Here is a 71649-nt window from a genome sequence, read left to right on the forward strand (position 1 = left end):
AAGAGCGTAGAAATACGAAGATGTCAGTTTCTAGATAACAGCCCATTCTCAAGTGAGCAAACCAGTCAGAACTACAGATGTCTGTGAGGGCTTTTGGTTTTTTTCTTTTTTAATGTTTATTTATTTTGAGAGAGAAAGAGAGGGAAAGAGAGAGACAGAGAGAGAGTCCCAAACAGGCTCCACACTGTCAGTGCAGAGCCCTACTTGGGGCTTGAACTCATGAACTGTGAGATCGTGACTTGAGCAGAAATCAAGAGTTGGACGCTTAACCAGTTGAGCCATCCAGGTGCCCTGGGGCTTATTTTTTCTTATCTTTCCTTTCCTTTCCTTTCCTTTCCTTTCCTTTCCTTTCCTTTCCTTTCCTTCCCCTTCCCCTTCCCCTTCCCTTTTCTCTTTCTTTCTTTCTTTCTTTCTTTCTTTCTTTCTTTCTTTCTTTCTTGGACATGGCAACCACTTCTAAAGCCTTAGGAATCTTACCAGACTGCTTTGTTGAGTGTATTCATCCAGGGACAAATTTATTCTAACTAAGAGAACAGTGATGGATACCCGAGTCTACACCCTGCCCTGGAGAACAAGATTTTTATTTTTGTAAAACTTTTCATCCTAACACCTTGTCAGATCTGATTCTTTGAGTTGGTTTTGTGATGTAGAGTGGCACCTCTCCCTCCTTAGCTGTGTGGGGAGAGAGGCCATTGTTTGCAATCCCTTCTTAGGGACTTATGTTCATGATGATGGCTTGCATTTTGAAGGCAGTTTCATCAGTTAGCATTATAAGAAAAAAAGCAGGCCTGCTGAGCTCAATTTTCCTGGCAAAAATGGGAAAAGAATGAAGGACTGACTTACTAACTGTGAAACGCGGAGCATAGCTTGTTTTGTTTACCGACACCATCCTTTGTATTCCCTTTCATGGTGGAAATTCTGACTTTCTTTAAAGGGTTTAGGTTTATACCCTTCCCTAGTGCTGTGGGTATGATAAGGATTGTGTAACTGATGGCTACTTTTAGGAGCTGTTAGCCCCTTGACTTCAGGGAGCCCATAGGAAAAGTAAATCTGGAAGGATGCAATTCACTCCAAATTTTTAACAAATCCACATCCTGAAAACTCAATTAAGATGATTTGCTCTAGAGGGGCACCTGGGTGGCTCAATTGGTTGAGCATCTGTCTTTTGATTTCAGCTCAGGTCATGATCCCAGGGTCATGGGATAGAGCACCGTGTGGGGCTCCATGCTGAAGCATGGAGACTCCTTGATATCCCCTCTCCCTCTGCCCTTTGCCCCCTGCTCTCGAGCTCTCTCTCTCTAAAAAAAAAAAAAAAAAAAAAAAAAAAAAAAAAAAAAAAAAAGACTTGCTATAAAAAAGGATTTAACCACTTTGCAACAATTCACCACATGATTACTTTAAATAGACAGTTCTTCTTCTGCATTTTGTATCTTTTTTTCTTTTCCCAAAAATGATTTTTTTTTTTTTTTTGAGGCTGCACTGTGTGCCTAGCTCTATAAGAAAACCACATAGGCCAGATCTCTAAGGCAAACAGACACCCCCTCATGCTGTGCAAGCATGTTTTTTGGTGTCTTTGAGCACCCACCTCCAGTGCCTAGTGAGATAGTCATGCCACCCAGGAAAGTGGGAAATGCTGTCTAAGAACAGCATCCACATCCCAGCAGACAGTCATGCTGGGGGGTGGCAACCCCTCTCCAAATGCCTGTAACACAACAAACATGTGGGAGGGCTAACAGACCCCCAGGCAGAAACCGGGTAGCCAGAGGAAGAAAGCTGGGGCAATGCCGGCAAGGTGCCCAGGGCCAGGGTGGCCATAGGGACATTTCTGCGTCACTCAATTATGAAAGGTGATTCAATTTAATTCACTTTAAGTAAAACAGGAGGGTCAGTTCTACCCCTGGGTGGAAGACACTGTCTGGGGATGAAGAATGAGATTTGAGAGCCAGGAAGCAAAAGTGTCACCTCCCTTGCCCCTGTCACAGATGACAGAGATGGCCCCATTCTACTCCTGTGTTGCCCTTTGTGAGTCACTTGTCTGTTATCCTTTCTGAGGAACGCAGATTTTCCTGGAAGGAAGCAGGGCATCACCAGTGCCTCGAAGGGCTAAAGTCTAGGGCCTCGGACAAACAAGGAGAAGGAATGAAAGGAAAGGGGTTTTTAAATATTGACTGAGGGGCACCTGGGTGGCTCAGTCAGTTGAGCATTTGACTTTGGCTCAGGTCATGATCCTGCAGTTCAAGGTCTCATGATCTCCTGAGTTTGAGCCCCGCATCGGGCTACTGTCTGTCAGTGCAGAGCCTGCTTCAGATCCTCTGTCCCCCTTTTCTCCGTCCCTCCCCTGCTCATGTTCTCACTCTCAAAAACAAATAAGCATCAAAAAACAATGTTGTGTTTTTTTTTTTTTTCAACGTTTTTTATTTATTTTTGGGACAGACAGAGACAGAGCATGAACGGGGGAGGGGCAGAGAGAGAGGGAGACACAGAATCGGAAACAGGCTCCAGGCTCCGAGCCATCAGCCCAGAGCCTGACGCGGGGCTCGAACTCACGGACCGCGAGATCGTGACCTGGCTGAAGTCGGACTCTTAACCGACTGCGCCACCCAGGCGCCCCCAAAAAACAATGTTGAGCGAGGTAGTCCTTCCAATGAAGTGGCTGCTTCACTGTGAAGCCCTATGTGTCCCTATGGGGACAAAAGTGGTGTAAGGTAGGGTGTCTGTCTTAAAGTCTGGCCATATGCTAGCCCTGTAATCACTTGGCATTCATTCATTCATTCATTCAAAGAACATTTACCCAGCCCCTCTTCTGTAATATACTACCCATCACCAGCCAGGCTCTGAGGTTACCGTGGTGACTCACGTTGGGACCACACCCTTCGGTAGGTAGGCATTCACTGGGCTGGGGTGGGGCTGAGGGGAGCATTTAGGCAGCATATGTCAAGGCCTACAGTCTCTCAAAGGCACACTGGGACCACCTTCCAGCCACACCTCCTCACTCTTCACTTCCCCACTATTGAACCCACTGAACATGACCTTCCCTCTTGCTAGTCTTTCATTGTTCTTCCCAGCTTTGCTCACCCCCAGGCCCAGCACAATAGTAAACGTATAGCACAGATATGTGTTACTATTAATCCCAGTAAATGTAAGAACAGCTCTCAGAGCTTTGTGACATTATCCGTGCTGGTATGGCTACGGGACTGTGACTCCCATTTAGTGGCTGCTCCTTGGTCTGGCTTCCTTGGGAACTTCTTGTGGGAGGGGGAGCAGGCTTGGCAGGATTGAGTATTTCTGGGTTCTCTGTGCCATTGAAATACCACCTGGCCCCCACCGGAGACCAGTGGGTGGTAGGTCCATGGACTCTAGCATAATCCAGAGACAGTGTCTTCACAGAGTTGCCTGAAGACGGTAACAGTGTGGGGATCATTTAGAGGCATCCACATCCAGGCTGGAGGGGCTTTGACAATATGGTGGTGCATTGGACCAGAAGGCATTACCACTCACACAATTTGTTTTGGTCTCGTGATTCTTTTGGGCTTTGCATCTGGAACGTCAGAACCCAGTCACGTGGCTGCCACCAGAAGATACTGTTAAAATGCAACTCGAAATTTATTTTGGTATTTTTATACATCAGCTGCAAATCTTTGCAGGATTTTCCCCTTCCCAGGGTAAAGAGAGAGAAGAGGAAGTGAAAACAGGAGGGGAGAATTTTCTTACAGCGCCTCTTGCCCTGAAGACAACAACCGAAAACCCCCTTGGGTTTGAGCAGAGCCCTGTACTTTTTAGTAGCTTGTGCCCATCCATGGATTGCCTCATCTGGTTCTCAGAGCTTCCCCCAGGTGGGAGGCGGAATTCTGAGCTGCCCCAATTTCCCTCTCATTTGTAGATAGGAGGCACTCCTGGGGTTGGAGGCGAGGGCTGGACACTGGCTATTTCTGGAAAAGGAGGTAATTCTTCAGAGCTATTCAGCTGGGGTTTCTGAGTTTCTTCAGGAAAGCTCATCCATACTGGATGGAGAAAGGTCTGTGTGAACAGGGATCCCAGCCGACTATCCTCTGGGTGGAGCCATTCGGCCATGGAAGACAGAGGAGCTGTGCTCCCCAGCCCCGAGGCACTATCTGCTCATTACTCTCAGCTCTGGGACTCTCCTGGATGCTGGGGATCCCCCCACCCCAAAGCCCAGGGACTTTGAGAGCTCCTAATTGCAGTATCTGCTCCCAAGAGAGGGCTGACTTTCCCAGAGTCTAGTAGGCATGCCTCCAAACTTTCTTGTTGCTTTGGCAGACTTCACTGACAACTTGATATATGCAACAGGCTGGTGGGAAGGTGGGGAGAATAAACAGCCAAGGGATGAAGCCCCTGCTTTCCAAGAGATTTCAGTCTCCTGGTGCGGACAGACTTGCACACAAACACGAGGGTTAAATAGAGGAGTTGGGGTGGGGAAGGGAGGGAGTGCTAGAGATGACTGAGGCAGCCTGATGTTGGAACCCCGAGGCCAAATCCCAGGACAGAGTCTCTGGACCCAGTGGCCCCTGCTCCTGGGACCACATACTCTGCGCTGAAAATCAGCAATGCATGATAGGGCAAGTGTGAAATTCCAAAGCAGCCAGAGTGTTTGCAGTTCAGATGGTCCCATTCCTATTTCCCCTTGGGAGCACTCCCTCGTATAGCTTAGTTGAACTGAGAATAAGGGTCTGGGACATGGAGGATGGACAGGGAGCTTGCTGGGGAGGGCACATCATGGCGGCCCTCTCCTGTCTCCCGTGGGTTTTGGCTTGTTTGGGGTTTGGGATCTTGGGGCTGGAGAAGCTGGGGATCAGGGTTTCTGGGAGGGAAGGGGTTATTCTTCGCCTTGTTTGACAGATATCAAAATACAGAGCTACTGGGCATGCCCACTGGACTACAAACCAAAGTTCCCCAATGGAGAAGCATGGAGATCATCGTGCAGGGGGCCCTCTGCCCCTCCACACTCCAAGGTTTGCTATGTCCCTCCTCCGAGCTCCTCTGGCTCAGGGGCCAAGAATGTGACCCCAGCTTGAGGCATTCAGTGCATCTCTCTCCTCTGGTTTCAAGAATCCACCCCCTTGGGCCTGCGCCCAGGTCCCTCTTATCTCGGAGTGTACCCTATCACCCAGCTATCTATTAAGCTGTCAGTAAGTATTGGATGAACATGTGAAAAACGATCCATCACTGGCTCCTCAGCTACCATCTTGTTTTCTGGAGAAGAGGCAGTCTGTTTTTGTCTGTGTCAGAGGAAGAGGCTGGGGACAAGGCTGGGAAGGAAATTTCATAGCAAATCCTCCCCCTGGATCTGAAGAGAGCTGAAATCTCATCAGGGTCAGGATCCAGACTCAGGAGACACCCAGCCAGGGCCACTGGGAGTAACAGAGCTCTTTGCTCGTCTGACACAGGAGAAAGAGGGCAGAAATGTTTGCAATCTGGCCCTGGCATTGCAGGAATTTGCCTGGCCTAGGGGCTTGGGATGGAGGTCGGTTGGTTTTCAGGTGAGGCCAGGAAGGTTCTACCCAGGTAGATTCCAGTTTCTTCTGTCTTTCTAGGGTACAGCAAGTGGGGTGAATGGCAAGGGGCAGAGGTGCTAGGCGACCTCTCAGGGTGGCCACCTTGGCCCCCAGAACCATGTTTGCAAATGGATAAACTCTGGTACAGAGTTGACTCAACAACGGTTCAAATTTCCTACCAGCTAATACTTACTTCCTTGTCCACAATCCAGGCCAGACCTTGGGGGTGGGGGAGGCCTTGGGTCCTGGGATAGGCCCTGGGTGGAGAACATAATGTGATAGGGCTTTGCTGGTTTCCCTGCAGCATTGAAACCGGATGAACAGAACGCATCCTGTTTAAAGTTTACATAAATGATCCTAAGCCTTTTCGGAAGTTCCACGGAGAGGGGGTGGGGGGATCCGGGGGGATGTGTGAGGGGGTAGCACTGGACCCACCTCTGAGCCCCAGAGCCGGGCCCTCAGCAGCTGGGAACCTGTCCTGGTGGCCTCCTTGGTCGTCCACACACACCCCAGCCCTGCGGGACCCCGAGGCTCAGTCTGGCCTCACTGTTGAATCAGAAGCTTCCATCTCTTCGTTTTGCTGGCAACTTGGATTTGTTATCCTCCAAAGACCATGTGTTGGAAGGACACCAGCCTCTTGTTACATCTCCCAGCCTGCCTGGGGGCAGCTGGGCAGAGCTGGTGTCTTCACTCCGGGCCTGGGTGTTCCGACGCCAGCTCTGGCACCAGTTAGGGTGGGAAGATGAACAAAATAATTAACCCCATGAGTTGAAAGGAGAATTAATTCCGCTGTGCAAACTTTTGTTTCTTCTCTTCCTGGGGAACTTCAGATGCGTTCATCTAGGGACTGTCCTTTCTTTTGTAACTGGTCTAATTCATAGCAGTCATGGGTTTGTTTGTTTTTTTTTTTTTTTTGACTTCATTTTTCATTAACGTGTAGGACATGTGAACTTTATAACATTAAAGATATTTGTCCTTGTTTGTTATAAAATAATGTAACTTTATTAAACCCAGTTTTCAAAAAAGAAGAATAAAACGTCACCCCTGATCTCACCACAAACACACTGGATCCAATTTCCCTTCTAGTCCTTGTCCAGACAGGTATTTAATTGTGCATGATATAATCCCAATATACATTTACCTTCTGAAAGAATCTAATCTGAGAGCACATGCATGGTCCCATGTTGCTCCATGATCTTTCCCATCATGGATAACACACAAAATACCTCCTGTGGTTAGAGATTTGATTGCTTCTTTCACACTTCCACCAAGGTGTTCACCTGTCTTTTCTGGGCTCTGTCAATTCCTGGAGGCCAGGTAGAGAAGGTGGGCTAGCTTTGGGGATCTTGCAGGACTCAGGAGACTCCAGCTGTCCCTCATATGCTCCCCCAAGACAGGCCCTGGGCCTGATTCCTGCCAAGCGGTTCTTGCTGTACTCGGGCGCCCATAAGGAGCTCCTCACTGGTCGGTAGGGTAAGGGCATTTCCAGGGCACATTTGGGCAAAGTTTTTTATCCATGCTGGTATTCACCCACTGGACTCTGACCTTGTGTATAGACAACTCCTCTACCAGGTGAAAGGCAGGGGCCAGGTCATACTGAATCTTTATTACTGGTGCTTTGGAACGTTCTTGGCTTATACTAGGTGTTAAATAGTTGTTGAGGGAACAACACTTGAAAGAATGATTCACAGCTCACCAAGAAAAACAGAAATGACCAACCCCAGCTCTTTCCCAGGCTGCTGCAGAATCTGACACATTTCTTTGCTTCAGGGCCGAGGGGTTTTGACTCAGGGAAAAGGGCTCTTTTATTCAATAGCTCACTTCCAACCCCCAGATATCTCCTGCCCCTCTCTCCTTAGAATTCTGGTCTATCCGTGCTCTCTCCCCCTCATTCCCTGATCTCAACCAAAAAGTGAAGGTGGTTTAATAACTCAGGATCTCTACCCCTTACACTGGGCTTTAGATCCCCTTTTAGTTAATAGGGTTCCCCTTTTAGTTAATAGGGTGGCCAGCTTGTCTCAGCTTGCCTGGGACTTTCCCAGTTTTAGCACTGAAAGTCCCCCCTCCGTCCCAGATAAATGTGTGAACTTGAGGGTTTTGTCCCAGCTTCCTGCATCCAGTTCTTGGCAATGTCCTGTAGAGGGTGCCGGAGGCACAGCCTGGGAGACAGGCACCCAGGTGGATGGAGCATTTGCCTCCCAGGTGCGTGGCAATACCTCCAGGACACCGTCAGACTAGGGATTCTGTCTCTGGCCGGTGTCTCAGGAAACAGCCCATCTCCTCCCCCTCCGGCAGGGAGCTCACACCTGTTGTCAGAAGAGGGCGTTACCTCATGAGACAAGCCTGGTGTTAAGAGCCCTCTCTGTTTCTTGACCCCAGAAGGGAAATCATGTATAAATATATTGCACTTCGTCTCAGGCTATCAAACTACCCAGTATGTTCTAGCTGACAGCAGCTCTAACGCCCCTGACAGCAGGATACTCCAACTTGTGTTGACTAGAACAACTTGGACCACAGCAGAACAAATCGGCTTGCTTCTTTTTAAGTGTGTCAATTAACTATCCACCTGTCCTTGGTCTACAGACCAATCTTGGGAAGTGGGAAATCATAAAATTTACTTTCAAAGTCGGTAGGGTGGGGGGGCAGGGGGCGGTGTGGATAAAGATGAGATAATCTTGCTGCAAGAGAGGAGACCCAGGCAGATCCTGCTTTGGGCCTTCGCTTGGCTGTAACCAACGGTGAGTCAGCTATTCTGATAAGCACAAATTTCCCCCTGCTTCAACACATGAGTCCTCTGCTTCGGTGCATGACACCAAGTGCTGAAGTGTTGGTGTGCTCAACTGGGTTGCGAAGTGTTTGGAAACAGATATTATGGTGGCGGGATCCTGTACCAATTCTTGCATTTGCTCACTTTTTGTCATGAAGCTACACGCTTCGGTGATCATTACAGTTCAGTGAGAAGCCTAGGAGAACTGTTTTGCAAGGAGGGCCTGGCTGAAAACACCAACAAAATGATTAATGATTTTCTTCTCCATATCACCCTGGGAAATTGGTACTGCAGTCATTTTGTCCCCATTGTGCAGACGACAAAACGGAAATGGCGTCACTGGACTTGAACTTGGGATTGCACGAAAGCAACGTTCTTGACACCACTCTTCACAGCCTCTCTTCGCGTGGTGGATCTCACCCTGTACAGGTTGGATTTCACTGGTTTTGCTTCTGGAGAGCACATCAAACTCTAGGTTCCTGGATACCGGTCACAACTGGTTTTGGGTTTCTGATGACAACTCATGGTGCTAGCCTCTGCTGTTTAGCGGGGAGAAGTAGGAAGGTTTCTTTGCAAGGAAAGTGATCCTGGTCTAAATAAATTGGCAGGTGAAGGATGTCAAGCTTTCGGCAAAGTTCAGTCCAGCTGGGCTTGCACAGGTTTTTGAATGTCCTGAAGATCTGAAGGAGGGAGAAGCTGTAGAGAACAATTCTAGGCCTGGCTCCCAGATGGTTGGCTCCTGGATGAGTCAGTCGCTCAGTTCTCTTCTTTGGGCCTCAGTTTCCCCTTTTGGAAAATGAGGGGATTAAACTAAATTGGTGGTTCTCAAAGCTTTGATGTGCTGGATTCCTAGGCTTCCACTTGGCAGGCTTTAATTGGGTAGGATTAGGTGGGGCCCGGGCAGCCTCCCTGGGGAAATTTTGATGCCCATTAATTTGAGAATCATCCATTTGGACCATGACTGACATTTGATTTGAAAGCTAATGTCCCAGGATATGTGGAGTGTTTTTGGAGGAGGAGGAAGACCCATCCAAAGCTCACACACAGGAAGAGGTGGGTAAAGTTTACAGAGTAAGTAACTGCATGGCAGCCATCTGACATTGGTACTTCCTGAAATGTCTGAGACTCAGCCAGGAAGGTCTTTTCAAAGGGTTCCCAAAGCTCACAGACTGACAGGAAACCACAACAGGGGTAAAATGCAAACACAACACACCCTATCAGACATGGGAGTCATTCTCCATGCCGCATGATAACTTGTATCATCAAAGTTTACAAGTCATTAGTTTTAAATCGGTGCATTTTTGTTGTTGTTTATTTTGGTGGTACGGAGAACTCTGAAGGAAAGAAGACGACGATTCAAAAGGGAGTATGTTTCACGCATACAACTCCCAGTGTAAGAACACTGACCTCCAAGTAGATTCTTTTGTCTTCAAGTCTTTTGGGTTATTGGTCTGCAGTGATGAAATCCTAGGACACAACTTTAATCTCCATATCATTTTAGTACCTTGTGCTACAGCCTGAGGCTGTTTTTTTCTCCAAGGAAAATGGTTTGTAGGGGTTGATTAACTTTGGCTTAAGATTATAAATACAGATTTCATTGGTAAAGTGATCTATTCTAATATTAACTTTAGGAAATTAGAAAATAAAACTCAAAAGTATGAAAAGCACAGAGACATATGGTAAGTGCTCAACAGATGTTGGTTTTTAATATTAGGTGATCACAGGGTCAGCTTTCACTACTTTGTCCTTGAATTACAAACTGCTGTTGACCCAGGGATAGTTTCCTGGGATTCCAGGTAGCAGGAAGTATGCCTTCCTTTTATTGCAGCCTTCCCCAAAGATCTCTATCCAGTCTACTACATGGGAGCCTTCAGATGATTTTGGATGATGTGCAGATCTTTTGAACTTGCCAATTACGAGATCATGACCTGAGCTGAAGTCAGATGCTCAACCAACTGAGCCACCCGGGTGGCCCTGTGCAGATCTTTTAAATAATGTTCTTTAAAATAATATGATTTAAGTATAAACACAACCAGCAAAATATCTGTATTTAAGACTATTTTCGTTTTATGACAAAAGATAATGGTTTCACATTTATGCTGATATAAAGTTTCCTTCTAAAATAAATGATTCAAGGGGAATGAGTAAGTTGATTCAGAGAAAGCTATTAAGTAATAATGGTACAGGTGGTACCTAGAAATGGTAGTTGTGGTGATGTATGCAAATGATTGAACTTTGAGAAGTACCGTGTTAGTGAATCGAGCCCCCTTGCTCCCCGTTTTGGTCCATATGAAACTATTAACACTCATTGTACGGAGTTTGCATCTATACCATAGTTATAAAAATTTTATGCCAGACAGGACCTTAAGGGCATCATCGAACAGCCCTCCTATTTCAGACAGGTGGTTTCTGAGGTCTCGACATGTGCCTTGATCAAGTGCAGTACACGGCAGAGGAACTATGATTTTACCCTATTAGAGAGAACATTAGTGCTTTCTAGCAGTTCGGACCTGAAGAGTAGAAAAGACATAGTCCTTTACCCACAGTTCATCAAGAGACACTGGACGGGAGAAACTGTGTCCTATGGCAGGATCTCAAGCGGCACTGGTCTTGACATATTTGAAGGTGTTTTACTCAGGAGAAGATTACATTTATTCTCTTCGATTTCCAGGTGTGGGAGCAGGACAAGAGGGTTGACATTATAAGAAGGCAGATTTTAAAGCTCAATGAGGAGAAATACTTTTGAGTTAGCTAAACAAGGAAAGCTCTGTCTTCGGAGTGGATGGGTCTCCCAAGACCAGAGATTATTTATTTTAGCAGCGCATGACAACTCTAGGGAATACGGGGAAGGGGATGCTCTCTGTCCTAAGGCTGGATGAGACCTAAGGTCTTTGCCACTTTTTTTTTTTTTTTTTTCACATTTATTTATTTTTGAGACAGAGAGAGACAGAGCATGAACGGGGGAGGGTCAGAGAGAGAGGGAGACACAGAATCCGAAACAGGCTCCAGGCTCCGAGCCGTCAGCACAGAGCCCGACGCGGGGCTCGAACTCACGAACTGTGAGATCGTGACCTGAGCCGAAATCGGCCGCTCAACCAACTGAGCCACCCAGGCGCCCCTCTTTGCCACTTTTGAATGTCAAGGAGTCTGGGGCAGTCTTTCCTTCCTTTCAAATGGCTCAACATAGGAAGCCATTATCTGCAATTGTGTCAGTTTTATGTAAAAAGCAATTAAATCGTTGGGGAATTTCCCCTCCCTACACAATACTTTTTACTCCTGATACATGCAAAAAAAAAAAAAAAAAAAAAAAGAAATAATAAGAAACTTTTTGGTGCTAAATGAGAAAACATGTGAACGTAAACCTGTTGGTTTAACTCTTTCCTGCAGTGTATTTTCTTTTTTTAAATTAAAAACATTTTCTTTAATATTAATTTATTTTTGAGAGAGAGAGAGAGAGTGTGAGCGGGCAAGGGGCAGAGAGAGAGAGAGGGAGACACAGAATCCAAAGCAGGCTCCAGGTATAAGAGACTCTTAAAAAATGAGAACAAACTGAGGGCTGATGGGGGGGTGGGAGGGAGGGGAGGGTGGGTGATGGGTATTGAAGAGGGCATCTTTTGGGATGAGCACTGGGTGTTGTATGGAAACCAATTTGACAATAAATTTCGTATATTAAAAAAAAAAACCTATACAATAGATCTGGAAAAAAAAAACAACAAAAAAACAAAAAAACCCAAAGCAGGCTCCAGGCTCTGAGCTGTCAACACAGAGCCTGATGCAGGGCTCAAACTCACAAACCGTGAGATAATGACCTGAGCTGAACTACCCAGGCGCCCCGCCTGCAATGTATTTTCAAAATCAGTGGTTAAATACTTGATAGTTTGGGATTTGCATTTGAATCAGGGTTTTCTTTAACAATATGCAGTAATTATTAAAGAAGTATATAGATCAGCCTGATAAATCGAAGGTTCTATCATTTCACACTCAGAAAGCTGCTATTTCGAGCTTATACTTGGACTATAAAATGCAAAATTACTAGGTTGAACCAGTTGAACTTGTCATTTTGTAGACAAAAACCTACATTGACAATTTCATATGGTTCAACCTAATACTAAAGACATTTATAAATATAGTTTTATAGTTTCTAATACATTTAGACATTGTTTTCTACTAAATTCAGAATTTTTCTTCCCATACTGATCAAAGAAGCATTATCACAGTAAGCCAAATTATAATTCAGCATGATTTCTTCTAAAAAGCCTCCTTTTAACAAGTTCCTTTTAACTTGTTTTGCACAGTGGATTTTTCATTCACAAAGACGTTAAGCCCTCTACTGTGCAAATCATTAAGAAGCCAATTATTGTTCCAGCAAGGTGTGCCCAGTGGTCAGAAACAAGATAAAACCCCTGCGTATGCTGAAACCAGGTGGGGAGACCATGTGTGGTAGTGCTTGGGGGAAGAGGGGGATTATTCATGAAACGAGGATTTAACAAAGCATAATCCCAGCTTCCCTGCCTGTTCACATGAGAAACCAAAGCTTCAATTTAACTGCAGGCAGTGGGAGTTTCACACTGTCAGCACCAACTGTCTGAAACCCCAAACTGGTATCTAAATGTGAAGGACCAAAACTAAAAATTTAGAGCAACTTAGTCAAATGTCAGATTTCCCTTTTCAAATATACAAAGTATTTTATCTTTTCCATAGGACATTCTACTATGTTAAAATGGGATAGCTCCTAGTAACTTTCTCCCAAAGTTCTCTTTTACAGAATAATGTTCATGTACTGTAGGAGAGCCATTTAAAAATACATGCTTGTTGACAGACAGGGTAAAAAATGAAATTTGAAACTCCTGTAAGAAAACTGGGGGACTGTGGGGGATTCCCCCTCCCATTTTTTTTTGGTTGTTAAAAATTAATGAAAATATAAGCCCTTAAATTCTACGCATTCATACTCAAAATAAATGCACTAAAGGTCATGGCTCTTTGGAGCAGGAAGACACCGAGACAAAGTAGTTCAATTTATTTTACAGTTGAAATAGGCTGAGAGTTTACGTGACTTGACCAGTGCCTATGGGAATATGGGAAACAAAAAGAAAATCAAAGACCTCAGCTCTATCCCACATTGTCAAAGAAACATTGAAACATCTCCAGCATTGGTGACTTCTACACAGATCGCTCTGACAAGTGGGAGTTTTAATTCAATCTTCCCTGCCCTGTGGTTAAAAGCAGTCACATCGGATCTGACTGAATTCATTCTCCAGCCAATTGGCCTAGCATGGTGTGGGCAGGCATATGTAGATAGGCTTGTTTTTCAGGGCTGAATCCAGCCTGGCAAAAGGCACTGATTCTGTCGTCTTAAGACTTCAATACCATGGTGAATGACCCGAATCTTGCTCTGGCATGCTTCTCCACGCATATATTTAACTTCTCTGCCCAGTTTTGATGGAGGGAATACACCAAGGCAGTTACCAGTTTGTTGGGTAGGAGATGCCTACAGGTCTTGGCCTTATGATGCCCGACACCCAGAAACTGATCTATTTGACCAGTTGGTTCTTCAATTCACAAACAGAAGAAAGATCCCATATGCTATTTAGAAAAAGAGATCGAGGGTTGTTCCCACCCAGTATCAAGCTTCCTTTCCCCTCTCAGTCTCTGGCGCCTGAGTGAGTGGAGTCAGCCGTGGTTACTATGTGCTGTGAGCTCAACAGCAGGAAATTATAAAAAACATCACTATGAATTAAGTCCTGTCCGTATGGAGTTTTCTCCATGTAAGTTGAGGGCTTATTTACCCACCTTTTCAAAGGTAATTTAAATGTAGAGGGGCGCCTGGGTGGCTCAGTCCCTTGAGTGTCCAAATTCAGCTCAGGTCATGACCTCACGTCCGTGAGTTCGAGCCCCGTGTCGGCCTCTGTGCTGACAGCTCAGAGCCTGGAGCCTGCTCTGGATTCTGTGTCTCCGTCTCTCTCTGCCCCTCCCCTGCTTGCACACTCTCTCTCTCAAAAATAAGTAAATGTTAAAAAATTTTTTTAAATGTAGGAACATACTTCCTTTTAGAGTCAAAGACCAACCTTTATATATGGCATGACCATAAGGAGATGGATTTTTCTAAGTGTCTTGTACAAATGAACTTGCTACTGCAGCAGTTTACAGACATCGTTGGGTGATAGAAGGGCCCTGAAGATGCAAATCTATAATGGCTGTGTGAGGCCACTCCCTGATGTCACAGTAACAAAGTATTTGCTTTGCATAAAAATAGTGCATTAAAAACACAGAGACATTTTTTTCCACTTATTTATTACATTTGGACCTTTAAGAAACATATACCATCAGATATACCACTATTCAGTAAAAATCTACTCTAGTTTTTGGGACGCATACGTGTCACAAACTATCTTTCTTCTAGTCTCCAAGACTTTACTAAGAATTTATCAAAAAGGTAGACTCTGATCTATGGGATCCTGAGCCTTGAGGTTTTGAACGTTTTGAACGTTTTGATTATTGTAGAACAATTCCAAGTGGATGAACTTAATTCCCAGCTGTTTTCCTTCTGGAAATGGGCTAATCATTTTGAAGTTGTCTAGTTCACCGCAAGACTATTCAATTCCTTAAGCTTTGTGATTTATTCTGTCTTTGGAAAACTTGGTAAAAAAGTAATTTTTTTTTTTTCCTGTACAATAAGGATGAATTTATCAGAACACACCCAATATTAATCATAACAAAAAGCAGTACACGTAATGTGTATGTGCCATGTTGACTTTAATGACTACTTCAGAAGCTGGTAACTACTCTACCTATGGAAACTATTTCTGGATCAATACGACCCAAGCTCAGTTGCAGTCAACTCCTTAACACAACTCTTGGTATGTGACATTGATTAAAAATAAAAAAGGGTAAGTGAACAAATACATACTCATACATGATAACGTTTTCAAGAAGCTACTCTTTGTGGAAGGCTACAGGAAAAGGGACTTTCAGGAGACTGTTGACAGGGACCGGGAGGTTTAAAGCTATGGCTTTGGTAAGCACCCCAGTGAGCTATAGGAAGGCATTCGTAAGAGTCGGATTGTGCAGCATCAAAGGAGAACTCTCTAAAAGAGGTGGGTGTTTTCTCAATTAATTTAAATTCTGAGGCTTTCAGTAGTCGAGGGCTAGAAATAAGACCCAAAGAAAAGAACCATCTTCACAACGGCTTAAGAAAGGTGACTGTGCCATTCGGCTCATGATGCTAAATGGTCCAAAAGCATTTGGTGGTGTGATATGGACAAGAAAAATATTAATACACAAACCACATAACACCATTAAAACTCAAAAAACATCTTTTTTTCATTTAAAAAAGTATTTAGAACACATAAAACAAGGCAACATTTATTCTTTCTTCTCGTCTTCCGGTGTGGGGTCTGCTGGTGGTTCCTCCACGGTTGCACTGTTGCTCTCTGAGCCAGTGTTACTATCACTGGTCCCTTCCTCAGCCATACTGTCCACCCCCTCTTGCCCGCTCTCCTTGTCCTCAGGAGTAGATGTGCCTTCTTCACCATTCTGTTGGCTCTCCGTCGCTTCTTCAAGGTGTGTCTCCTCTGTAACCACACATCTGTCACTGTTAGTTCCAAGACACAAATTCATTCTTCTAATTATGCTGACAGTCTAGAGCTGTACCGTCCAACATGGTAGCCGCTCACCATGAGTAATATTAAGAGCCAGCATGACTGAGGAACTGTTAGCACCCCTGAAACAATTTGGGTTTGCAAATCTACTTTTTAGCTGTAAATTTACAAAAGCTAAATACAGATCAAGTATTTCTGATGAAAATTTAGCTTCTAAATTTAGATGTGCTACAGGTATAAAATACACATCAGATTTTGAAAACTGAGTATGAAAAAGGAATGTAAAAAAGTCATACTTAAAAAAATATTGATTACATGTTAAAATCTTGTTCAAGACATACTGGGTTAAACAAATAAATATATTATTAATATTAATTCATTTGTTCTGCTTTACTTGTAAAAAGTGCTGTTAGAAAATTTACAATTACACAGCGACTTACATTTTATTTCCATTGGACAATGTTGTTCTGGAGTGCTTTGGATTTAATTAGTAAGAAAGCAGGTGTGGAAATGATAAAAGGGAGATATTTTAGGTACTTTGTTAAATGTCATGCTGGGTTGTTTTCTGTACGAAATTAAGAGCACGAAGTTTTTATTCTAATATTCTCAATTTCGTCTTTTTCTTTAGCTAGAAGGATAAAATCTAAGTAAAGACTATACAGGCATGTTCTACTCATAGACAGAACAGAGGCAAAGGACAGAGTGTTCTGTCTACTTGCAAAATAAGCAAAGAATCATACTCCATACCCTAATTCTCAAGCTCCTGCTTTAACCACAAAAATGTGCTCATGCTCCAAATTTGTTAAGATAAAAAATATGTTCAAAGCAGAAAAAGAGTCAGATAATGAAACTTAAAAATCTGACTATCTGAAATGCTAATCTGCTGAATTAGATCTTGTAGAAACATCTGGTAAAGAGATCTATATTCCATGAAATGTTTTCCTGATGTCAAATCAGAAACTGTCAGCTGAATACCAAGTATGAAGACTGTCCCTCCCCCTTCTGCAATGATGGTCCAGGGAGCCTTTAACTGTATTTCCCATGATACTTTGAGCTCAGTCCTGTTTGCACAGGGCACGGGACAGGGTCAAAGTAGTACCTAAGGTGAGGCGATCTCAAAATTTCAAGTAATTGATTTAATCAATATTTTATGTGAGTTTGACATGTTATTTTGTGCTTTGAGAAATGCTTTTAAACAGGAAAAGCAGTAGGCTTGGTAGTAAGAACTTTTCTCAGATGGGGTCAACAAGTCTTTTCCGTAAAGGCTAGACAGTCAAGTATTTCAGGTTTTATGGGCCAGGCAGTCTCTGCAACCACTCAACTACACTGTGGTGGCCCCAAAGCATCCAGACAACATGTAAACACACAGGTAAAGCTATATTCCAAAAAAGTTTATTTATGACAATAGGCAGTGGGAAAGGATTTGGCCTGCAGGTGTCCCTTGCAGGTGTCCCTGATCCTTAAAAGCAACAACCACAAATCACATTTTAGCAATAAAGGCTAAAATACTGACTGCCAACACTACATCAAATCCAATACTAAATGATTTTATATACATTTTCTTATTTATCCTTGGGCACTCCTTCTCAGAGGCTGGCACCAGAGTACTTACACAAAGAACCTGTGATTAAATAATTTGTCCAGTCATATGCTAGCAGGTGGTGAAAGAGTTCAGACCCAGATCTGTCTGACTCCAGGGCCAGGATCCTAACCTTTGTATCATTATACTTTATATTCCCAAGCTAGAAAATGATGCCTCGATCTGGGCAAATACCTGAGACCTGAAATAGCCAGACTAAACACCAATGCCCCACTGCTGTTTTGTGTTGACACCAACATTTTAGCCGAATCTAGGACAGAGATTAAGATTTGCAGAGAAATGTGTAGATCACAAAGAGAATAATCCTGACATTCACTTTGCTGTCAACTGGCAGCTCACCTGTCTCCATTGGGACACTCTCATCATCCTTCTTGTCCTCGGTCTTACTGGCAGCTTGCTCTTCCTCAGGAACCATGCTGCTCTGACTGCGTTCAGCTTGCTCCGCTGCCTCTTTTTCTCTTTCCTCCTGCCTTTTGCGAGCCTGTTCCTCTGCCTGTGCAATTTCAGCGGCAATTTTTTCCATATCCACTTCCACTTTCAAACCGCACAACTAACAGAAAGAGAGAAAACTCTCTTAGTTAATGTTCTTTTCTTACAATCTCTGAACCAGAGAAATTTTATTTCAAAAGGGGGCTTTCTTGGCTAGGAGCTATGTACATGTATACAGGAAGGGAAAAAACATGGTTCTAGGTCTGCTCTGAAACTCTGTGTCTACAGGAAAAGAAAGCAGCCACGTAACCCTAAGGACTGCAGAACGGTTGGGGAGGCGATGCTGAAAGTACTGGGTTATATACAAGGCTTCCATTTTTTATCTCAAGCTACCTAACATTAGATGTACTTGTTTTAATACAAAGTACACACTGTAAACTACATTTCATGAAAACATTTAATGAATAAATCTCAATAAAATGAAAACAAACTCATGATTGCAGGAGTTTAAATTAAAACACCAGAGGGTCCAGAGTCTACGGACTTAGCACGTGTGTGTTTTTATATTTTAAACCCACTGCAATTTTGCCAGAAAATGGAAATAATTTCATAAAACAAAGATCTTACTGGTTATAGCACAGTTAATTCTATTTGAAAGTGAGTAACATTCAATAAAAACACTATTTTAGAAAAAAGAATGAGAAAAACAATAACAGACACAGTGATAAAAAGTACAGTGAACACATTAAATTGATACCCTTTTAAGTTCATTGTTAAATGAATCTGTGCTTTCCAGGAATTTCCTCTTCTTTTCCTGGTGTCTCTCCTCTATTTGAAGAAGTTCAGCTTCTAGTTTTCGCTGAAAGACACAGGATCCAGCTTTCTTATTACTGAATTACTTTCTCAAAAGCAAATGTCAAACACAGGAAATACATCTCATTTTGTAGCGGTCTATACTTTTTTAAAAAAATGTTTATTTATCTTTGAGTGAGAGAAAAAAATGGAACCAGCAGGGAAGGGGCAGAGAGAGGTGGAGACACAGAAGCTGAAGCAGGCTCCAGGCTCTGAGCCGTCAGCACAGAGCCCAACGTGGGGCTCGAACTCAAGAACCATGAGATCACATGACCCGAGCTAAAGTCGGACATTTAACTGACTGAGCCACCCAGGCACCCCTGTAGTAGTCTATACTTTTTAACAGTGTGACAAAGATTTTGAATTTTTTATTTAAATCATTTATTACACAATGTGTCTAGCTAAGATCTTAAAAGCAAAAAATGCAGTATAGAGGAATGATTACAATTAACAAGTAGCTGTTAAAGAATATTGTTTCAGGCTTAATTTCTTCAGAAAAAAATATTTAGTTAAGCAGTAAAGGATGATAGGATGTCTTAAAATCCTGAATGGACATACTTTCCATCACAAGCGTCTTTGTTACAGTTTTAACAACTTATTAAATCCCTGGGAAACCTCCGTTTCCTCTAGCTCTTCTCCGAATCAGGAACAGGTTACGACGAACACAGAAATACTTAACATGCATACCGCTGCATGGTATAGAATCACGCCACTGGGGGTCTGTGACACAGGCCCAACTTATTATAACAAACAGTTTGTGACTTTACCTGATGAACCATTAAGGACTGGACCTGTCGTTTGAGGACCTGCATTCTAGCTGTTGTGACAACTGACCGAACGTCTGGCACCACACTCTCACTAAGGATTTCACTGATGAGGCGGTGGTTTCTCTGGAAACGGGCGGTGGCTGTATGCTTCATTGAAAAGCCATCATCATAATCTGGAATAAACAAGATGTTCTGGAAATGAGGTCACCAGTAACCATAAACAGGAGAGTAACAATGTTAATGCTTTATTACCAAGGAGCCATGGCCCTCACTGGTCTAACAATGGGGCCTAACAAGGGCATTGTGGGAGCACCGGGGCAGTCACGTGATAAAAGTCATACAGAGGACTTAACATGTTCACTGGCCAAGGTATTGGTTTTTCTCACAAAATCTTTAAGTGATGATATGTGTCTAGAAGGATTTGGTTGAAACACAAATGAGATAGCCATGTGTCTTCTGGCCTGGAAATCCATCAACGGGAAGGCTGCATGTTACAGCAAAAGTGAAATGCTGCTGAATGGTTCACTTTCTTGGTAGTAATTTAAGGCATTTACACCTAATGACAACATCTGAACCGGGCAGTGTCTTTGTCTCTGTTTAATTTTAATAGCAAAATAATGAAAATGCCCACCGCGGAGAAAACATTATCTCTAGCAATACTGTTTCCCAGACCAGCATATACATTTCATTCGATTAAAAAACCATTAAAGCCCTAAAGTAATTTTATAGGAAATGAATGTTTAATACCAAATTTTACTTTTATTAATCCACATACAAATATAGTTGTTGCCAGTCTGTAAAGCTATTACTTTGTTTTCATTCACTCAAGTTCATACATATATAATATGGATCAGGCTCATATGCTTATCTTTAATAGCTATGAAACAGTATTTCCTTCTTCTCAACCCTTGCTCTATCACCTCCATGATTTTGGACATACCTGATAATAATCTGTACTATTTTTATTTAACATATTTATTTAAATTAACTCACTTAAAAAAAAAAGCTCCCTCTAAAGCAATACACATTAAAATAGAAGTTCCTCTCCGACCCACCTAAACTATCTTAGTGGCTCACCAAAGGTGGAGGGACCATGGTTTAGGAAACTTTGCTAGAGGCCCGAATTGTGTGGCTCTATCACAGTTTAGCACCTCCGTTATCATTTGGTAATCAAGTAGTTCCTAAAATGCCCATCATCATAATACCAGTGCTACAAACTGCTGTGCAAATTACTTTTTGTCTCCTTTCGAGTAATTTCTTTAGGACATATACTTCTAAAATTAAAACTACTGAAAGAAAGAATACTATTTAAAAAGATTGTGACCTTTTCTATTTGTTAAGTTTTCCATATTCACACTTGAGATTATACATGGTATATTCGTGCTACCTCTAAATTATATATATGTATTTGCTTTTTGATGTTTTCTTTCATTACTTGGAGCCAGTGTTGACCACTTGGAGGGGAAATCAAGTCTTAGCAATCTAGACTTGTCTTTCCTGCCACTTCTAGTTGTCTAATTTGGGTTTTTTGGGGGGAAGGAGTAGGCTTATATTTTCTGGTTATTTTCTAATTTCCAGCTATTTACTTGATCTCATGAATATTCTCTAAATGCCATTTAAAAAACCTTTCACTGCTTTGTGTGGAAACTGTGTATGCCTTCTCTGTAACAGAAGCTGGCAGCTGCTGTGCTCACAGGGACCACCCTTCTCTTGGCCTGATGCTCATCCTCACCTCCCAAACCTTCCTCTTTCTACTCAGTTCAGGGGCATAAGTCCAAGGTCTAAAGTTATTCTTATCCTGGCATCTTTATTTTCACCTTACTTTCTTACCAGCAGCTTTAAGTTCCTATCTTAAACTTACAAAACATAATGGGCCAAAGTCTGAGGAACAGAGAAGAGATCTTTTGAAGACTGTTTCTGAATGAATCTCTGCAATCCTGCTCGATGTTCATGCAGCCACCTTTCACCTAACAAAGACTGTTAACTGTTTCTACTTGTGGCTTCCGTGTACTCTTATACTGAACCCTCACCATCTTTTCAATTATTTGTAGACTGGATCTTCTTCTATTTTTTAGTTCAGTATGTTTTTCTTGCATTAATCATCCAATCTGAGTAATTTTTGGTCTGTGTTTGCTAGTGTGTCCTAAGCACTGCTGACTCTGTTAAACAGAGTTTAACACTAGGCATTGTTCCTAGTCTGTATTCTACTCTATTATTATTATTTACAGTATTCTATTCTACTCTGTATTTATGTGAATATCTATCAATATCCCAGTCCATTCTTTTAAAAAACCATTGTTTTTCCTCTCCTTCTGGGTATATGTTTATTCATTGTGTTTAGGTGACATTATTGCTTCCTCCCTCAATGTTATTTTTAAAGTTCTTACAAGCTTCCTCTTTGTTACCACTATGGGATCTTAAATTATTTTCTTGATGTTTTTGTTACTTGTAGCTAGAGCTTCTGGCCTTTTCCACATCACAGCCACACAGGGAGAAAATGTTATTTGTACAGCAGGCTTGATTCGTGGAGGAGAATGCTCATAGCTGCAGGAGGCCAACTCTGAGGCTCCTTGCAGTGTCAGACCCTGCCTGGCTGTGGAGAACCCGGGATTAATCTGTACGCCTGCAACCTAGTCACAGATTGCCCATCAGGAAGCTCTGCTATTTGTATGTGTATACATTTGTACATGTGCATAAAATTTGTATGTGTTCCCTCACGTGTCACCATGAGTTATGTTGGATTTCTGAATTAAATGGCAAACAAATTTATAATACTTCTACCCACTCAGTAACCTTCTCCCTTAAGAGCCTTTAATTCAGCAAGCTTAAGGAACCAATAAGAAAACAGGACATAAGAAGGCATTCAGCTCTTTAAAAGCAGGTAAGGCAAAATTCTGACTCAAAAACCTTTCCTGCATTCTGAGTATAAACATTCTGATAAACAATAAATAGTTTTTGCTATTTTCTGCACTAACAAAGATATCTTTTTCTTGTGGGAAATTCATACACAAATCTTAAAATAATTAATGAAAATACTGAAATGGCACTTAAATATGCTTTGTTTTCCATTTAGGATAGGAAATAAAAACAAACTTAAAAGATTCCTTGTAATTTTACTTCTCAGAGAATGCATAAACAAAACCCCACTTTTTTTTTTTTTTTACCATCTGGATCTTCAGCAGGCTGAATGCTCATGTAAGGTTCTCCTTTCTCCATGCGAGACTGTCTCTGTCGACTTTCTTCCTCTAAAGCAGCTTCTGCACGACTTTTTGCATTTATATAAGCAAGGTATGCGGGGGAATTATGATAGGCCTTCATAGATTCATTGTACTCTATCTGAAATTCAAATGTTTTTCAGTTTTATAATTCACATATTACAGGTTATATGAATACCTTTATCTCATTCGAATATCAAAAGATAAAATGATTTCCTTTTTACAGACAAGGAGTCTGAAGCGTAGAAAAATTAAGGGACTTGACCCAGGCAGACAGACAGTGCAGACTTAGCTGATTAGATCTTTTGTTTCTTTTCTATACAACAAGCAAATGTTTATGCATTTTATATTGTCTCCATCCCGCTGTGGTCCCCATTCTACCTTTTCTGCTTCGTATTCGTTTAAATATTCTTGTTTTTCTTCATCAGTGAGATCTCGCCACATGCCACCAATAATCTTGCCAATCTCCCACAACTTTAGGTCGGGGTTGGAAGCTTTTACTTGGTCCCAGACCTTAAAAAGGAAACATGAAATTTCAGTATTGATGCCTAAAAATATAGACCTTTAACAATACTTTTTGATACAGAAACTTTTAAAAAAAATTTTTTTTTTTTTTAATGTTTATTTATTTTTGAGACGGAGAGAGACAGAGCATGAACGGGGGAGGGTCAGAGAGAGGGAGACACAGAATCTGAAACAGGCTCCAGGCTCTGAGCTGTCAGCACAGAGCCCGACGCGGGGCTCGAACTCACGGACTGCGAAATCATGACCTGAGCCGAAGTCGGCTGCTTAACCGACTGAGCCACCCAGGCACCCCAATACAGAAACTTTTAAACATGAACAAAAGCAGAGGGAATTGTATTAAACTCCTGTGTTCTGATCAGCCCGCTGCAACAATTATCAATAGCTGGCCAATCTCATTTCATCTATACTCTGCTGGATTAATACACAGCAGATCTCAGACATCTCCGATCACTGTTAACAGTTCAGATGAACTAACCCAGTAACAGTCTCTGTCTCTTTAAAGGTTCACAGAATTTAGAAGGAAAGTGGTTAATCTGCTAACACAACAGACCTTATCTTCAAATACATGTACAGTAATTATGACCCAAAATTTCTAAATAGTGGCAAATATGCTAAATGCTCTTGTCATTAATAAAGACACTGGCTGTGTTTGTCATTTTAAGAGAATATAGGTTTGTCACCAAATGGAACTAAACAGAACAAAATAAAAACATGTGGGAAAATTTAAGAAATGTAAAGAAAATAAGAATTACCATAAGCTTACACTGTTTGGAGACAACTACTGCCTTCTGGGCTTTTTTTCCTTCAAACTAACATATAGCTGCCACTGTTTTAATAAAAAATATGACACAAACAGATGTAGTCCTGTATTCCTTTTTTCACTTCACACTTTTCTCACGTCACTGAATTTCTCCAAAAGACTATATATTGGCTACATAACATTACCTTCTGGATTTAAACCATTTTTATTTAATCATGTTATTCTTGTTGGATTTTAGTTCTGGAATTCTGAAATCAGAACTAAGTTCTTTAAAAACTGCAATTCCTTATCCTTCCCTCTGTGCACAGAAAAACTGGCTAAGCCATTATGAAATGTGATGGAAAGCAAACAAGCAAAGACAGCAGTCCTCACTCCCCTCTGGCTCCTGGGCACCTACCTTTCTGCTGTACCTCATGTAGGGCATCAGCGGCTTATCTGGTGGCTTTGGGGGTTTTGGAATCGTAATACCAGAGGAGGCCTACAAAAGAGTTAAATATATTCATTATTCAATCGCAAGTAGTTCACCAGCAAAATGAAAAGAGAGTCCCTTAACAAATTCTAATGCGCCTTTCTTCTACTCGTCCATGGATACAAGATTCTTATATTTTCTCCACTGAAAATAGCTATCACTGCAAATTCAGAAATGTTCACATCAAAAGAAAATAAAGAAAATGACTTTAGGCACAAAATTTTAAAATATTTTACTTAGCAGTTTATTGCTACTGCTTTGACAACCTGGCTGTAAGAACAAACAAAGTATTACATAATAATCCATACATCAAAAATATAGAGTTACATATCACATGTCCCATGTTAGGACATTACCTAGCACCCTTTTGTTGTGCTTAATTTACCATTACACATACAGTCAACACTTGATTATCTGCCCGAGTCTGGGCTCTTTCAGCACTTACCACACTCACAGTCTGAGGGGGGCTTTGTATCTACTCGGACAGCTTCAGGAATACACTGCACCCCCACATGAATGACACCCCTACAAAAACTACATCCTAGGTTCAAAAACAGAAAAAAACAACAACCCTTATTTCCTTTATCAGGACTAGACATTTTATTTTTCTTAAGGTTCTGTCTGTATCTAGTGGTTTGTATTGAGGGGATCCAAAAGCATAAACTAAAGTCATGCCTTTTCTTGTCCTGAGTCGTAATAACAGTGCCGGAGTAAATAAGTTATCAGGAACAGAGAAATGGCAGACACAGGGCCCAATTAAGTTACTTCTGAGGCCTTACCTTATATCGATTTAAAAATTTTGGGGTTGGTGGGAACAAAGAAAAATGAAAACAAGAGGAAAGACAAAATATTTTTTAAAAAGGTAAAGAAAAAGGTGAGCTAGAGAAGAAAAAGGTGAGTTAGAGAAAAAAAAAACCAAAGCAGAAAAAATGAGAGATTGGTTCATTCTATGGGCTAATATCTAGGCAAGAGATACCAAGAGCTTCTAGTGAGCACCCCAGATAACTCCAATCCAAGAGTGTTTCTTTCTGAACTTATTTTCATTTTAACATATATGACTACATTTGATGTAGGACCCAGAATAAATTAATCATGGCCAAATCATATATTTCCCCCCAGTTTCTAGGAGACAACTGATATTGATTCTCCTTGCCAGGCTTGGGGGAGGGGGAAGAGGTGCTGGCTTCACTCTAATTATCAAAAGACAGAGACTGGCAACTCCTTATAAAGAGACTTAGTGACATTTTGTTCCCTTGCCCTTCAGTTGTTATGATAAAACCCTGGACAAACGCCTCTTTTGAGTTGGGACATCAATTACAACCTTATTTTTTGTCCAAGGCTCAGAGATTAGTGTATCTGTGCCCCAATTACACTGTTTTCAAACAACGCTTCCTCCTCCAAGGAGGGTCTTCCTCCATCCTTATATATTTTTCAGTAACTCTGCTTCTTCATACATGAAATTGTTAGAAAGCATATCACCTTTGAAGCAGGATTTCCACTCTTCTTTCCACTCCTCCTATACATTTATACAATAATTCATGCTGGTGCCCATGCAGACAGACCCTGTTTTGTTTTGTTTTAGCCAGCAGCGGGCAATGGAGGTGAGCCACAAGGGATAGAAACTGTAAACAGCAGTGATCTGAACAGCCAGTAAGAGAAGATCTGTCTCCAGGTCTGCAGCAGTTTCAACGAGGGGTGAGGGAACTCCTACAAGGCTAAACTTAAATCATGGGTTCAGAGCAAGACACACAAAGGTCTGATTTTTCATTCATAAAGTTATTAGAAAGCATCTCCAACATAAATCTTCAGAATTCCATGAAGTGGGTTACAAATAAAGTTGGAATTATGCCAATAACTGAAGTTGGTAGACCGCCACTCACAGATTTTTTTTTTAAGAGAAAGAATTCTAAAAGGTCTGTTTAAATATATCAAATTAAAACACTTTAAAAACAAGTTCTAGTAATATTTGCTCTGATTACTTTTCAGAGAACCACATTTGATAATATTAATGGATTTGCTTATTTCTCCTCCTTTCTTCCAAAGGAAGGTACCTAAATCGTCTACATACTGAGGCTGTATTTTCATTACAATGATAGTCAATTTATAAATACAAACCAAAGAAAACCCAAAACAAGAATCACAAAGTTAAATTCTAGCAGGTTTTCAGGACACTGAAGATTTATATCACTAAACATCCCTAATTTATTTGCCATCTCAGCAGACTTCTACAATGCCTTAAACATTACTCTTAAAGAAAAAACACACACACACAAAACCAGTTTGCACTTAAGACACTTTAACCTTGTTTTGAGAAGAGTCCATTAGAAACAACCCCTGCTTTCCTGTAGTCCTCTAGCTTGAGGAGTGAAAAGCTGCTGGCCCCTTTACCAAATGGCCCAGTGGTTATGCTTTTGGAGGGTTTTTTCAAGTGTTTCTATCAAGAAAGCTACCTCTAACCGCAACTGTCCACCTTTACATTTTCTAACTGGCAATGAGTTGGGGAAAGTAACTGTGTGACTATGCTTGTCACAACTGTGCTCACATGAGAGTAATTCCTGGGAATCACCATAATTTTATGAAATTTATTTTGGCCACTCAAGAGATTTTATTGTTGTTTCTTCCAATTCCCTGCTTTCTCTGGCAGGGTCTCATTTAAGGGTTTCCTTCTAGGATGGAATTTCCATTGCAGTACAGAAATAAGCTGTGTTTAACATCTTGTCTCTACCTGGTTTCACACCTGTACTTAAGAGCATGCTAATCACCTTCGGGAAGAAGGACTGACTAGGAATGGATTCCATCTCACAGCTGTCACTGGTACTCCAAGAGGTTTCAACACACTGCATATAGTCTCAAAACCATTCAAGTGCATGAGAGTCACCAGGGAAACCAGATGTTCTGTAGAGCCTAAAGGAAGTTTCACAGAATCATTCCTTCAAATCACTGACTTAAGACTATTTGCAAACAATAATACCAACTAAGAGCCAAAAAGGGGAGAAAAAAAAAAGGTAACACATAATTGGGATCATTTGAAAATAAAACACTTTTATCATGGTCAAAATCAGATCTATTAAGTCATAACAAAGCTTAAGTTAGATATACAAAAAAGGTGTATGAAACTTCAGGCATAACTAATTTTCTTAGACAGCAATTCAGTGACCTAAAGGAGAGAAGACTAAAAGTTGAAGGGGCTGGGGTTAACACAGGCTGAAACCCTTCAGTTTCTAGGCCCTTCAGGTTAAGTCTAGCAAGCAGTTTGATTACACTTCAATCTGGTGTTGAGGACAATGATACCAAGAAAACCACCACAAAGAAGCAAAATACTAAATTTTCTATGCCCAACAACCCTCCTGCACTAATCGACCCGGAAACTAGTGCCCAATGCAAATGCTGGGTTCTAACATCTCCAAGAGGGAATGAGAAACAGATCATTGACTCACAGGCCCTGAGACAGCGAGTGACCTTTCCTTTTCCTACCGAATGATCTCTCTTTATTAACAGAGAATTCCCGCAGATACATCCAAGTTAGGAACAAAATGCTTATACAAACTGAAATACAAATGATTCTAATATTACACTTATCACCATTTCTATGCCATTAACATAGATAATCAAGAGCTGACTGTATAGAGCTATTAAAATGTAATCATTCTCTTGTTCACTCCCCATGAATAATTTTCTGCATTAACATGAATGATCCAAAATTGATTCTGCTCCTTGTTTAAATTACATGTTCTTTATCATTGGATAACCTTGCCACCCATTATACCTGTGAAACACATTTAGGCCAGGGAAAAACACGTACCGATGCACATAAAAACTGTATGCATTGTGAAATGCATACATACACACACTTGTCAAAATTCTTTCCAGATACCATGAAATATGCATGGCACATAAAACTTGATATGCTTATGAAGTACAAATTATGCAGAAACAATGAAAAATTTAGACAAACAAAACTATCAAGTTAAGCAATATGCTTACCAAGATAGACATACAGTTTGATAGTTACAAGCTTTCTGCTCTAGCTTGACTACAGGGTGAGAGGGCTCTTTTGAAGTCACATTAATTCAATTATTTATGAATACAGCAAACAAAAACCAAGTATTAAAAATTTTACAGCCATTATGGGTTGTAAAAATTCTCACCAATGCCACATTCCAATGTATGTAGGTATTTGGCTTTTGGATTTATTTTTATTTACTTTTGGTAAATCATTTTCACATTTATCTTTCTTTGGTACTTAAGCTTCTTTGACTGTAGTTTAAGATGATTCTAAAATGAAAATGTGAAGTACATTACCCAATTTGGGTGTCTTAAGTTGATCATTTAAATGAAACATCGTCAGTTACAGAAATCATACCCTTGTCCTATGGATTATAAATGCACTTCAAAATGGTCTGGCACATTCAACTTGCATTCTGCAATTCTTTGAAGTGATATGAAAATGTTTTTCTCTTTTTAACTGGAGAGAAATGAATCTCAGAAAGTCAGCTCTTAAATCCAAAAGACAAACAATTATGTGTAGCAGTTCAAACTGGTGGGCCACCAAAAAAAGCTCAGGTCCGTAAGCCCGGCTTTTATTAAGAAACTGAGTCCTTGAGCTTGACGCCAATGACCTTAAATGAAAGATACTCTTTATCTCAAAAAGGGTATTTTAGATGTAATAAATTCTAGGTTTGTCTACATATAGTATAAGCAGTGCCCAGGGCTTTATCTCTACCAACCACCAAACAGAATGGATTCTTCTTTTCTTCTATATACATATCCAGATCTCACTACTTTTTTTTCCAGTGTACAATCGTACAACGAATGTTTAAAATACTGAAAAAGCCAGGTTAAAAAAATTGTTTTAGATGGCTGTGCTGATGACTCAAAAGGACCTAACTCTGGAGGCATTTCTGGTCAAATCCAGTTGTTTGCCGGATGCTGTAATAGTTGATTCTCCTACCGTGACCCGGCTGTTGGTGCCCGGGTTCCCTCCCAGCCTGTAGTTGTTGTAGGCGAGATGACTGTATGGATTGTATCCCACAAACCCTGGTGTGCTGGGCATTTGCTGATGGAAACAAATGAGACAAAAACACGAATGAGAAATGAGCTCAAACGAGGAAAACACAGAAATGAAAAATGATCTGCATATGGCATGCAAAAGCAACCTGAATTTAAACAAGCAATGATGTGTTGTAATTGTTCTTTTTCTTTCATTGAGAAACCAGTCTGCAAGTGTTTTTTTCTTTCTTTCTTTCTTTCTTCCTTCCCTTTTTTCCTCTTTGCGGGGGGGCCAGTGGTGTTTGTTGTGAGTGAGAATGTGTGTGATTTTTCTGAAATAAGCAACACACTGAGGTGTGTCAAACACTCAGGATTACTTTATGGTCAATAACATAACAACTTAGCAATACATGTCTGAGATAGGAAGGCTTGAAGTGTGATAAACTAGAAGTCTGAAAACACTTTACATGCAAAACAAAATGTGATTTATTTGACAGTTATGTAGATGCTGCCAATGTATTTATCTATTAAAAACAAATAAAAACAAGAAATGGATTGTTTTCAAAGACAGTTTTAAATCATTCTATATAATGTGAGAAATGAAAAGATACTCAAATCAGGAAGCCAGAGTTGTCAATAGAAAAGAACATATGTGGGATTCAATGGATGTCACATACATGATTTCAAAACAAAGACTTGTAAGAAATGCATGGATTTAATTCTGGGGTGCTATCTCATCTTTTCAACCCAGTCTTTCTTTTTTAGACTTTCTCTTCCATCTCTTCTTTGATCCATCACCCAGAGGTCAATCATGAACACTTTCTGCATTTAGTTTTAATGCAAACTACTTTTCTAGTCGACAGACTTGAACTCTCCTTTTTCATCTAGTTTCTTGATAGCTCTGACCCTTTCAAAACACAGCTGCTCACTGCAGCAATGGAATTTTTCTTTTTGAATTGTATGTTGATGTAATCACAATCGGGCTCTTAGACAGTAGTGCCCTCATGGTTAAAACAATGACATCCGATGTTCATGAGAATCAAGGTAGAATGCATAAAAAGGATGTAGCAAAGAGAAACCAAAAGTAGGGTATTTAACCTAATGAAACTCAATCAAAACAACTAATTTAATTTTAACATGCAATTAACAGTATTAGTCTTCACGTGTAGAATGTAAAATACACTTAACACACCCCAACTAAGCTGAAGCTGTTATAAACACAATTTTCTAAAACATGCCGCTACACATATCCTAAGTGTCCAAAAGAAAGATATTCAAGCAGATATTACATTTGCAACTCTTTAGGAGAACAACTGAGCAATTCTAGTCTGTATAGGTATAAAAGACGCAAATTAAGCATATTTAAGTAGGCAAAACACAGATGAAGTATCAAAGGCACAAAAGAAGTGTATGTTACTTGGAGTGGTACATTTGGGTGGTGGTGGTATTGGTGGTGGTATTGGTGGTGGTGGTGGTGGTGATGGTAAATAGGTAATGGAAAAAAAAGAAAAGGAAGGAGGATAATTCATTTAATATCCATTCTGTTGGATGTCCTAATCCCTAGTCTTCTGTATTTTATGTGTCAATGTGAAATTACAATGGTACAGAAATAGGACTAAAGAAAGGCCAAAAAAAAAAAAAAAATCCCTTTCTACATTTGAGAAGTCATAAGGGGACACTTGGTTTTCGAGCTATTTTTGTTATCTCAAAAAATCAAGTTTTTGTCTTCAAGAGATTATACAGTGTCAGAGGCAATATTTACGTCAAAATGACATCTTCAAAGGTTGCATAAAGAATGAGAATCACAATGTAAGAAAATTAAGTAAGGGAATTAAAAAAAATAAAAACTAAAACATTACAATTATACCATTTCCAAAATTGAAGTACATGGTTAGCTCTTTGAGGTCAGGAATCTCAACTGTTCAACTCCACCTGTATAACCACTAGCAGAGTGCCAAGGAGATGGTCATTAAGAAATGTTCTTTGATTTAAGAAAGAAAACAAACCAAACACAGGACTTTAAGAGTACTGGAAGTAACTTCTGAAATTGTATGTTACATAAATGGAAATGAGAACATGAGATACGGTATCTCTTTTAAGAAGTATCTTAAGAAAAACAAATTGTTGATAAACATAACTAAAGCATACATCTGAGGGTTAGTAAGAAGAGTCATGGAGTGGAGAAAAAAATTACACAAGGACCTAATTAGTAGACTAGCCTGTAATTTTGGGGCTAAGGGGTAAGGAAGGAGGGCTGACAGCTGTTAAAGAATTGCTTTTGTAGGCTATGGTCAATGTTAACAGTGTTTTGTTTTGTTTTTTAAGACAAAAACAAACAAAAAAAAAAAACCCAACAAGGAATCCATTTCAGCAAGGCCTGAACAGTTCCTGTTATATCTGTTTTGTGGATTGGATGATTATTTTACATGCTGTCCAAGCTGGGCCAGAACTTGTTGGGTGAAAAACCTAGTTCACAAGTATTTAGAAACTTTGAAACATTCAATAGGCAGGATCTGACCCACGGATAATGAAATCCTTACTTAAACAGCTTGAAAAATAAACATTTACAATGAGTGTTATTATAGAACTGGAAGCTTCACTATTTGATTTAATATGAAAATTATATATAAACAAGGAGAGAAAAATGTAACCACTTGAAGGTTAGGTTTAAAAATAATAACAAATGGCAGAATGAGCATTCACTCAATATTAACTTTTAAGAGTCTTGACAGATTAACTAGAAAGAGGTGTTAAACTTATCATTTATTTCCCATTAAAAAAAAGAACTGAGCATAGGAGGTTGGAATTTCAGCAGTATGTTTCTTTAAATGTTGGGGTTGGTTCAAGGTAAGATGCAAAGAGTTATTTTATTTAGTAGGAAGTGCTGTTTTTTGGCTGAATTTTTCATCCTGTTGCTGTGATGACTGAGTGACTGTCACTGGAAGACATCTGGGTTTTTGTATCAAGGCCAGACTTGGCTATTACATTAACAAGAAAATTAAAACTTACTGTTGCAGGAGCTGGGGTGGGAGGTGGGGCATAAGATGGTCTTTCTGTTTGAAAGAAAATAAATAACTTCTTGTAAACAACTGAGATATAATACTATGCAACAAAACTACCAATGGTCCTGTTTTGAAGAAAAAAAATGAGAGTATTTTGGAATTCCCATTTGCTAGGGCATTAGTCTCTTATTAATAGATTGATAAATATAAAAAATGAAACTTACTTGACATTTTGGAAGGTTAAGTTCTCAGTTCCTTAAGAATGAATCTGAGACACTAAAATAAAAAAAGAAAAAAAAAAGAAAAAAAAAAAGAGAATCAAAACTCAGCAAGCATAAGAGATGTTTCCCTAAAGAATAGGGTAGTTTAAATTGGTACTTCTTAGTAAAATTACACTATCTTCTAATAATCCAATTTTCTGCATATTTAACTAGTTCTTATAGGTCATTTGGCTCATCAGAATTAAACAACTAAAACAAATTACTGGGGATATTAGCATTAATATTAGACATAGACTTCCAAGTTTCTTCTTATGATATTGGGCCACCTCTTGCATGGAAAACATATTGCTAATGCCATGTGAACATTTAATTAAACTGATAAAAATACAATGACAATAAAATGTGATGTATTATCAGGGCCCACCCCAACAAGGCCTACCAGATACTGACAGATCACTGATGAACAGCAGCTTTACCTTCCTCTTAGAATAACAACTTCTATTAAAACAAGGCAGCATTTTATTCCTGGAGGCAACGCAAAAGGTAACTGGCATGATCATGAGCTTTACGCTCTCTAATGGTGGCAAATAACTTTCTCTCTCCTGGGAATAACTTTGAGAGTCTACCTGAGAAACTCTTATTAACCCTTCACAGCCCATTTCAAAATATTATCTCCACAGTGGAACTTTCATGATAAATTACCCGGGAAGAATGAATTGCTTCCTCATCTGTACTCCTATCCAATTTACAGATCTATAATATTGTTCATTACATTGTATCATACCTGTTAATATGGCTAGATTGTGGAATAGAGACCATCTAACTCATTATTGCAGTCCCAGCACCTAGCTCAATTCTTAATGCATTTTGTCCTAATATTACCAGCTCAGAACAAGACCATACACGCGTGAGCTTGTTCCTCACATCAAAATACATCACACACGATGTGTACAAAGAGACAAGCATTCATTTTTAAAAAAGAAGCAAATAACTTCTATGACTACTGGAATACTTTCATGGAACATTACGTGAAAACAAGCATGATGCTTTTGCTTCTATTCTACATTTTAAGGGAATTCCCTGGAGCATAAGGAATAAGAGGACTGTGTGGAAAGAAATTTTTCAATGGCCCAACCTGGGTCTCTCCCTCTTAAGGAAGGGGCAGAATCCATGGACTCCGGTGCAGATAGATTTCCTTCCGCTCACATTAGGGAGTGGGTGGGGTGTGGGTGGAGGGACTGTCAACATCCAGAAGGCCTTGCTGCGGGGATCCCTGACAATAATTGGCAAAGCTCCCTGGTACATCACACTTTATTGTTAATATTTTTAAATTATTGCTCTCGTCTGCTACTATAAATTCTAAGCGTGAGCTTGTACATTTGTCTGCCACTGGATCCATCCCCCGTGCCTGGCATAAAATACTAGCTATTTGTTGAACACTTTATACGGGGCAGGCTTATCACTTATTTCGGATCATGGTCACAACCACCCTACGAGGTATGTATTGATAACCTACTTTACACCGGAATAATGGGAGTCTCGGCGAGTTTAAGTAACTTGTCTAAAGCCACACAGCCAGGAAATGCCAGAGCCGGGTTTCAAACCCAGGCCAAACTGTTTCAGAGCTCTCGCTCTCCACTCTAAGCCACAAGTTCCTCGGTCGTTGCCGAAACAAGGGGAAACCACCTTCCTGGGGGGGAGGGACCAAGGGCTTGGCTTGCCCCAGGGCTTCCCCTGAGGTCGTTTCCTTTAGGTTGTTGTAGAGAAGGCACTTCACCAGCAACTCCACTAAAGAAGGGAATGCATGGGTGCCTTGACCAGTTTGGCGGGGCTAGTGGCAGGGGCAAATCTTGCCGCCGAGGAGGGGCCCGAGATAGACCTCCCTCCCGGCTCCGGCTCCGCTAGGCCTCAAGGAGGCCGCAACCGGCCCCCAGCTCCGGCCCCGCGGCCCAGCCTGAACCTCAGCAACCCCCGGGAACTCGAGGTCCAGCCAAGCAGGGACACCGCGACTCGCCACCCTCCCGACCCCATCGGGCCCAGTCGGAAACACTCACCCGCGGGCAGAAAAAGCGCCCGTAGCTCCGGCCTCGTTTTCCTTTGTCCCGCGCACGCCCCGCCCCTCGCGTCCGGAGCGTCCGCACTCGCACTTTCCACACTCTTCTTAATTGCTTTCCAGCCCTCACCCGACTCTTTTGCAAAAGGAAACCTCCAGGTGAGGACGCGGTGGTGTTTGGTCCAGTCAGGGATTTTTTTTCAGGCCACAAACGTTCCTCAAACCCCCCGAATGTGGGCACTCTTCAGGCCTGGCGCCGATTCGTCACGGCGAAGTGGGCGGAGGGGCCCGGCGGCGGCCGAGGCCCGGTCGGCGACCGCGCGGAGCCCGAACGGCGGCAGGTGGCGTGGCGGGAAGCGTGGGCCTCGGCTTCCACGAGCGGGGCCGAAAGACGGCGGGGCTCGCGCCGAGAAGAAAGGCCCAGAACCACTACGGCCGCGCGGGCCTGGCCCCCACCGCGCTCGCGGCGGTGGGGGGAGTAGTGGTTGTTTTTTCCGGGTTCTTCCTTGCTCTTTCTCTCGGAACAAGAGTATATACTTCAGCGAGCCGAGGGGTGGAGGCGAGGACGACTCGGTTCGCGGAGTTTCGGTCCCCACGGGCGCCTCGCAGGGCTTCCTGCTTTAACGGCTGGGCATTAACCCTTGACCAAAAGCAACACGGACCTTTTCAGTTTTTCCAAGCGCGAGTGGAGTCGAATTGCCAGGTTTCCGAGCCGGGGCCCAGAGATGTAAATCCCCTCGCCCGAGGTTGTGCGCCCTTGCGGCGCCGGGATGCCACCCGTCTCTGCCCAGTGCTGCCTTGCCTTATCCCCACTCTCAGCTTAAACACCTCTGTCCTTCCGGATCCTGCTCAGATTCTCATTGTGGTGCCCTCCTGGAACTTTCCCCCAATAGTCCTTCCTCTGAATTCCCACGGTAGTTGGGTAACTTTATGATACTGTGTACCCACTCTCTTGTATCAGACTGTGTTTGCTATCTCGAGCGTATTGTGGGCCTTGAGAGCAAAGGTTCAGTCATCTTGCGTTGATCATCTTTCTATTTCCAGTGCTTACTTAGGGCTTGGCTCATTGTTAGATGCTTAATAAATGTGCACTGAGGCAGCTTTCTGGTGTAGTCCAGGGCTCTTTCCACCAAACCATGAGTACGTTGGTTTACCGGGTAGTACCCCGTTCCTTGGGTATATAAACACCTGACCCATGCTGTGGGCCGCTGTGAAGGGAGAAGAATCTGTAATTACTTGAAAACACTGTTGACATTTGACTGATTGAATTTTTGGGTTGCTCTTAGCCACCATCCTGGGCATGCCAGCAGAGATGAGGACATTTCTAGAAGTCTGCAAAGCCAGGCATAAGTGACATTTTGTCTAATTCTTCCGCTCTCAATATTTTCATAGTCATAAATGGAGATAAGTGAAATTGAAGGGGACGACTAAAAGAGAGGTCATCAAAGGATGACAGGTAGTCTGAGTGGTGTTTGAGATAATGTACAGCTGACTTTGAAGGAGGGAGATTAGGGGGATGGGTTAGAGATGCCCTCCTCCCCCCCCCCCCCCCAGTAGAAAATCCAGCTGTAACTTTTGATTCCCCCCAAACTTACCTATTAATAGCCTACTTCTGATTGGAAGCCTTACTGATAACATGAATAGTTGATTAACACATATTTTATGCCTTGTATTATACACTATATTCTTTTAAAAAAATTTTAATGTTTATTTTATTTTTATTTTTGAGACAGACACAGAGCATGAGCGGGGGAGAGGCAGAGAGAGGAGACAGAATCCAAAACAGGCTCGGGGCTCTGAGCTGCCAGCACACTACCCGTCCTGGGGCTCGAACTCGTCAACCTGGAGATCATGACCTGAGCCGAAGTTGGACGCTAAACCGATTGAGCCACCGGGTGCCCCAATACATACTATATTCTTAACAGTAATACCTAACTTTGTCTTTTTTTTTTTTTTTTTTTTTGGCATTTCTAGGCTATGCAGTTCCTCTGCAAGTTTTTTCAAATAGTTGCAAATCTCCAAAAATTTTACCAATATATTTATTGAAAAAAAGTCCACGTGTAAGTGGACGTGTGCAGTTCAAACCCATGTTGTTCAAGGGTCAATTGTACTTGAAACCACCTTTTTAATATAAAAGCATCTAAGACTTATAAAAGATTAATGTAAGATACATGAAAGCCTCAGCAAGAATCTCAGTACCTTCTTTCTCTGGTTTTGTCCAGCACCTCCAGCCTGGTTTCTTCCCTGCACTTGGGGTTATGGTGGGGGGATTGGGCAAGTGTGGTGCTGGGGCAGGTGTTCCTCTGTGTCATTTCCAGGCAGTCCTGCAGGTGCCGGATGTTACACTGTAGTGGGAAAGAGGTGGCACAAAAATGGCGGAAAAAGAAAAGGGGATCTGAGTGGAGTAGTGACATTGATACACTTTCCCACCTCCTGGTCTTTGCTTAAATGTCATCTTCTCAGTGGGTCTTTTCAGACCTATTTAAAATTGCAGCTCATTTCCCAATCTCTATCCATGGTCTGTGCTTTGCTTTGTTTTGTTTTTCTATAGCTCTTATCACCACCTGGCATACTATGTATTTATTTTGTTGCCTTTTTCTTCCCATCAGATTGAAAGCTCTTTCAGCTTGGGGACTTTTCATATCCGGAACAGTGTATGGTACATCACGTGCTCAATGTTTGTGGAGTGAATAAATAGTTACCTCCTTTTCTCTGCTTGGCTCTTTTTCCATTCCCAAAGATTTGCAAAATTAAGAAAGGAAGAATACAGACAAAATATAATGGACAAAAAAATCTATTCCCTAGTCCTGAAGAAATTAAGACTGAAGAGTGAAATATTCACCAAGATTGACTCTACTTACACTGTGTTGTGTCTCCCCCCCCCCTCCCCCCCAAGGCAAACTCAGGTATGATCTTGTATGTACTAGGGTGTTTATTGGAACAACAGGACAGGCTTTTGGAATCGTGACTATTCCTGGAAAATATGAGATGCATCATTAATATGACTATTGAAACTATTGTAACTATAAAGGGTGTTGGGAACCCTTACAGAAACCTAGTGGTAAACCCCAGAGATAGTCTTAGGCCCAAGTAGTTTAATTTTCTTTCTGGCAGCAAGATCCAGGAACTTGGTCTGCTTTCCTCTCTGACACGTACCCATACTTTCTCAAACAGGGAAGCCAAAACTAGTAAGTGATTAAGCTGGATTTAAGCCCAGGTCTCTTTGATTTCTTTGCACAGTGCTGTAGGAAGAAGCTGGGGAAGGAGACAGAATGAGGGGTAGGAAGAGAGCCGTGGCTGGGAAGAAAGAAGGAAAAGGAGAAAATGGGAGAACAAGGGAAAATCTACAGTCCTTAGATACTTAGGTAGTCCAAGAATAGGCCCTAATGAGGTCTATCAACCCTTTAAAATTATGTGCAATTTTTTGTACTTTTTTTTTTCCCAGGTAGAGTGTTAGTAGTTCAACAGATTCTCAAAGAGATCTGTGACTCCAGAAAGATTTTGAACCAATCGTTGAACCATGCAGTTTGTAGTATTTTCTAATGAAGCTATTTTAAATGGTTGTTTTCTTTTTTTTTTTTAAAGTTTTCTTTTTCTTTTAAGAGAGACAGAGACTGTGAGTGGGGAGGGGGGGGCAGAGAGAGGGAGAGAGTGAGAATCCCAAAGGGCTCTGTGCAAAGCCTGAGCCGAAACCAAGAGTCGGACACTTAGTAGACTGAGCCACCCAGGCACCCCTGGAATTTTTTTTTCTTAAAATAGGGAAAGAGAAGACAGAGTTCTCCCAGGCCAAATAGCCTATAAAAGTCTGGTGATAGGCAAAATGGTGAAATAGGTTAATTTTCTCAGCTGTGTCTGTGAAAGCAGAAGTTATGGGTATTCAGTTTCTATCACTAGAAATAGTTGTGAAATCTTGAAGCCCGGTAGATTCCAGGACAGAGTAATTTCACAGCGTGTTGTAGAATTTGACAAAGTATGGTTTGTTTTTACAAGCTTCTGCATTGCCTACAAGATACCTTGAGGATTTGGGACATGAGCTTTGACACATGGTATGGAAAAGGATGAAAATAGGATGGTCGTGGAGAATCTGAAGGTATGGTCTGGCATCCATAGACCTTGTTTGAGGATCTGGGGAAGATACCAGCAAAGGACTACTGCAGGCCCAATCTGAGCTGCCCCCTGTTTTTGTAGTTTATTAGGACACAACCATGCCCATTTGTTTCCATATTATTTATAGTTGCTTTCAGCTACAAAAGCAGAATGGTGTAGTTCCTACAGGGATCATATGGCCTGGAAAGCCTAAAATATTAGCTACCTGGGCTTTTACTGAGAAAGTTGGCCAACCTTGGCCTAGGGTCTAAGTGTGTAAAGGAAACCAGAAGAGGCTTGTACTGATTTGCACACATACCTTCCTTCAAAATCTGTAGTATGTCCATTAATATTAGCAGTCGGTGTGTCCATGCTGATCATCATTTATAGCCACAGAAGCAGATTCTGCCCTGTGTACAAACTTTCCTTTGGTTTTATGTGTTGATCATTTGAATGATGTGTCTATACATTTAACTAAAGTTTCATTTTGGCCCGTGTCCCATAATACATTTCTTTTTTTCTTTTTTTTTTTTTCTTTTCTTTTTAAAATTTACATCCAAGTTAGTTAGCATATAGTGCAACAATTATTTCAGGGGTAGATTCCTTAATGCCCCTTACCCATTTAGCCCATGCCCCCTCCCACAACCCCTCCAGTAACCCTTTGCTTGTTCTCCATACTTGAGTCTCTTATATTTTGTCCCCCTCTCTGTTTTTATATTATTTTTGCTTCACTTCCCTTGTGTTCATCTGTTCTGTGTCTTAAAGTCCTCATATGAGTGAAGTCATATATTTGTCTTTCTCTAATTTTGCTTAGCATAATACCCTCTAGTTCCATCCACGTAGTTGCAGATGGCAAGATTCCATTTTTTATTGCCGAATAATACTCCACTGTATATATATGCACCATATCTTCTTTATCCATTTATCCATCCATGAACATTTGGCCTCTTTCCATATTTTGGCTATTGTTGACAGTGCTGCTATAAACATTGGGGTGCATGTGCCCCTTCAAAACAGCATACCTGTCTCCCTTGGATAAATCCCTAGTAGTGCAATTGCTGGGTCATAGGGCAGTTCTATTTTTAACTTTTTGAGGAACCTCCATACTGTTTTCCAGAGTGGCCGCACCGGTTTGCATTCTCACCAGCAGTGCAAAAGAGATCCTCTTTCTCCACATCCTTGCCAACATCTGTTGTTGCCTGAGTTGTTAATGTTAGGCATTCTGGCAGGTGTGAGGTGGTATCTTATTGTGGTTTTGATTTGTATTTCCCGGATGATGAGTGATGTTGAACGTTTGTTCATGTGTTGGTTGGCCATCTGGATGTATTCTTTGGAGAAGTGTCTATTCATGTCATTTGCCCATTTCTTCACTGGATTATTTGTGTTTTGGGTGTTGAGTTTGATAAGTTCTTTATAGATTTTGGATACTAACCCTTTATCTGATATGTTGTTTGCAAACATCTTCTCCCGTTACATCAGTGGCCTTTTAGTTTTGCTGATTGTTTCCTTTGCTGTTCAGAGCTTTTTATTTTGATGAGGTCCCAATAGTTCATTTTTGCTTTTGTTTCCCTTGCCTCTGGAGACATGTTGAGTAAGAAGTTGCTGCTGCCAAGATCAAAGAGGTTTTTGCCTGCTTTCTCCTCGAGGATTTTTATGGCTTCCTGTCTTACATTTAGATCTTTCATCCATTTTGAGTTTATTTTTGTGTATGGTGTAAGAAATATACCACATGCAGGTTCATTTTTCTGCATGTTGCTCTCCAGTTTTCCCAGCACCACTTGCTGAAGAGACTGTCTTTATTCCATTGGATATTCTTTCCTGCTTTCTCAAAGATTAGTTGGCCATAAGTTTGTGGGTCCATTTCTGGGTTCTCTGTTCTGTTCAATTGATCTGAGTATCTGTTTTGTGTCAGTACCATACTGTCTTGATGATTACAGCTTTGTAATATAGCTTGAAGTCCAGGATTGTGATGCCTCCTGCTTTGGTTTTCTTTTTCAAGATTGCTTTGGCTATTTGGGGTCTTTTCTGGTTCCATATATATTTTAGGATCATTTGTTCTAGCTCTGTGAAGAATGCTGGTGTTATTTTGATAGGGATTGCATTGAATATGCAGATTGCTTTGGGTAGTATTAACCTTTTAACAATATTTGTTATTCCTATTCAGGAGCATGGAATCTTTTTCCATTTTTTTGTGTCTTCTTCCATTTCTTTCATAAGCTCTCTATGGTTTTCAGTGTATAGATTTTTCACCTTTTTGGTCAGATTTATTCCTAGGTATTTTATGGTTTTGGTGCAATTGTAAATGGGATCGATTCCTTGATTTCTTTCTCTTGCTTCATTGTTGGTGTATAGGAATGCAACCGATTTCTGTGCATTGATTTTATATCTTGCAACCTTGCTGAATTCATGAATCAGTTCTAGCAGTTTTTTTGTGGAATCTTTTGGGTTTTCCATATAGAGTATCATGTCATCTGCAAAGAGTGAAAGTTTGACCTCCTCCTGGCCAATTTGGATGCCTTTTATTTCTTTGTGTTGTCTGATTGCTGAGGCTAAGACTTCCAATACTGTGTTGAATAACAATGGTGAGAGTGGTCATCCCTGTCCTGTTCCTGACCTTAGGGGGAAAGCTCTCAGTTTTTCCCCATTGAGGATGTTAGTGTTGGGTCTTTCATATATGGCTTTTATGATCTCGAGGTATGATCCTTTTATCCCTACTTTCTGAGGGTTTTTATCAAGAAAGGATGCTGTATTTTGTCAAACGCTTTCTCTGCATCTATTGAGAGGATCATATGGTTCTTGAACTTTCTTTTGTTGATGTGATGAATCACATTGATTGTTTTGTGGGTATTGAAACAGACCTGCATCCCGGGAATAAATCTCACTTGGTTGTGGTGGATAATTTTTTTAATGTATTGTTGGATCTGGTTGACTAATATCTTGTTGAGGATTTTTGCATCCATGTTCATCAGGGAAATTGGTCTATAGTTTGCCTTTTTAGTTGCATCTTTGTCTGGTTTTGGAATCAAGGTAATGCTGGCTTCATAGAGTTTGGAAGTTTTCCTTCCATTTCTATTTTTTTGGAACAGCTTCAAGAGAATAGGTGTTAACTCTTCCTTAAATGTTTGGTAGAATTCCCCTAGAAAGCCATTTGGCCCTGGACTCTTGTTTTTTGGGAGATTTTTGATTATTAATTTGATTTCTTTACTGGTTATGGGTCTGTTCAAATTTTCTATTTCTTCCTGTTTCAGTTTTGGTAGTATATATGTTTCTAGTAATTTGTCCATTTCTTCCAGATTGCCCATTTTATTGGCATATAATTGCTCATAATATTCTCTTATTATTGTTTTTATTTCTGCTGTGTTGGTTGTGATCTCTCCTCTTTCATTCTTGATTTTATTTATTTGGGTTCTTTCCTTTTTCTTTTTGATCAAACTGGCTAGTAAACCACTAGCCAGTCAATTTTGTTAATTCTTTCAAAGAACCAGCTTCTGGTTTCATTGATCTGTTCTGGTTTTTTTTTTTGTTTTTTGTTTTTTGTTTTGGATTTGATAGCGTTAATTTCTGCTCTAATCTTTATTATTTCCTGTCTTCTGCTGGTTTGTGGTTTTATTTGCTGTTCTTTTTCCAGTTCTGTAAGGTTTCAGGTTAGGTTGTGTATCTGAGACCTTTCTTCCTTCTTTAGGAAGGCCTGGATTGCTATATACTTCCTTCTTATGACCACCTTTGCTGCGTCCCAGTGGTTTTGGGTTGTGGTGTTATCATTTTCATTGGCTTCCATGTACTTTTTAATTTCCTCTTTAACTTCTTGGTTAGCCCATTCATTCTTTGGTCGCCAAGTATTTGTTACGTTTCCAAATTTTTGCTTGTGTTTGATTTTGAGTTTCATAACGTTGTGGTCTGAAAATTTGCATGGTATGATCTCGATCTTTTTGTACTTGCTGATTTGTGTCCCAGTATGTGGTCTATTCTGGAGAACGTTCCATGTGTACTGGAGAAGAATGTATATCCTGCTGCTTTAGGATGAAATGTTCTGAATATATCTGTTAAGTCCATCTGGTCCAGTGTGTCATTCAAAGCCATTGTTTCCTTGTTGGTTTTCTGATTAGATGATCTGTCCATTGCTCTGAGTGGGGTGTTGAAGTCCCCTACTATTATGGTATTATTATCAACGAGTTTCTTTATGTTTGTGATTGATTTATATATTTGGGTGCTCTCACATTTGTAGCATAAATGTTTACAATTGTTAGGTCTTATTGGTGGATAGACCCCTTGATTATCATATAATGCCCTTCTTCATCTCTTGTTACAGTCTTTATTTTAATGTCTAGATAGTCTGATGTAAGTATGGCTACTCTGGCTTTCTTTTGTTGACCAATATCATGGTAGATGGTTCTCCATCCCCTTACTTTCAATCTGAAGGTGTCTTTAGGTCTAAAGTGGGTCTCTTGTGAATAGCATATAGATGGATCTTGTTTTCTTATCCATTCTATTACCTTATGTCTTTTGATTGGAGCATTGAGTCCATTGATGTTTAGAGTGAGTACTGAAAGATATGAATTCATTGCCATTATGATGCTTGTAGAGTTGGAATTTCTGGTGGTGTTCTCTGGTCCTTTCTAGTCTTTGTTGCTTTTGGTATGTATGTATGTATGTATGTATGTATGTATGTATTTCATCTTTTCTCCCCTCAGAGAGTCCCCCTTAAAATTTCTTGCAGGGCTGGTTTAGTGGTCTCAAACTCCTTTAATTTTTGTTTGTCTGGGAAACTTTTATTAGTCTTTCCTATTTTGAATGACCGCCTTGCTGGATAAAGATTTCTTGGCTGCATATTTTTCTGATTCAGCATATTGAATATATCCTGCCACTCTTTTCTGGCCTGCCAAGTTTCTGTGGATAGGTCTGCTGCAAACTTGATCTGTCTTCCCTTGTAGGTTAAGGACTTCTTTTCCCTTGCTGCTTTCATGATTCTTTCCTTGCCTGAGTATTTTGTGAATTTGACTATGATATGACTTGTTAGTGGTTGTTTTTTTTGTTGACTCTAACGTGAGTCCTCTGTGCTTCCTGGATTTTGATGTCTGTATCTTTCCCCAGGTTAGGAAAGTTTTCTGCTATGATTTGCTCACATAACCTTTCTATCCCTATTTCTCTCTCTTCCTCTTCTGGGACCCCTATGATTCTGATGTTGTTCTTTTCAAATGAGTCACTGATTTCTCTATTTCTTAAATCGTGCTCTTTTGCCTTAGTCTCCCTCTTTTTTTCTGCTTCATTATTTTCCATAAGTTTTTCCTCTATATCGCTGATTCTCTGCTCTGCCTCATCTATCCTTGCTGCCGTTGGCATCTATTTGAGATTGCAGCTCAGTTATAGCATTTTTTATCTCATCCTGACTAGCTTTTACTTCTTTTATCTCTGCAGAAAAGGATCCTAATCTATTTTCGACTCCAGCGAGTTTTCTTATTATCGTGATTCTAAATTCTGGTTCAGACCTCTTGCTTGTATCTGTGTTAGTTAAGTCCCTGGCTTTTGTTTCTTCCTGCTCTTTCTTTTGGGGTGAATTCCTTCATTTCTTCATTTTGAAGGGAGAAAAAGAATTAATGAGGTAAAAAATTTAAAAATTAAAAAAAGTTAAAATTAAAAAATTAAACACACACACACACACAAAATCTAATAAATGATGCTAGATCCTAGGTGTGTTTTGGTCTGGGTGTTGACAAGGGCTTGACAGATTAGAGAAAAAAGGGGAAAGAAAAAAAAAAGGAAATCATTTGAAAATTTGAAAAAATGAATACACTGAAATAAAATGAAATGATGGAAGTAAAATAGGATTTGAAAAAATTTACACAAAAGTAAAAAGTATAGTAGAAAAAAATTAAAAATCTTTTTAATAAAAATTGAAAATAAAAATAAATTGTTTCTGTATTCAAGAAAAAGAAAAGAAACGAAAAAAAGAAAAAAAAAAGAAAATTGAATAGATGGACCAGCAAACAGATTGAAATACAATTGAAATTACTTCATTTTCCCCTAGAAGTCAAACTATGAAGTGCTTTATAGTCCATAAACTAAGCAGGCGGAGAACACTCTTCTGTGTTCCTGAAGAGTGAGATTGGCCCCGTTGGGCGGGGCTTAGTGTAGTGGCTCTGTTCTCCACTAGATGGCGCTGCTTGGCTTACTGGGGTGGATTGTTGTTACGCATGCAGGTGTGTATGGGCATGCGCGGGAGCAGTGAAAATGGTGTCACCCAGCTACCCAGTCTCTAGTATTGGAACTCTGCTCTCCCTGACCAGCAACCCTGCACCTGTCCTTTGTCTTCGGCTTCTATCCACTCCCCGCTTTTACACTATCCGTGACCAAGCCCCAGGTAGCACCTCCCTCCTGAGTTTTATCTCCGATGCGGCTGTGTTTCCCGACCCCTTTCTTCTGAGGGACTGCGGCTTTGACCCGTTCTGCCCCTCTGCCGAGGGTCTCACCGAGCAATGGCCGGGTGCCAGCTGCACCCAGGAACATTCACGGGACCGTGCTGCTGCCAATGCTCAGAGATTGCGGCAGGGTGCCAGCCCGCCCCAGAAAAAGTTCACACACGATCGTGTAGCAGCAGCATTTCAGGGATTATGGCAAATCACAAAGTGCATCTGGCACCGGGCTTCACCCCCAGCAACTTTGTTCCAGCACCAGCGAATGTGGTTGTTCTCCCGGGTCCACTGGGTCCTTCCCTTTGGGGGACCCACACAGCCTCTACCAGGTGTCCGCCCAGCAGGGGAACCGCCGCTCCCTGTGTGGCTCGAAGACCCTCCAGACTTCATTCTGCTCCTGGGGATTCGCCCTTCTCACCAGAGCACCACCAGGTATCGAGCTGTGGCGTTTCAGACTCTATAGAGTCTTAATAGAATTTCAACCCTCTCCTTTCTCCTTTCTCCCTTTTTAGTTCAGTCCCTGAGGCTGTTTCCACTTTTCCACTTTCTCTCCAGCTGCTTTTGGGGGGTGCTTTTCCTGTATCCCCCCGTCTCCATCCTCTCTTTACATGAAAAAGCGGCTCCTTGCCCTCCGTGGCTTCTCTCTCCCCCAGTTCACCTCTCTGCATCCGTACCTGCTGAGTTCTGGGGTTTAGGTTGTGCAGATTGTTATGTTAATCCTCAAATCAGTTTTCTAGGTGTGCAGGATGGCTTAGCATTGATCTGGCTGTATTTCATGGACGCGAGACACACAAAAAACCTTCCATGCTGTTCTGCCATCTTGGCTCCTCCTCTCCATAATACATTTCCACTTGACACTTTCAAATTAATTTAAGCATTTTTTTTTTTTTTACTTTAGAGAACACTTTTGTAATTTGAAAACTATCATGGTAGAACAGTTCAAATTAGGTAACTCACTGGGAAAGAATAATTTAGCAGCAGTTGAAGAATTTGGAAAATTTCTTCACCGTTTGTGTTTTGAACTATTACTTAATCACCATCAGCTATAACTGTCCTCACAAATTCCCAATGACAATTTTCATCCAAATGGCATTGTATATTTGAGTAGTGCTTTGTCAAATATTTTCGCACATATATTATTTCAAACAACTCTGTGCTGTAATCAAGGTAGGAATATTGCCAAGCATCACCTTTCCTTTGTTTTCAAGTGTGAACACTGAGGCTTAGGGGACTCAAGTAATTCCTTTCTGGTCACATGGGGAATTAGTGATGGTGCCTGGGCTAGGATCCTATAATCGTTAGTAATTGGAATCATTCTTTACTTTTGTATTTGTATTTTGACATATACAAAAGTCAGAGACTCCAGAATATTAAGTTCTATTCACCGTAAAATGAGGATAAAATCTTGTAGGACTGCTGTAAAATTTGGAGATTATGTACAACTTTGCTGAGTACAGTGCCAAGGGCAGAGTAAACATTTTGCAAATTATAGCTACTGTTACACTTTTCCCAGGATGGTGGGATTATTTTGATTCTCTTAATTAGAATATACCATTTATTCGACTATACCATTCTTAACTTCTCTTTTGCCAAAAAAAGTATAAAAACTGTTCTGTCTCCACCATGCTTGCACATTTCTTCATTCCCCAAGTGAGCTAATAATATCAGAACAATTAAACTTAATACAATGTATCACACTCAAATAAAATGCAACTTTCAAGTTCATGTTTCAGGTTTTTTTTTTATTGTAGTGGTATCATTTACTCTGGTAAATTCATATCCCAATTTAAAATGCCCCAAAGCAAATAAAACTTTTTTATAAAGTCAAGTACTGTATTTTAAAATGTACATGTTATACACACAAGAGCTGCATAGTGGAATTACTATAACAAGCAGTTACATTCATGACGCCCAGTACTGTTTTTAACACTGCATATAGATTACGCTGGATACACTGTTTTATTATGCTTACTGTTGCTTAGTATAGTAACTTTAATACAATAGCTTATACGATTGCATTTTTCCAAAGCATTGATAAAGTTTGTAGCATAGCATGTAACTAATATTGAATGAAAACACTTATGTACAGGATGTATTTTATGTCAGACGCTTGCACAAGAATAAGCATTTAACGTGCCGTTGTATCCTTGACAAAACAAAATCATCCCTTCTGCTAAATAGGATAAGACAGGCTAAAAGGAATCTAAAGTAATTGAAAAAGAAAATTTAAAATTTTATATCCCTGTATTATGTTAAAGATTATTTAACACAATTTTCTCCTGGTTAAAATATACATTTTGTTCTGTTTGAAATAATAGAGACAGAGAGAGAGGGAGATTACAGAGGCTATACTAAAAATGCTAAATGAGCTGTAGCCCTTATATGACACTTTAGCTGGGAAAAAGTATGGTGAGTTGTACTCAACATTTTTTCTGCTTAGAAAAAAAGTGATAGCCTATAAATTTCTAATGTTTTAAAACAGGTATTATTATTTAAGGTCTTAAAATAAATAAATATGCCTGTATTAAACAAATTAGGTTGTTTAAAAAACTTTGCAACAATACTTGACTTATTCACAAATATATTTTCTGTCCATATTTATTACAGTTTGAACAATTTAAAAACATAAATCCTGCAAATAGCTTAGATAACAGTACTGTTATCATAGTTCACATAAATGATTGCAAGAAATATTTATAATACTTTTTATAGTATCTTATCTAATGCTCACACTGAATATCCAAATTAGTCACATTGAGCTTGACAGATGGAAAAGTTGGGATGGTGAGATTGGAGAACTATTCTAGTAACCATAGCAACGAGATTTTCATCTTTTGTTTGTGCCGCTGGCCTTCTGATTTTTTTGTGGGGGAGGACACAACCTTCAAGTTCTTTGAATAAAGTTACTCTTCTGGAAATCAGATAATGGTTACAAAAAGCTTTTGTATGAAGATTAACTTAATTTTATTTAATCATCAAATTAGCGAGGGGTGTGTTCTATAGCTTGCTCAGAACTGCTCATGGAAAGTAACTGTTTTTTTTCTAAGTGTGCAAATAATTGTCTCAAAAAAAGTTTTTTTTAGTTATGTGAATAGTGAGCCCTCTTTAAAAGTTTGTTTATAATTGTTTTCCTTTCTAAGTAGAAAAATCTTTTTAGATATAACCAGTCATGGAATAATGATGCATAAGTTAGTAGGATTCTTAATGTGATACAATCATACTTAAACAAACTGTTCTTTTTCCCTAGAATTTTTGGCCAGTTGAGTGAAATTTCAAAGATTTAAGCCAGCTTAACACTTACAGTCTCCGATAACATTTCAAGGAAAAAAGAGAAGACTATGTGGAGCAAATAAAATAGAAACCATACTGAATTTCTGATTTTATTTTTAAGCTCCCCCTCTTCAAAGAGTACATCCATAATTAGATTCAGAGAAATTTTGTTCCTTACTGTTTGTTTTCTGAAGAGAATTGCACATTGATCATAACATACATACTTAATAATTGGGACAGAGGGTGATCAGTATGGCCTACCCTATGGCCTACCCTTGGTCCACCCTAATGTCATTTTCAAATCAAGTCAAATATTGTCTTTGGATTAATTAGCTCCGGATGGAGGTTTGATAGAGGGGATACTACATGATCTTCTCATGATAAGCCTGACTTCTATATCTGGTAGATTATCCTGCTTAGTCTGTAAACACCCTTCATCAGTGGCTGCTAAATGAAGGTCAAAACGAAGAGAAACAGATTTTTTCCTTAATCGAGGGTTGTCTTTAAAGAAGGAGCCTTCCCATTCCTTAATAACTTCATCCACTTTCTCTGTCCTGAAATGATAAAATAAACCTTTCCATATAAAGAAGGATGGATCTATTAAAAATACCTAATATATATTCCATATGAAAAAGAAATCAAGAAATTTGCATAGTTCATAACTGACACATTTTGAATTATAACTCACAATTGACATAGTGAAATTTATAATTTACATACTTTAAAAATCAAATGAATATAATTTCCAAGGAATTCTATGCAATTCACATGTTTTGGTTATAATTTTAGAAAAATGGTGAATTAAGGGTTGAGTACTCCTTCCTCTGGGTTTTTGTTTATATATATCTAGTCATGTCGGATTTAAAAAAATCACAGCATATTAAAATTATGTTTGGAAACATGCAAAGATCACCGAGATTACACAAGTGAAGTTAATTTCTTTGCATGTGTGTATTATTGTTTCTTAGTCAAAATTATTTTACTTACTGAATTGTGCCACGAGCCTCTGTGCTTTCCTTCACAACATTTCCATTCAGTATTGCTTGTTTGGTCACTGTTTCCACTTTTTCGTTCTCATACTTTTGTGGGAGTTTGGTTGAGAAAGATATTTCATTTATAATGGCTGTGTAAACATTAACATGAAACATTCAATCACAATGTTGTAATAATAGTCACAGTCAATTTCTGTGTCGAAGTTTACTCAAACATTGCTTGTTTTTGCTACTGTACAGTATTTATTTATAATCCCTATAAATGACGTTTTACTTTTCAAGTCATTTACTTATATCAGAAACTCACCTGAAGGTAAAACAAAACCAACTCTACTTGTCGTAGGTTTTTGTTCTTTTTTCTCACCTTGGATACAACCATAGTATCTGAAATTGGAAAGAATTATATTATAGAAGCAAGACCATATTAGCCTTTAATTGAAACAAATGCTCGCCAGTAAGAGAATGGATAAATTGTAGTATATTCATACAATGGAAATACTACTTAGCAGTGAAAATAAATGAGCTAAAGATACACTGTATCGTTTTTAAAATTTTTAAAAATGTTTATTTATTTTTGAGAGAAAGCAGAGACGGAGAGACAGAGCGTGATGGGGAAGGGGCAGAGAGAGGGAGACACAGAATCTGAAGCAGGCTCCAGGCTCTGAGCTGTCAGCACAGAGCCCAATGTACACCTTGAACTCGGGAATGGCAAGCTCATGACCTAGGCCCAAGTTGGACGCTTAACCAACTGAGCCACCAAGGCGCCCCAGGGTACACTGTACCTTTATGGATGAATCTCCCAAGTATAACATTGAGTGGGGGTGGGGGGAGGTAATTTGTAGGTAATTTTATAAAGGTTAAAATAACACACGGGGCACCTGGGTAGCTCAGTTGGTTAAGTGTCTGACTTCGGCCCAGGTCATGATCTCACAGTTTGTGAGTTTGAGCCCTGTGTCAGGTTCTGTGCTGACAGTTCAGAGCCTGGAACCTGTTTCAGATCTTGTGTCCCTCTCTCTCTGCCCCTTCCCCACTTGCATTCTCTCTCTCTCTCAAAGAAATAAACATTAAAAAGATAATAATAATAAAATAACATGCAAAATATCTTCACTTTTTGCTTAGGGATACATATCTACATATTAGTATAAAGGAATGTGTGAGACTGAGAAGCATCAAATTCAGGATCCAGGTTAGACTGAGGGAGAAGGAGAAGGTGGGGGGATGTGCTTTAGGTGTCTAGGGTCGGGGTGGAGCGATCGCAACAATACTGTATACGTTTCATTTCTTGAGCTGGGGGAAGTGTGTACGTGAGGCTTGTGAGATTCTTGATGCTTTCTCATGTATCTTAAATATAGCATAACGAAAATGTTTTAAGTTGTATTAAAGGAATACAGGTTTAAAGACCACTTTATCATCATCTTGAATGATTAGGCATTTAATAAAATCCACCACCACTTATTTTATTTAATAACAAATTACATGTGTGTATATGTTTATATAGCACTCTTTTAAGCACTATACAAACATTAATCTATTTAATCCACAAGGGAACCCTATGAGGTAGGTAATATTATTCCCATTTTATGGATGAAAAAACCCTGAGGCACAGAGAGGTTCAGTAACTTGCCTCGTGTGCCTCAGTTAGTAAGCGGTAGATTTGGAATTCACTTTGTGTTTTCCAAAACTTTAATAAATGTCAAGACACTTAATAAACGTCAAGACTTATAGGTTAAAGTAGTTTCCTCTAATTTTGTAGAGGACTAGGAATTCTGAAGCAAGCAAGAATGAAAGTTTCTTAACATGGGAACACGGAAAATTGGAGGTTGTGCTGTGTTCAGAGCCATGTGACCTTATACGTGATTACAGATTATGAAACTGTAAATTAGTAAGAATTTCTCTTGTGATATTTTGATACCTTTTGTTATCAGGACATCTGGAAGACTTTCAAAACATGTGCTCAGAACTAAACTTTTTATGGTTGTAATATAATCATGTTTTATTATTATTATTAATTATTATTATTGTCATTATTAATTTTGGCTTTTGATGTGTGATGGGAGTGGGCCTTGGGTGGGGAGATGTGGTCATAGGTGAATTTTCCAAGCTTTCTTTGTGGGTGGTCCATGGAAGACAGTGACTAATTCTAAAAGAGATGAATGGCAAGGAAAATGAGGAAGTTAAGAAAGGTCATTTTTGTAGCAACTGAGAATTATTTACAGTTTGTTCTAGGCTTGACACGCTCCTTGTTGTAGCTAATGTACCCGACTTTGGCCATTCTGTTCATAATTTTGGGAGGCTGAAAATAGTTCTCTGCCTACTTAATCCTATTTTGTTTAGGAACTCAGTGAGCATGCTGTGGTGATGTTGGTTTTTTTTTTTTTAATGAACTTAAAAAAATATTTATTTATTTTTGAGAGAGAGAGGGAGCAGGGGAAGGGCAGAGAGAGAGAGAGGGAGAGACAGAATCTCAAGCAGGCTCCACACTGTCAGTGCAGAGCCTGATGCAGGGCATGATCTAAGCCAAAATCAAGAGTCCCACCTTAACCAACTGAGCCATGCAGGTGCCCTGAATGTTGGGGTTTTAGATGTGATTTCTAACTACCTCAACAAAGATGTAAGTGACTCTGTATTTCTGGCCACTTGTCATTAAGTACTGTATATGGAATTAGGTACCTGATTTCTTCCTTTTCTAGGAGGCGGCGATAAGTGGCGATTTCTTGTTCTAGCCTCATCTTTGTGTTGAGAAGCATCTCGTGCTCCTGCAGCTGCTTTTCGATGCCGCGCCTTACTTCCTGTAGCTCTTTTTCTAGTCCTTCGATCACAGCTTCTAGGTCTTGCAACTGCATCTGGTAATGCTGCTCGCTGGCATGTAGGGAGTTTTCAAGGCCCCTTTCCTGTTTTATACAGATTGTCATCAGTGAATCAGTGCAACAAAATGTGTTTCTGAATCTGATGTGTAATGCCTTCATTCGATTATGTTCTTTCTTAAAGATTTGCAATCGTAGTATATCACTTATGCAAGAGATGTTTCCTGACAACTTTGTGTATGACTCAAATGACAAAAATCATAGCTAGAGAGCGTACTATTTCAAAGGAATCCTGTGATAATTCTTACAACAACAACAAAAAATCTACAACGTAACTGACTTATCACTCTGATTTTTTGATTTTTAAAAATTGAAAATGTAGCATATCATATGTCAAAGCAGAGCAGGCTGCTTTTAAAGGCATGTTAGGAAAGCGTTTAAATATTTTTTTACTATTACAAGTCACAGGGGTGTAGACAGAAGACTCCCCACAGTCACAACTTTGGATAACGAAAAAGGCTATGTTCTCCCATGCCAGAAATTAGAGAACCCCAGGATGATAAGCAAGGATTACTTCCTTTTTTATAGGCGTGAACTAAACCTCGAGTGAATTGCTAATAGCCGTGGCCACGATGGACGGAGCAGGGTAGTCGAACTAGCACCAGGGATAGATTTCAGTGGCCTTGATTTTCAGTTTCTCACTGGAAGTTAATAGGCATTATTCCTTTCTGTCTCTTAATCAGCAAATGCCTGGGGACTGAGTGGGCCAGTCACTTTTAAGATCAAGATGATTCTCACCACCGCCTGGAGAGATTCAATTTCCACTTGCAGGTGGTGCCACTGGCGTCGAGCTTCCTTGAGTTCTGCTTGAGCTGCTTTTAGAGCCTCTTCGTCTTTGTCCATTTTTTTGCTCATATCTTCTTCTAGCTTTAAGAAAGCCACCACCACCAAGAACAACAGACACAAAGAGCACTCTTGAAAATGAGACCTTTAAAAGTAAATCCTAAAAACATAATATAGGTGTCTCATTTTTTCTTTAACCTGTTAAATTTCAAATGTGTGTTCCAGTGCTTAGTTACTAATTAATCAGGTATGGGAGTGAGTGGATTGCATGCTGAGCTTTAGTTTTCTCAGGTATAAGATGAACCTTAGAAGTCTCTTCCTACTATAACAGTCTAGGAAATGCAGAGAAAAATACATCTATTTTAATGAAAAGTAACAGCTTGCAGGATCTAAGCTTGAGACCTCTGATTCTGACCGTTCTATTATTTATGGCATTATTCAGGAAGAAGGATTGAAACTCAGCTATTATTTCCCCCCATATTTTCTTGTAGGCTGCTTTGTAAAAGCAGATAAACAGCCATATAGTCTAAACCAATCAATTCTGGGACTGGGTATATGGACGGGGATTAAACACTGCTGGAAAGTATATTATGAATAATTTAGAGAATTAAGTTATCATAGGCATTAGAAACTCTAAAATAGACTTCCATATAAAGAGAACCCACTGGTGATTTACCTTTTTCAAATGATCTTTTTGGAAAGCATGTTAATCTTGGGTATCTAGGGAAGTAGTAAAAATTACATCTTTAAAGATTGTTTTCTAAATGTCGACATATTAAATAATAAATGGAATATGTTATATTTGGCTTTAAATGCTCTTATGCTGATGTTCAAATCAAATGAAAGTATCTTTTGACAGAATTCTCAACATTTGGCCCCAAAAGCAGCAGGAGCAATGGAAGGAATTGATTGTGTATAATTTTTAAAGCAAAAATAACTTTTTAATGTTTTTATCAAAATGCATTTTGAAATAAAAAATTTTAATTTGATGACACAATAGCTATTTTTTAAAGCAAACATTGTAGTAAATGAACGTTTACAAACTTCAGGGCAAGGCATTAACAAAATTCATACATTTCTTTAGGTTTGTTGTATCACTTGCTCTTAGCGCTATGTTGGCAAAGTCAAGCAGCAATACATACCAGAGCAATTACAAAACAGAATGTCAAGAACTTAGGAAATAGGAGAGCATAACAATGCTCATGTCTGCCGGTCGTTTGGATTGTGTATGAAACTGGCAGCTATGTTCGCGTGGCAGCTGGAGTCCCAAGATGGCCTCCACTGAACCACACCTCCCCCAAATTCATGTCCTCGTGTGGTCCCCTTCCAAACTGAATCTGGGCAGACCTGTGTCTTGCTTTAGCCAGTAGAATGTGGCAGAAGTGCCCATTCTAGCCCTAAACCTTAGGAAGCCCTGAAAACTTGCACTCCTGTGCTTTTGGGAGTTCTGGGCCAGCACGTTAAGAAGTCTGGATACGCTGCTGGAGAGATCACACACAGGCCAGATGGAGAGAGAGAAACAAACCCAATGGTCTCAGCTGAGCCGGCCTTCCCCAAACACCCTGCCGAGGTTCCGGACACATGAGTGAGCCACCTTGGATGTCCTAGCCCAGTTGTGCCCCACGATGATTATAGTCTCAGCCAACGTCACATGTAGCAGAAGAATCACCCCCACTGAACCCAGTCAACCCACAGAATCATGAGAGACAATGCCATCGTTTTAATCCATTGAATTTTGGGGTAGTTTATTCTACAACAATGAATCACCAAAAGCTTATGTTTCTTTATTTTGTAATAATTAATCAGGCTTCTCTGAATTTCTGAGTTCCTTGAAAGAAATCCCCTAAAGTAGACTGACGTTAAGAAGACTCGAAACAAGTTACTGCAACTTTTCCCTTTTACTTTAATTTACTCATTTTGGCATCATGACTTACAAACTAGATAACTTGTATTGGTACCATTGCAAAATAGTTTCTTTGATCTATAATTTTCAGAAATTGTCATCTATTAATTTTTTCCCTTCTCTTTGCAAAAGGTGAGTGAACTATTCCAGTACTTAAATATTCCAGTGACTTTGCTTGATTTAGGATACTGATCATTCTTTGTGAAGACTGAGAATATTACCCTGAGGTGCAATTTATATTGTTACCAAAAATGAACTGCTAATGAAATAAAGCCCTATGATTTCCTGGAAATATTTTTTCCCTTTCAGTGAGGTTCTTAAGTTCACTCTTTGCCATATTTCGGTGCCTGGACTAGAACTTGAACTCAGATATGATAGGTAAACGAAATGAACAAACAAACAAAATCCCCCAAATCCTGAATTTGTAAATTTTTGTTTCTAAATTATTTATTTGTGCATTTATTTAAACATTTGAGGTATTCATGAGTTGCTAAATGTGATTGTCACTTTAAAGCAAAGTAAGTCTATGAAATTGAGAGTCAGCCCTTATTTAACTTGGCTTTCTCTTTTTTTCAGTGCTTAAATAGTTCATGGCTTGTCCAATAACTTGGACAATGTTATTGGAAATCAACATTTCTCATCTTGTAGTACACAAGCAAAACTGTATAAGTGGGGAGTCATTATCAATGTGGGGAATTTTGATTTGTCCCAATTTATACCACTGCTTCCGAATGCCATGTTCACATATTTAGGTAATTTCTATTTATAACAATCTGGTATAAAACTGAGCTCATTAAAACGATGATGGAAACCTTTCAGAAATATTTTACTTAGTTTTATTTCTACAAAGTATGCAAGCTAATAAATCTTACTAGAAAGCTTGCCATATTAAAAGATGTTATTTAAACAATCTCTATAAATAACTCCGTAATATCTTCAAAGGGTATTTGAAATACTTCCTTGCTGAAGGATGTCTAAAAGAGGTTAGAGTGCCCCATTTTATTGTATGTTGGCCCCATGTTTCGTTAATGATAGTAACCTCCTAATTGATACAAAAATCAAATGCATCAATTGACATTCATTGAATGGTCACTTAATAGTCTAATTAGAGCGTTTCCCCCTGTAGTCCAGTCACATTGCAGTAAAACCTAAATTCCTTCCCCAGTAGACGCTGCATTGAAAAGGAAATACTGTACCTCAGAGAGGCCGGGACAGGAATTGGATAGACATGGATTGTCTCCTTATCCTGGAAGGTGCCTGTCTGTATGAAATCATTACCTGGATCCTTGTTGAGAGCACGGTCTCTATCTGATTTCTCGTGAGGAGCTTTTCATAGTTTGCCCTGATCTCATTGAGTAGCTGGGACAGCTCCATTCTTTTCCCATCCTCCACCTTGGCTAAGTGAACCTTATCGATAGGATGAGTCGCTGCGGCAGAGCTGGTCTGTCTGCGTCGAGCAGAGAGCGAGAGCTCCGCGGAGCCTTAAAGACGCAGAGCTCCTTTTTCACAACCGCGGAAATTCCTGTGTCTCTAATCAATTGTGCAAATACTTGGCAAACCCTTTTCTCCTACTGTCGGTTTGGTAGATGTGTCAGACTCTCCATAAAGGAACAGAAAAAGGAAAACATCCGCAGTATTCTGAAATTGGTTCTCTGTAAAGTTGAGCCCTTGGCGGGGGGTGGGGGTGTGTGTGTGGGTCAACTTACCTTGTGGAAAAGGACATGGGGAACAAGATGAAGGAAATTGTATTTTGTTTTTCCCAAGATAGTGCATGGAAATTAATCCGGGCTGCAAACATGATAGCTAAAATTTTCTTTTATAGTTTTTCTTGCCATTTGGATTATTTAAACAGAAATGCTGTGGTAGGGCATTATTAGAACATGTTGTAAGTCTGGAGTATTCTGACAGGTGTTGGAAAAGGCTACCATCAGATTAAGTTGGCCATTGTCCTTAGCCACAGGACTGATTGTATTTCTCTCAAATGCATACTGTGTGGTTCATGGCAGGCTGCTGGCCTGATGGCAGGGTTTGATGTATTGAGGCAGATTCCTGAAGGCATATTCTGATGAGGGCTATAGCCGCAGGTAAGGGCTAATAGATTGTGAGAGCTGAGAGTTAACATTTCCAATGTTTTAACAAGGTTGAAGAAATACAACCAGATGGTCTGCCTACAGGGGGTATTCACTGGGTAAGATTTATTGTGGGGTTACTCCTTCATTAGGAAACGTATAGTTCACAGACAACTCATACCTGTAAATATAACATTTGTGCACTCTTTTACCTTCAAAAAGCATCATTACATCTATCATTCCATCTAACCTTCTTAATCCCTGTCACTTTGTACCCTGAAAAGGTGACAAACCGGAAACAGAAGGGGTTAAGCCACTTCTTAATCCCTGTCACTTTGTACCCTGAAAAGGTGACAAACCGGAAGCAGAAGGGGTTAAGATGTCTTGCCTTATGGCGATGTGATGGCATCTTTGGGATTGGAACTATGATTGCTTGGTTTTCTTCCATATATTGCCTCATCTGCCTCTGTATTCTCTCCCTCGTCACCTAAATTTATTGTTTACTCTGGCCAGCTCGCTGTTATGACTGAAATGTGGGTGACTGAAATATTTTTGAGAATGGATCTATCGTCTTTGTTATTTGTAGAGTGGCTTGGCTGGAATTGTGTCCAAATGGTAGTTCAGGAAATAATCAATCCTTGGCTCTAGTGCTCACAGGGCCTTTGAATATGCAACGTGTTCTTTTAATTTCTGAATTAACGCACTGCTGGCCAGGCCAGTCTGTGCTGGGCATTCCTACAGTCCTGTGTAAACCAAGCTGAGAGGAGAGGTTCCAGGTCATTCCTGTCCTCTGATTAACCTGACCCTTGCCTCCTCCACCCTCCCCACCAGCCACAACTGATTGGCCTAGAGACGGACACTTGACTGAAGTGTGGACAGACAGTCCATAGGTCAGAGACCTATGAGTTAGCCTGATACAAAAGCTCTGATTACAAAGGGTCAGTTATGAATATCTAAACCAGACTCTTCCTATTTCTTGGTAATTGCAACGGAGACATACGAAGAGAATCAGGTGGTTGGTAGTGGGAAAAACAGCAAGAAAGTAAAGAAGTACAGTCATTACTTTATGTAGCTCCTGCTAATCTCTGCTGAAAAATACAGAGAGTTGAACTGGATTCCATAGAGGACTGGTCCTGGCAATCTGCATTTTAAATAGGACTCCCAGATGTGTCTTAAGTACCCTACAGCAGTGCTTTCCAATAGGAATATAAGACGAGCCACACATGTAAACCACATGCATATTTTTAAACTTTCTAGTAGCCAAATTGAGAGAGAGAAACAGAAACAAGTGAAATGAATTTTAATATTATATTTTATTTAACCTGATAAAGCCAAGGTATAATTATTTCACCATGTAATCAATATAAAATATTAAGATATTTTATGTTCTTTATATTTGATACTGTCTTTCAAAGCCAACGTATATTGGTATAGCCCATTGCAATTTAGACAAGTCACATTTCAAATGCTCAATTGCCACATGGCTAGTGACTACTGTGTTGAACAGTGCAGCTCTAGAATTTGGCCCCCACTGCCTCACACAAATGAGAGTTCCATGCCTGTGCCCCTCCACATGAATCTTAGATTAAAGGAAATAGTGCTAGATTTTTTTTTTGAGGTGGGGGGAGAAGGGAAGGAGTAGTATTTGGGGCACCTGGGTGACTCAGTTGGTTAAGCTTCGGATTCTGTGTCTCCCTCTCTCTCTGCCCCTCCCTCACTCGTGCTCTGTCTCTCTATCTCTCAAAAATAAATAAACATTAAAAAAATTTCTTTAAAAAGGTATTCTGCAAGCATGTGAACAATGAAGTTAACTATTTCAAAAATCTCAAATATCATTTTTCAAGGAAAAAATATTGCTAATTTACTTTTCAGAAACACTGCCTGGGTGGCTCAGTCAGGTAAGTATCTAACTTTGGCTCAGGTCATCATCTCGTAGTTCATGAGTTCGAGCCCCGCATCGGGCTCTGTGCTGACAGCTTGGAGCCTGGAACCTGCTTCAGGTTCTGTGTCTCCCTCTCTCTCTGCCCCTCCCCTGCTCACACTCTGTCTCTGTCTCTCTCTCTCTCAAAAATAAAACATTAAAACATTTTTTTTTAAAAACCCACTGCCCTTCATTTAAAAATATCAGTAACAATAGCTCATTAAACACTGTGGCATATATAAAATTGCAGGTTTCATGCAATTTTCAGTGCACTAACTCTATTACACCCTGTTCTCTTATGCTTCAAAAATCGTAACATTGCAAATAAGCAAGGGTGTCATAGGGACAATCCTGAATCCACTCTGGTTATCAGAAGGAAATCATTTGAAAATGTTGTACTTTATTAATAGGAACTCATTAGTTATAACACACTTCACAACAGCCAAAATGCTGTGGTTGAGGACACTGGCTCTAGGGACATTCCTGAGAGTGGGCCCCAGACCCTTGGGGCTTAGTATTCAAGACTGAAGCCATTCATTCAGTCATTTGGTTATTGGATGGCTACTGTTTGCAAGAAGTGTGTTGGGTGCAGGGGAGTTCTGAAGAGGAGAGGTGACCTCCTGGGGCACGTGGTGGGGAGAAAAGATGGAGAAGGCATTACAGGGAAACCAGTTAAAAAAAAAAAGTGGTCATGGGACACTTGGGTGGTTCAGTCGGTTGAGTGTCCTACTTTGGCTCAGGTCATGATCTTACAGTTTGTGAGTTAGAGCCTCGAGTAGGGCTCTGTGCTGACAGTGCAGAGCCTGCTTCGGATTCTGTGTCTCCCTCTCTCCCTGCCTGTCCCCTGCTCCTGCGCGCGCGCCTGCGTGTGTGTGTGTGTGTGTGTGTGTGTGTGTGTGTGTGTGTGCGCGCGCGCGCGCTCTCTCTATCAAAAATAAATAAACATTAAAAAAAATTTAAAAACAAAAGTGGTCAGGGCCAGATCATGGAAAAGCAGGTGATGAAGGCTGGGTTTTATTTGGCAAATAATGGAGAATCGTTGCTGATTTATGAAAGGGGAAGTCCCATGGTTGGATTAATTTGGATTAATTAATTAATTGCAAAAGATTTCAGTGTAGGGATGCCGATTGGAGAAGCAGTGCTAATGAAAAAGAACAAAGCTATTTCCACCAAAGTTCAGGGTGAGAGACCCTAGAAAGCTGAATTTGAGTAACACTGTGGGAATAGAGCAGGGGGAGCAGGTATGACCTCTGGAGCTTCAGCTAGGCACAGCTGTTTACTAAAGGGAAGGGGAGTGGAGTCAGAGGTGACTCAGGAACGCACTCTCCGACCAGAACATCGGTGGTCACGTGATCAGAAACAGTGAAGACAGGAGGATAATGGGCTAATTTCAATCCAGACCCTTAAAGCTGCAGGATATAGTGGGGAAAGACTGGGGGTCAAACCTCTGTCTGCCAATTACTAGCAAGGTGAGCTTGGGTAAAGTACTGATACTCTTTGAATTTCAACGTCCTCATCTGTGAATTAAGATTAATGATACATTTCTCATACTACTACTATGGTTGCTAACATTGGTAGACGCTGTTGTCATCCTTGGTTTACAGATAAAGACACTGAAGTGCAATCAAGTGCAGAGCCAAGATTCAAAGCCAGGCAGTCTGACTCCAGAGCCTACCCCTTTACAGCACAACTTCTAATTTCCTGGTAATCAGAAGTAAAACACTGGCATGTAATAGAGGTCTTTACCTCCTTGCTACTTAGAGTGGGAGCAGGTTAGAAATGTAGGCTCTCAGGCTGCACCCCAACCTCCTAGATCAGAATCTGCATTTAATCAAGATCTTTAGCTAATCTGTGTGCACACTGGTACCACTTTGAAATCACTGGTTCTCCGGGCGCCTGGGTGGCTCAGTTGGTTAAGCTTCCAGTTTCAGTTCAGATCATGATCTCGTTTACGAGTTTGAGCCCCACATCGGGCTCTGTGTGGACAGCTCAGAGCCTGGAGCCTGCTTCAGATTTTGTGTCTCCCTCTCTCTCTCTGCCCCTCCCCCACTAGTGCTCTGTCTGTCTGTCTCTCTCAAAAATAAATAAAAAATTTAAAAACAAAATCACTGGTCCCAAACTTGCTGCACAGTGAGCCCACCTGGGGAACTTTAAGGAATAGGGACACTGCATCCCCTCCCAGGGATTCTGATTTATTAGCTCAGGATGTTTTGCCTGGGCATCTGCATTTTTAAAAACTCCCCAGGTGAGTCCAATACATGGCAAAGTTTGACAATTATAGCTGTACATGTTATGAATGTTTCCTTCTACTCATCCCTCTCCCACTTCACCCAAAGGAAATGGGTTGTTAGTACAAGTGTCTTAAGTAAGACTCTAGGAGCTAAACATTGGCAAATCCCAGTATTCGTGTGGTAGCTGTTGTAGATCTGAGTCAGGTAGATAAGACATAAGAATTGTTTACTTTTCTACAACAAATTAATCTTTCCTTTGAGCTCCCATTCTGTAGAGGATGTGTAATGAAATCTCATCAATTGGGTTTCCTGCTTTTTCTCCAAAACCTTGCGTCTAAGTTTTGGGGAACTTCAGTAGCTGGGATTAGGAGGTCAGTATTGTCCTTGAGGTCATTTTGTCCAAGTCTGGGTTCACTGGGTCAGTCCATTGTTCTTTCCATTTGTCCCGTTCAAGATGTTGGGGAAACGATTACAAACAATATCCCCCAACCCAGAAATCTTCTATAGTAGAGAAAGAAAACACTTTCGTTATTGTATACACGTTAAACCAAATGTGATACACAGCACAAGTAATCCACTAAGAGGTTGCAAAGACAGAAAGAAATCTCACCCTCTTATGTAGCCAAGCAGATACAACCCATACATCCCTGTTCTCAAGATAAACAATAACTAGTCCCCAAGTAAGAGGACTTGCCAGCACCATTTGTCACACTAGCTCATCTGGTAATTTGGTGACTTTACCTAGTAATTGAGGTGACCATCTGGGCTCACTAAGAGGCTTCATACAAGGAAAAATTTACTTCTTTATAACAGGATGTAGATTTGAGAGAATCTCCTACCTCCCCACAGAAACTGGGAGGCAGGGCCGCTATGTGCCTTATGCTTGCAGTACAAAGATATGGTTCCCAGGTCCTTGAGAAAGACATTTCTAGGTCAGAAAGCTGGCTAAGGGCTTGTTTAGCTTTTAAAAAGATTTACTTACATTTCAAAGAGACAGAGAAAGAATTTACAATGACAAGGTTTCTAAAGCAAACGCTCTAAGAAAGTGGAGTGGGAGTGTGTGTCTCTCACCTTATTTTCAACAGAGAGAATTAAACCTCTTATTTTTAATTTGTGTTTCCCTCACGACATCCAGCTGCTCTCTTCCATACACCCTTCCATGCCTGAGGGCTTGGGAGCCATTCTGCTGCGTCAGTGTGCCTATGGCAGGGAAGTAGCAGGTAGATTGTGGCTCCATCTGCCCAGACACACTGCTCAACCAAAACCTATTTGGCCCTTGTCCCTTTCCTGGGGACACAATCCAAGAAGCAGGACACAGTGCTCCTAAGCAGTCAGGTCCCCAACTTACCTCCCGTTTTGCTGCTTTGACTCCGAAGAGGGGTCTGGGCATCCCTTTCCCTCAGGGACCTACTGCTGCCCATCTCCTTTCTACTCTCTCCCTTTGGTCCAGAGAAGCTCTTCTATTCTTGAGGGTTCTAGTCTAGAATGTAAGTTCCAAGACCTGTCTGTCTGGTCATGAATCTGTCTAGCTCTGTGCCTAGCACTGAGATGGCAGAACAAAAAAAAAAAAAAAAAAAAAAAAAGTGTGTAGAATGAATGTTTCTTCTGTATCTTCTGTCTGGTCCCTGAGACCTCTTCAATCTAGGAGGAAGGGCTTTGTTCACTCTCCCCAGAGGCTACTTACTTGCTCAAAGGAGGTAAGAACAGAGCTGCTGATGAACTACCAGGGATCAGGTAAGAAGTTCAAGAACATTACCCTCTCTACGTGTGTAGATCCAAGTGAGTCAGGGATGCACCATCTTGGTGGGTTTCTACTGAGTCATATGATGAGAATTTTCATTAACCTTTGGGGGAAATAACATCTCTTCTAACCTGTTTCGACTTAAGATTGGATTTTTGCTTTAAGGAGGAAAAAAATATTGAAAATAAAATAATGAACTAATTTATTTTTATGCATTGCACTTGGACACATATGTATGCACTTTTTATGTAATGCACTTGAACCTCCTTTAAGGTACCTAAGTTTGTTGAATACAAGGGTCACAAATCTTAGTCCATTTAATGTTTGGTCCTACACATAAATGTGATCAGGTTTTATTCCAACAAGCATAGCAGATAGAACTGAAGGCAACATAAGTTTATATTAAATGGATTTCTACTCCAGGCAGTTGTAAACATGAATCTCTTTTCCTTAGACAGAGCTATCAGTCCAACTGATCTTTTAATTTGGCAGATAATCCCATAGAACTGGGGTAATATTTTATTTATTAAGTGTCATTTCTTCAGCAGCTAAAGACATTGTGTTTCTTTTTTTACTCAGTCATGCACTTTAATAAGATTATAGATGCATAATTAGTCAGAAAATAAAGATGTGTTTTTCTTGTACTTGTAAAAAATTGTTTTAAGTGACAGGCTTTTACTTTACCGGTTTGTCCCCTTTTTGTTATATTGGTGATTTTTCTATTCATAGGAACATGCCTCCGCCTAATATGGCTTAGTCTTGTTCCAAGTATCAGTTAAGAATGTAAGTAGACAAAGATTAGTGTTGGAACATATTTGCCAGCATTTTTAGCATGTTTCAAGTTGCATGTGCAATGTCTGTACATGTATCATGCCCTGCACATACATTTCACTTGGAGTGGTTAAGCAGGCTGTACATGCACAGGCTTGCTCTTGGCAGGTACTGAATTCATTCTTTGCTCCTGGAACCCACAAGTAAAAAGCAGAGCCATTTCTCTAATCACGGACTCTGCCTTTGGGTCTTGTTTTCTCTGGTACCTTCTGACAGTGCCTGTTCCTACTTTATTCACTGCAGCCTGACACACAGGCATTTCATGCTCAAAAATGAGCATCACTGTCACTCAGGGATGAGGGCAATTTCAGATAGTGGTTATACACAGTTTGCATGTATTGCAGATACAACTCATATGTCGCTATGTTGTTAGCTTTGCAGATTATAAGCACTAAGCAAATAATTCAGGAAATTCCATGTTCTTTTCCCCATCCCCTTTTCCTCTGGAGGTGCCTTCATGAAGCCCCAACCTTTGAAGGTTTAGTTCTCCAGCTGAAACTGTGACCCCGTTCACTGCTCCCACTTGAGCTACAATATTTGTCTTTCTTTTCTGGTCCCTGGAGTACAGGTCTTTGTTGGGCCCCGAGTACAACTTTCTCAACAATTTGACAGGTGTTCCCTTAGCTCCCCACCCCCCTTTTTAAAAAATTTATTTTAGAGGGGGATTGCAGGAGTGGGGGAGGAGCAGAGGGGGAGAGAGAGAGGATCTTAAGCAGGTGTCGCACTCAGTGCGGAGCCCAATTTGGGGCTCAGTCCCACAACCCTGTGATCATAACCTGAACGAAATCAAGAGTTGGATGCTCAACCTACTGAGCCACCCAGGTGCCCCTGTATTTCTTTTTATTGTATTCTGTGACTGATGTTTGATGTTAATAACACACATGTGTTTATTTATTCAAGGGCCTTTTTATTATTTTTTTTCCAAAAAAAAAATTTTTTTTTTGAGAGAGAGAGCAAGCACAGGAGGGGCAGAAGGAGAGGGAGAGATAATCTTTCATTTTTTTTTTAATTTTTAAAGTTTATTTAATTATTTTGACAGTGTGAGCAGGGGAGGGGCAGAGAGAGAGAGGGAGAGAATCCCAAGCAGGCTCTGCACCATCAGCGCAGAGCCTGATGTGGAGTTCGAACTCACAAACCGTAAGATCAGAACCTGAGCCAAAATCAAGAGGCCGACACTTAACTGACTGAGCCACCCAGGTGCCCCTAGGGCGCTTTTATTTATTTTTTTTAAACTCTCCATTTTGAGGTAATTGTAGATTCAGTTGGAAGAAATAGTATAGGGAAATCCCACATACCCAGTTTCCCCAGTGATAATGTCTTAGAAAACCATAGGACAATATTGCAACCAGGACATAGATGTTATACAGTCAAGAATCACAAGATTGCCATTGCCACAAAGTTCCCTCCTGTTGTCTGCATCCTTTCCCGATTGGTGGCTCTGTGTGGTATGCTGGGCACTGCAAGGGATGAAGAAAGGCACCAGATATGGATCCTGTTGACATTGTTTCCATTCAAGGTGGAAAGTGGAAGGCGCCACAGAAAAGGCACCTCCCGAGGAGAGAGTAATTACTTTTTGCTGATGGGATCAGAGGAGGCTTGTAAGGGCAAATACAAATTAAAAAAAGGAGCTTAATTCTCCCTGTTGAAAATAAGGGAAGACACACACACTCACACTCCCTTTTCTTAGAGCGTTTAGAAACCTTGTTAAGTTAGAAACCTTGTTTCTTAGAGCTTTAGAAACCTTGTTAAGTGTACATTCTTTGTCTCTTTGAAATGTAAGTAAATCTTTTTAAAAACTAAATAAATCTTTGGCCCTCTTTAGGACCCTGGAATGTCTTTCTCAAGGACTTGGGAACCAGATCTTTGGGTGGTAAACATCCAAGGAACATAGCAGCCCCATCTCCCAGTCTCTGTAGGAGGCTAGGAGCTTAACTTTGGTGGATGCCTTGCTCCACAACCACCTCCTGTCCTAAAGATAAGAGGAACTTATTTTTCCTTTATATAAAGTCTAATAGCTAACACAGATGGTGACCCCAATTGCCAGGTAAAGTTAGGATGAGCTACATGTGACAGATGATGCTGACAAGTCCTTTTACTCAAGGACCTGTTATTATTTATCTTGAGAACATGTGTGTAATGTGTTCTGTCTGCTCAGAATGAGACTCTTCTCTGTCTTTGTGATCTCTTAGTGACTACCTGTAATGGGAATTGCATTCGGGTTTGATGCTTATTCAATAATACAAGTGTTTTCTTTCTCTATACTTTGTGGAGAAGATTTCTAGATGCAGAGAAGATTTTGTTTTTAGTTCTATTTCCCCAACAGGTTTCATGGGGGAGATAGTGTCCAACCTTGGCTTTGAAGGATGGCTTACAGGCAATGTTACAGGCAATCTATTTAAAAATATGTAACACTCTCTATTTGTAGTTTAACCTACATTTTAGGCAGGTGATGGTGGAGACTTTGCTTTGAAATTAAAAGAAAATTTTAATGGAGATGAAATTTACAAAACATAAAATTTAAAAAAATGTATAGTTCATTGATATTTAGTACATTCACAATGTTGTATAACCAACATATCTATCTAGTTCCAAGCCTATTAAACAGTCACTCCCCATTTCCCTCTTCCCCCAGCCTATGTAATGGATGTGGAGAATAATGACAAAAGAAAAAAAATGAAACTTCCTTATAACTTATAGCCCATTGACAAGTCCTTGAGACAAGCATAGCGACTTTCCTCAAGGAGCTCAGCTGCCTCAGTGTTAATACTTTGCTAAAGGCAAAAGGCAACCTTAGCTCAACATTAGCCCGACCTCCAGGATCCTACCAAAAATCCCTTTAGAAACTTCCTATGTCTCTACCCCCCAAGATATATGTTAACAATCATCCTCCAAGCATATGACCCCCGATATACATCTGAAGGGTCTCATGACTAAGGTTTTACTAGTAGTAAATGACATTTTCCTAACAACAGCTAGCCCCTCAGGTCCTGGAAAACTTGCTTCCAAGTTCCTTAGAGACTTAGGCTATCCCTAACCCCCCTCCCAGCTTGAAGGTATATAATCAGTCACTCCTCACAGCCCCAGTGCAACTCTTTCTGCCCACAGGTCCTGTCCTCCTGCTTTACTAATACCACTCTTTTTTGCACAGAAGGCATTTCCAAAATTCTTTCTTTCTTTTTTTTTTTTAAATTTTAAATGTTTATTTTATTTTTGAGGGAGAGAGACAAAATGTGAATGGGGGAGGGGCAGAGAGAGAGAGAGGGAGACACAGAATCTGAAGCAGGCTATAGGCTCTGAGCTGACAGCACAGAGCCTGACATGGGGATTGAACTCACAGCCCATGAGATCATGACCTGAGCTTAACTGACTGAACCACCCAGGCACCCCCCAAAATTCTTTCTTGACCATTCACTCCCAAACTCCAACAATTTCACATCATAACCATCGATTTGCTGTGTCTTTACGGATAGCAGCATTGATCACAATACTCAAATGGTGGAAATAACCCAGGTGTCCATCAGCAAATGAATGGACACACTAATTGTGGTATTTCCGTACAATGGAATTTTCTTCAGCCATAATAAGGGAAGACATAATGATGTATGGAAGAGCCTGCAAACCTTATACAAAGTGGAAGAAGCCAGACACCAAAGGGCACATACTGTATGCTTCTATTTATATGAAATGTCCAGAATTGGTTAACAAAAAAATTGTTGAGGGAACATTTTAGCACACGCAGGAAGACATTATATGCTAGATGCATTATATGCATTATATAGCATTAGATGCTAAATGCATTATATGCATTATATCAGAGATGATTAGGTCATTGTGTGGAGATTTTTTTTTTTTTTTCTGGTAAATAGAAGTAGTAAAGTGGAAGAGGTGGTAAGTGGAAAATTGGAGGATGGCTGATGATGGCAGAAGCAAGACTTCACAGAAATTCCTCTGCTTGGCTTTCAACATCCACCCTACCTGAGCCAGCTGGTGCCTCAGTGTGAACCTTCTCTGACCATAGGGCCGGTCAATTCCTGGTCCTGGATATACGCCCTGTGCAACTCTTGTAGTTGCGATAGTCCAGTCCTCAGAATTGAGCATTTATGTGTTTCAAATGCCCTGAATGCAGGACCCCGCTGTGGTTGTCCTCTCCAATAGCCTCCCCATGACAGATTGTGTGAGCAGCATGAGACGTGCATGGATTGCATTCAAAGGTATGACGTAGTTCTTATCTATAACCCAAGTTCATATATTTTTGGGTATTATTTTTGCTTATTGGTCTGCACATAATGACTGGAATTACTAAGTTCTATTTTCAGGTTTAAATGTTCTTCCACTGCCCAAAGTGGCCAGATGAATGTGCCCACTCCAGACACGCCTCTCCATATCCCGTGGCCCTTTTTGCTTTATTTCTCCATGATGTCCATTGTCTCCTTAATTTCTTGCTGCCAGTGCTGAGCCCTCCAACTTTCCCTGGGCCGGACTCTGCTCCCTGCCAACTGCTGTCAAATGCATCGGTTTCTATCTCCCCATCTTTCTCTTCTTTTCTTGCTTCTACCTTCCTGGTTAGTGTGTAAGTATCTGAGTGCCTTCCAGCTGCTCAGATAGGTTATATAGCTTTGGAGGACACAGGAAGCATAGTAGTACATTCATACTTGTATATACCCATGGATCCCTTTCTAACTAAGCTTGATGTATAAAAACTGGAGTCCCAGCAGTGGTACCTTGAGGCTTTTTATAAAGACACATTTTACAAAAGAAATTTTAGCTGTACAAAAAAATTTTTTTTAATTTATTTCCCCACTGGCTTGGAGGAGGTAGTATCTGACCTTAACTATTAAATGAATGGCATTTAAAAGTACATAGATTAATAAAAATTTTACTTCTCCACAACCTTTTAGTGGCGTTCAAAATGCTTGGTAATTATTTCCTCCTTCACTAAATTGAGAACTTCTCCAGGGCACAGAGTATATGTTTTATATTTCTTTGGAACCTGCCCCAACTCCCGGCTTTAATGGGTTTTGCCATGACTCCTTTAGACTTAATGTTCATTTAATGCTTTCGAACAAATGGATGAATATCAGAGTAGATCATCTTTTACTGACTTTATATCATGTCTTGAAAGTGAATTGATTATTGTTAAACTTCTGTCAAAAATATGTTTTGGATTCTGGAAATGTTCATTGCAAGGTTCAGGTTTGTTTTGACATTCTCGTTGTATAACCAGGAGAAGAGTTGCTCTCTTAGGGATTGGTGTTGTATACTCAAGATAGAATGATAATCTTTTCCTCTTGGGTGTGGGGCTGTGTTCAGATTAAAGACACTAATCCAGCATACCCAGCAATTATTCGGTTTAATGCAACATAATTACATCTACAGATCATATCACTTTATGTGAAAATAGTACTTCTACTTCTGTGAATAATTTTACATGTTTGGAGAAAATGCTGGAATCAGTAGTTTGACCTTCAAAAATCATCTTCAGAACGTCTCCAAGCAGCCACAAAACTAGCCATGTGTGCTTTCAATGATAGGATCGTTGAAGTCAGCGTTGTTTGAGAATTAGGGAAACATTTTCTGTTCTCTTTGATAAATTCTCAGTGTTAATCTTAGAGATTGAGTAAATCAGAACCCATTCTTTTCAACTATAGGATTCTGTACGATACCTTTCATAGTTTAGTTATGTTACCTTTTTACTTCTAATCATAACTTCATATAGTTAGCAGTCAATAAATTTTGAGCTGTTAAAAATAATCTGGCATTTGGGCGCCTGGGTGGCTCAGTTGGTTAAACATCTGACTCTTGGGGTGTCTGGGTGGCTCAGTTGGTTAGGCGTCCGACTTCGGCTCAGGTCATGATCTCACAGTTTGTGGGTTCGAGCCCCGCATCAGGCTCTGTGCTGACAGCTTGGAGCCTGGAGCCTGCTTTAGATTCTGTGTATCCCTCTCTCTCTGCCCCTCTCCTGCTTGCACTCTGTCTCTCTTTCTCAAAAATAAATAAACATTAAAAAAATAAAAAAAAAAAACATCTGACTCTTGATCTCAGCTCAGGTCTTGATCTCAGGGTTGTGAGTTCAAGCCCCGTGTTGGGCTCCATGCTGTGCATGAAGCCTGCTTAAAAAAAAGAGTTAAAAAAAATAATCTGGTATTAAGATAAAAGTGTGCTGATTGATTTGCTGATTTAGCACTTAACACAGTTGCTGATTTCTTGAAGACTAGTCTTCAGCAATACTATGTTCATTGGTGGTACAAAGTGTTCCGAAATCAGTGAACGTTTTTTGTTTCCTTTTAATTTTTTGGCCCCTCAGTTTGGCTTCTGTTTCTCTTTGGCTTCTTACACCACTGGTCCATTCAGAAAAAAAAAAAATTAAGTTTAATACCTTTTAAAATGTCTTTTGGCTTAAATCTTAAGCAATTACATTTGGAAATTAACACATTTCCTGAAATTTAGTCCAGTCTATATGAAAAACAAACTGTTGGTAGGGGTAGAATAGTTGCCCTTTAGCAACTCCACGTTCTGCCACACCTTTTATGAATATTTTCAGTGTTGCCTTCAGAAAAATTCATTATACTAATCCATTAAGCTTCAACTCCTTCGTAATTGCTTTTTTTTTTTTTTTTTTTCAAATATCTCAGCTCACCAGTGGCTCAGTACATCTATCCTTGCTGACTCCTGACATGAAACTTGGTGATATGTTGACACGCAGGTACTACAAGCTCAGTTACCCTCACAAATCATTACCTTTGAAACTTCTCCAAGTAGCCAGAAAACTAGTGACTCATACTTTGGAAGAGATGGTCATTGAAGTCAGCATTGTTTGAGACTTAGGGAAACATTTTCAACTTTCTTTGAGAAATCCTAAGTGTTAATCTTTTAGGATTCACTTTGGTCTTTTTTCAACTATGATACTTTTGATGGTTTAGCTATATTACTTTTTAGCTACATCATATTATATTCTATATTCTATTATTTGATAGTTTAGCTGTATTACCTTACAACTGTACTTGCATATTGTAAGCAATAAATGGTTTGTGAGTTAAGTACCTATGAGGCTGGCTTTGCATGATTCCTTTCTGAATATGGAATTGGGTATTTTTGTGTGTGACTCATTTCTGAAAGGGACCTCCCTGCTGTGGTTCTTTTTCTATTAAAAAATTTTTTAGTTTGTTTATTTTGAGAGAGAGGGAGAGAGAGCGAGCATGTGAGCCCGAGAGGGGCTGAGAGAGAGAGGGAGAGAGAGAATCCCAAGCAGGCTCTGTGCTGCCAGTGCAGAGCCAGACACAGGGCTCAATCTCACAAACCATGAGATCATGACCTAAACTGAAATCAAGAGTCAGACGCGTAACTGACTGAGCCACCCAGACACCCCTCTGCTATGGTTCTTGATAATTCATACTTCAAAATACAGTTAGTTCTGAATTTTTAGAGTTTTGTTAGCCATAACATGGTTTTTAAAATGCACTTAAAAGGTTTGAATGTTTACCTGTTGGTTAGGATTTTTGTTGTGTATAATCAATTTTACATGACAGTTAAGACTATTGTGTTTTTCATGCTATAAATATCTATCTTAGTGCAATTTGTAGACATTATCCATTTGTATCTCTGGTTTTCTGTTGGATATTTCTAGGTGGATGTTCCATTGTTACATCAAGCTCAATATATGCATGGCCTGTTGTATCTTCTTCCCTTCTGATTTTGCTCTCTCTCCCCACTTTCCAGTTTTTATTTCACCTTGCAATTTTAGAATTTTTGTTTACCATCTTAGCTCTATAATTTATGGTTAAAAACTTT

At 40.3% G+C, this 71649-nt stretch overlaps 2 protein-coding genes and 2 long non-coding RNA genes across 4 annotated transcripts; 2 read left to right on the forward strand and 2 right to left on the reverse strand.

Annotated features, from left to right (window-relative positions):
* Positions 1–15582: 15582 nt before the first annotated feature.
* SMARCE1 (SWI/SNF related, matrix associated, actin dependent regulator of chromatin, subfamily e, member 1) lies at positions 15583–35207 on the reverse strand. The gene is made up of 11 exons (XM_042915099.1): positions 34762–35207; positions 32711–32762; positions 32494–32537; positions 29447–29551; positions 24424–24504; positions 23123–23254; positions 22691–22862; positions 19527–19699; positions 18665–18766; positions 17818–18028; positions 15583–15851 (listed from the first exon to the last, which is right to left on the reverse strand). Exons 2-11 carry the CDS (start codon positions 32715–32717, stop codon positions 15643–15645), a joined length of 1236 nt encoding a protein of 411 aa, XP_042771033.1. The 5' UTR covers positions 32718–32762; positions 34762–35207; the 3' UTR covers positions 15583–15642.
* A 183-nt stretch (positions 35208–35390) lies between these two features.
* On the forward strand, positions 35391–36530 carry LOC122206186. Its single transcript, XR_006196380.1, has 3 exons — positions 35391–35463; positions 36153–36216; positions 36494–36530. It is a non-coding gene; the product is annotated as an uncharacterized LOC122206186 (long non-coding RNA).
* A 66-nt stretch (positions 36531–36596) lies between these two features.
* On the forward strand, positions 36597–37471 carry LOC122207054. Its single transcript, XR_006196653.1, has 2 exons — positions 36597–36684; positions 37370–37471. It is a non-coding gene; the product is annotated as an uncharacterized LOC122207054 (long non-coding RNA).
* An 11380-nt stretch (positions 37472–48851) lies between these two features.
* KRT222 (keratin 222) lies at positions 48852–56537 on the reverse strand. The gene is made up of 6 exons (XM_042915651.1): positions 56347–56537; positions 53121–53249; positions 52189–52409; positions 49826–49902; positions 49514–49649; positions 48852–49080 (listed from the first exon to the last, which is right to left on the reverse strand). The coding sequence occupies exons 1-6, from the start codon at positions 56440–56442 to the stop codon at positions 48852–48854; spliced, it is 888 nt and encodes a 295-aa protein (XP_042771585.1). The 5' UTR covers positions 56443–56537.
* Between the last annotated feature and the right edge of the window lie 15112 nt (positions 56538–71649).

This window comes from Panthera leo, chromosome E1 (genome assembly GCF_018350215.1).
Source record: "Panthera leo isolate Ple1 chromosome E1, P.leo_Ple1_pat1.1, whole genome shotgun sequence".
NCBI lineage: Eukaryota > Metazoa > Chordata > Mammalia > Carnivora > Felidae > Panthera > Panthera leo.

What these genes read in the sequence shown, in the direction of transcription:
- SMARCE1 (XM_042915099.1), bottom strand. An exon ending in TTAACAATGAACTTAAAAGG is followed by an intron (nt 18,029 to 18,664) that starts GTATCAATTTAA and finishes TCTTTCTGTTAG; the next exon opens with TTGTGCGGTTTGAAAGTGGA. An exon ending in GAGTGTCCCAATGGAGACAG is followed by an intron (nt 15,852 to 17,817) that starts GTGAGCTGCCAG and finishes GTGTGGTTACAG; the next exon opens with AGGAGACACACCTTGAAGAA.
- KRT222 (XM_042915651.1), bottom strand. Translation starts at nt 56,442, where the DNA reads ATGGAGCTGTCCCAGCTACTCAATGAGATCAGGGCAAACTATGAAAAG. An exon ending in CTAGAAAAGGAAGAAATCAG is followed by an intron (nt 49,903 to 52,188) that starts GTACCTAATTCC and finishes TTCCAATTTCAG; the next exon opens with ATACTATGGTTGTATCCAAG. An exon ending in GAGGCTCGTGGCACAATTCA is followed by an intron (nt 49,081 to 49,513) that starts GTAAGTAAAATA and finishes TTATCATTTCAG; the next exon opens with GACAGAGAAAGTGGATGAAG.